At 35.0% G+C, this 63004-nt stretch overlaps 1 protein-coding gene across 1 annotated transcript; it reads left to right on the forward strand.

Moving 5' to 3' along the window:
- The first annotated feature begins 43305 nt into the window (after window positions 1-43305).
- LOC115972994 (putative leucine-rich repeat receptor-like serine/threonine-protein kinase At2g19230) lies at window positions 43306-54768 on the forward strand. The gene is made up of 6 exons (XM_031093207.1): window positions 43306-43495; window positions 44090-44295; window positions 44421-44547; window positions 45053-45115; window positions 45221-45410; window positions 54639-54768. Exons 1-6 carry the CDS (start codon window positions 43306-43308, stop codon window positions 54766-54768), a joined length of 906 nt encoding a protein of 301 aa, XP_030949067.1.
- Window positions 54769-63004: the final 8236 nt, after the last annotated feature.

The raw sequence follows: 63004 nt of genomic DNA on the forward strand, positions 1-63004 counted from the left end.
AAGGGATGAAAAGAAGGTTCTAGTCCTAAAAGGGATAGCACAACCTTATTAACGGGGGGTAAACATTGACCATGAGAAAAGCTTGGGAAATTGTTTATATGATGGTATTGATATATATATAAATATATATATTATGATAGCTCACAATATAAAGATATTTTTTTATGTGAAATATTTGATGACAAAATATTGATGAGTTACAAGTTATGAATTTGTTGTAAGAATTATTTATTTGAAAGGTTTGTTCCCACACCCCAATGTTAGTGAATTCCACTTATTGAGTTATCTCACCCCCCCCCCCCTTTTTATTTCCCCTTACAGATATATTAGAGGGATTATTGGAGTAAAGATTCTTGGAAGACAACAATTACGAATTATTTTATGGAACTGAGGATTTTATTATTATCTTTATGGCATTAAACATTGTATTGGAGAATTATTTTGAGGATGTTTTATCTTTGGTGTATTAGAGCTCTGACATTTGTGATGAGATTTTAGGTTATTGGTTGCTTTTATTTAATATTTTTTTATGGATTATTTTAGATTGAATAGACTTTTATTGTTTATGATTTTGGGGCGTTACAAAGAGTATCTTGATGGATTCCAATCTTGCTACCGGTGCAAAAGTCTCATCAAAGTCAATCCCTTCCACTTGTGTGTATCCTTGAGCAACAAGTCTTGATTTATTTCTAATAACTGTTCCATGTTCATCTGACTTGTTCTTGAAAATCCACTTAGTTCCTATCACATTCACTCCATTTGGTCTAGGAATTAGCTCCCACACTTCATTCCGAACAAATTGATAAAGTTCTTTATGCATAAAATTAATCCAATCAGCATCTTGAAATGCTTCATCCACTTTCTTTGGTTCGAATTGGGAGAGATAGCATGAGTGAATAATTACATTCAAGGCTTTAGATCTCAATCTCATGTTATGATTTAGACTACCCAATATGTTTGTGGTAGGATGATTTAACTTTACTCTAGCAAATAGACCTTTGACCAGAGATGTTGAGGTACCTTTTTGTTTAGATGAAGAGCTAGGCTCACTTTGTTCTTGTTGAGTTTCATGAACAGGGGTAGATGGTTCTGAAACAATATCATTCAATAGTTGTAGTTCTTCATTGCTATGTGTAAAGTTGTGATTTACAAATATGTATTTTGTTGGCTTTTATTCTGTGCCAAATTTGATTGTAATTTTATTCAATCTTATGTATCCTGTATTTATTGTGGGATGTGATTGTAAGGGTTGTGTGTTAGAGAGAGAAAGTGTGAAGACTCAAGCAAGTGAAGCCAGAAGAATTCTCACGGGTGTCTCGCGACTAAGCTTCCCACGAAGTGAAGCATATGCCTTGCACATGATTGGAATGTGAAGAGTCTGTACAGATGGAGACAGCTGTGTCTCGCGAGTCTCGCGGGTAAGGCCTTCCCGCAAGACACCTGCGAGACATTCTATTTTGCCAGTCTGTACTGCCTGACACACACTTTCTGTACCCTTATTATATATGCCCTTATTACCCATAAATATGATAAAGAGCTTCAGAGAGAAAACCCTAGCTAAAACACTTGAGAGTTATAAATTGTTATACCAAAAATTCTCTACACCCTTGTTTGTGAGATTTCCTCATCTCCTACCTCTCCATTTCTATACCATTGAGAGGTTGATAGCCCAAACACTTACCACACCCTTTGAGAGTGTCCAGTGAGTTTTTGGTGTTGCTGGGAAACAATGGAAGAAGCCAAGGATGACAGATGCAACATGGAGCTTGTTGCGGGATCCGGAGAGCTAGACGAGACACGATTCCGAGAAGCTTTGTTGGAGTAGGAGCTTGGAGGGCTTAGGTATAGATGGTAGATTAGGATTAGAGGGTCTCTTGCTTACCCATGTATCCCAACTGATTGTCTAGTGGATCAGGTTTTTCGCCGAGTTCTTTGGTTTCCTCTTTGATAACATGTCTCGGTGTTATCTGTATTTGCATCTCTCTTCCCTACTCTTGTTTATTTCATTTTACTATTGTGTTGCTTTAATTATGAAGTAGAGTAGCTCTATTGTTTGTTTGGTTGCATTTACACTATTTTGCACTTAGTATTAAGTTAGTGTAAAATCAATTAAGCCGTAATTTGAATTGGGGGTCTAAACAAGCTCTTGTGTTTTCACACATTTCGAGCTTTCAATTGGTATCAGAGCGGGTACACTTGTTTTGGTTTCATTACCTAATTGTGATCCTTAACCCCTTGTGTGTTTTGCCATAGATAATGCTTTGTATGCTTCTATGGTTGTTGATGATTGTAGCATGCCATGTGTTTGTGAAAATGCCTCTATGAGTGTTTATCCTCATGATTGTGATGCCATGTTACATGAATCTTTGGGTGTTGTTGATATTCCTAACATCAAACTCTTGAAGAAAAATGCTTTGAAATTTCATAAGAATTTGAGCAAGTTTCAGTGTGAAAAGGATAATTTGATTGCTAAACTCAATGAATCCAATAAATTGGTTGAGAAATATAAGAATCTTGCTGAAATTTCTCTTGAAAAGCTGAAAGAGTTTGAATGTCTGAATGTGGACTTAGATGCTAAACTTGTTTTGTCTAACAAACTTGTTAATGATCTTAAATGTGAAAATGAATCTCTTAAGATGCATGCCAAGTGTTTGATTGCTGAACCTGTTGATAAAAATAATGAAAATATCTGTTGCAATCATGTTGTGGTACCCGATTTTGTGCCTATTGTGTGTTCTACCTCAAAGGACAAATCGGTGTAGATTCCTCCACCTAAAAGGAATCAAAAGGTGGAGAGAAAGACTCTTAAGCCTAATCTTCTGTTTAGGTCCCATCTAAAGGAATTGAGTGGATCTAAGTTTGTTCCTAATTGCCACCATTGTGATGTGATCGATCACATAAGACCTCAATGCCCTAAGTTAAAGAGAGAACAAACTCATGTTGCTAGATCCCTTCCTAAAAGGCCTAGTGGACCTAAACCCAATGTTTGTCACCATTGTGGTGCCTTTGGTCATCTTAGACCACATTGCTTTAAGTTTCAAGCTCTTAAAAGAATCAAAAGAAAAGAGAAACTTGAGTTGTTTGGAAGGTGTGCTATGAAAGCAAAACCAATTTTAGGGGGAAAATGGTAAGTTGTTGGAAAAAGTTTTTGATGTTCTTACCTTCTTGTCTATGTGCATCTCCAGTTCATATTCTTCCAACCCTTGTCTCACTTCTCATGAGACACTCATTCCAAACAATCATTCCATTTGGATGAGGAAGAGTTCCTATGGTTGAGCTTTTGCTCATTTGGTCTTTAATCTAATTCTTTCGATCTTTGTAGGACCCTTCATGCATTAGATGCTTCGTTGTCATGCATTTGTACATTTTGCATCTCTTTATATGCATTGTTCTATTTTTGTTTTTGATCTTACTTTTATGTCTTTATTTTGTGTGTGTAAAAATCCAAAACCACATAAAAAGTGAAAAATTTAAAAAGTTCGATCGCATAAGTTTTGGGCACATATCACATGTGAGTTTGGCTTAGTACCTTCATACTAATGGCATTGCATTTACGAGCTTAGCTTGTTATGTATGCACATATATCTTTGTGGGAGAAATCTTGAAAACTATGTATGATTGTTGTAAATAGATCTTCAAGCTTGTCATGAGTGATGGTCAATAGTCTTGATGGTCTTGATACTTGCATAGACTTGTGCCTATATCTCTTCCCACTTTATTTTTATGTTTTTGCTATAGAGCTCACCAAATGTAAATCTCTAAATGAAAAGAGATATTGAGCTGCAAAAGCTTGTCGCATATACTAGTATTTGACTAGGAAAAAGGGAAAGCGACTTTTAAATTAAAATGAAAAGTTGCTCAAAAGCCAAAGGCTAACTCTCATTGTTGAAATATCAAAAATTTCAAGCACCAATCTCAAAAAGAGATGAAATATTCAAAAAGGATCAATTATAATGTATTATGCAGAAGCCAAATGAAAAGCTTCAAAGATTTTGTAATCATTTTTGTGGGATGTCATATATGCTCATTTCTATAATTGAGATAGACTACTTGATTTCGTATTAGTTGTGTATGACTTAATTGAATTAATCATTAAAGTTTCACTCTAGTCTAAGAACTATTCCACACTTGATCCACACACACAACACACAAGTTTAATGTTCAATGAATGCCTATTTTATTTGTGTGGTTGTACATGTTCAAATGTGATGTGTGTGTGCTCAACCATATATGGATCAAACCAAAAAGATTTATGTTCTTTTTGTTTGCTTTTGGAAGTGATTTGTATCACCCATGTTTTTCAAATTGTTTTTGTGTGAAAAACATGTTTTCTGGGTGTTTTCATGACCCATTTCACTTGTAAGCTCAGCTGGGAGTTACATGTTCCAATTCTCAAGTTTTTTCAGCTTTACACAGAGAGTTTCGCGATTGTTTCGCGGCTGTTTCGTGAGTAAGGCTTACCAGCGAAATTTTCGCTAGAAGCTAACCAGCGAGATACCAGTGAAAATTTTCAGATCAGCTTTTTAAAGGTTATTTCATGGGACATTTGTTTTAAATGCCACCCATCTTCTCTCAAACCCCTGTTTTAATGTTTCTACATCAAAACCCAAATAATTCAAGTTTTTTTCATTCGATTAACATCTCTAAGGTAATCTTTAACTCTTTTCATTGATTTTGATTCTTAGATTATGTTTTTGGGGGTTTTATGTTCATAGTTGAAATTTTCTCAAATAGGAGTTGGAAAACTTATTTTTTGTCAATCTTTTTGATTGGGCTTTGTTTTAAATAATGATTTACTTTGGATGTTGGCCCCTTGTGGCAAAAATAATATGTATTTAGGCAACATTTTCATATGTTCATGCATTGTGTAACATACATGTGTAGTGTGTGCACTCTAAGTGTTCGATAAAATGCCCAAATGGCATTTTGTTGTTGATTTGGTCTCCGATGAGTACCAAACTTTGGGGATCACCATAATTATTCATGTTTATCATGTTTAATCATTGGTGGTGTGTTTTATGCACTTTGCCCCTGTGTGCTTATTCATGCATTGGTCATGCATCTCACATGCACACTAGATGCATACTAGATGCACCTTACTACACATACTCTAACACTTGACATGTTTTGCACTTCTCTCATGCTAGTTAAGTCTTTTTAGACCTTTTAGCACTTAACATATTCTTGTGTTTATGTCATGCCTAGGTTTACATCATGTTCTATCATCCTTAGCATGTCATGCTCTTTATGCTTTGTAGCATTTTTTTAAGATGTTTTTGTCTTTCGTTTGAGCTTCATTTTCTCATTCATCTTGCACCCCTCATGCATCATCTTTCAACCTTGTTTGTATCTTCTTTTCTTTCCCTCCATCCTCTTGATTCATTTGTCTATTTGTGACAAAAAGGGGGAGAAGATTTTATGACTCATGTGCACATTCTTAGGGGGAGAAATTCTACCTCATGCACATTCGTAGGGGGAGAAATCCATAGGGGAGAAATCCATAGGGGAGGTGCATATATCAAGGGGGAGAAGACATTCTTTTATGAGAAAATTTCTTTTATGAGAAAACCTTGCTTTACCTTATGCTTGTTTTCTTGGTGTTTTATGGTGCTTTGTGTTCTATGCCTTATTGCTCTCATCGCATCATGTTTATGTGTTGAACATCCATACATCCTTATGCTTGTTCGGATGATCATTTGCTTTGCTATGTGGTCATTGTAGTCATTTCTATATGACTGTTTTGGTGTATGATCAAGTTGCTCATATGTTTCATATCATGTTTACTTGATCGCAATTTACTTGTTACATTATACTTGTCCTTTTATTACTTGATTTACCCTGAGGGTCTAATGTGTTTTGTGCAAGTGTTTTAGGTTACAGGTATATATGTTCCAAGTTCATCACAGCTCCTAAGATTCATGATAGGGGGAGAAAGAGAGAAAGAGCTTTGCGCTACATCAACTATGTTTGCTTTGCTCATAGTTCATGATTATGCTTAGCTATTTAAAATATTATTTTGTAACTATCTCAATGCTTGTGTAGCATTCTCTGTGTACTTTTAGATATTGCTAAAATGTCTTAAGTACTTAACACTTGTTCCCAGGTAGGATTGTTCCTAGATGCATATACTTCGTGTATTTTGCATTGGTTGTGTGATTGTACATGCAAGTAATCATAAGTGATTGCTTTATTATACATGTCCAGATGAACATTTACTTGTTATATGTTCATTGGAGTCATTCTTTAATGATTGACCTTGTTTGATTAAGTGTTTGTTTGCATGATATCTACTGTTTACATACTTGATCGCATTATGCTTGCTCTTGTTCATACCTTGTGTTCAAATTGTCATAAGCTTAATGAAAGTTTTGTTTATGTGCGAGTGTTTCAGGTTACAGGTATAAAATTTCAAGTGCTCCACAGTTTCTAGATTAGGTGTGAGTGAGTTTTGCCATTGTTCCTAAACTCATGTTTAAGTCTAGAGTCTATTGTTAGGGGTTTTGTCACGAAATAGCCAAAGGGGGAGATTGTGAAGTTGTGATTTACAAATATGTATTTTGTTGGCTTTTATTCCGTGCCAAATTTGATTGTAATTTTATTCAATCTTATGTATCCTGTATTTATTGTGGGATGTGATTGTAAAGGTTGTGTGTTAAAGAGAGAGAATGTGAAGAGTCAAGCAAGTGAAGCTTGAAGAATTCTCGCGGGTGTCTCGTGACTAAGCTTCCTGCGAAGTGAAGCATGTGTCTTGCACATGACTGGAATGCGAAAAGTCTGTATAGATTGAGACAGCTGCGTCTCACGAGTATCTCACGGGTAAGGCCTTCCCGCGAGACACCTGCGAGACATTCTGCTCTGCCTAATACATACTTTTTGTACCCTCATTACATATACCCTTATTACCCACAAATATGATAGAGAGCTTTAGAGAGAAAAACCTAGCTAAAACACTTGAGAGTTAGAAATTGTTATACTAACAATTCTCTACACCTTTGTTTGTGGGATTTCCTCATCTCCTACCATTCCATTTCTATACCATTGAGAGGTTGATAGCCCAAACACTTACCACACCCTTTGAGAGTGTCCAGTGAGTTTTTGGTGCTGCTGGGAAACATTGGAAGAAGCCAAGGATGGCAGATGCAACATGGAGCTTGTTGCGGGATCCGGAGAGCTAGACAAGACACGGTTCTGAGATGCCTTATTGGCGTAGGAGCTTGGAGGGCTTAGGTACAGAGGGTAGATTAGGCTTGGAGGGTCTCTTGCTTACCCATGTATCCCAACTGATTGTCTAGTGGATCGATTTCCACTTGGACGGCGGCAGAGAGGTTTTTCGTCGAGTTCTTCGGTTTCCTCTTCAATAACATGTCTCGGTGTTATCTGTGTTTGCATCTCTCTTCCTTACTCTTGTTTATTTCATTTTACTGCTGTGTTGCTTTAATTATGAAGTAGAGTAGCTCTCTTGTTTGTTTGCTTGCATTTACACTATTCTGCACTTAGTATTAAGTTAGTGTAAAATCAATCAAGCCGTAATTTGAATTGGGGGTCTAAACAAGCTCTTGTGTTTTCACATATTTCGAGCTTTCACTATGCTTCCCAACATACTCTTCAGGAAGAGAATCTTCAACCTCCATAGTCTTCTCTTGAATTGGAGGAGTGTATCTGAATGAGATTCTGGACATAGTTCATCATTGATCACCATATTTGAAGACTCCATGACTGTTTTAGTTCTCAGATTATACACCCTGTACGCTTTACTAGTGGTAGAGTAGTCTAGAAAATATCCCTTGTCACTTTTTGCATCAAACTTTTCTAGGTTGTTCCTATCACGCAAAATGTAACAGTCACTTCCATATATCCTGAAGTATTTTACAACAGGCTTCTTTCCTCTCCAGAGTTCATATGCAGTTTTCTTGGACTTAGGTCTAAAATACATTCGGTTGAGTGTATGACATGCAATGTTAATTACTTCTCCCCAGAAAGACTTGGGCATCTTCTTGTTATTCAACTTGACACGAGCCATTTCTTGAATAATAATTTATTTCTTGTCATATGCTTGGAACAACAACTATCCAAATGTCAAAGACAAGAATCACGTTGTAACACACATAATTATCATCACATGTAATTAAACCAAGATACTCAAGGAAAAACTTAACACGCAACAAGCCATATGATCCAAAAATATAAAATTTGGATTTTAAAGAAAAAGAACTTTAAAGAATCCATGACAACTAGGGTCAAAGATCAACTCTTAGATCAAAAGATCTAAACACAAGAGCTAGTTTGCTCTGATATCACTTGTAAGTTTTTAGACCCCTTAACACAAGTTGTTTAACCTAGTTATTTAGCCAAGTGATTACTTAGATAAATTATTCAGTTCTAGGTTAACACAATAATATCATATAATGCAAATAATATGGAAATATAAAGAACACCACGATATGATGACCCAAGAAAACCTAACGGGTAAAAAACCTAGGGAGGATTTAACCTAACTATCCTCAAGGTAAAAACAGATCCATTATGAAAGAATTGAAGTTTTTACAATAAAACTTAGACCATTAACATCCTATTGCTACTTCGAGTAGAAAACTTACTACCACGACCACGTGATAGCTCTGAGTCTACGGACTACTTCTTTCTTTGATCTACAGCAACCACAAGTTCTCCTACTTATGACTTTGAGACTCCACTCAAAGGTTTTAGATCTTCTTTAAAGTTCTTTATGTAGCAACTGAAGAGATCATCAAGTTCTTGACGCGAATCTTGATTTTGATAACTCTATGTGTGTATATGAAGGTAAACACCTCTAGATCTCACAAAAGATTAAACACACAACTCTCCAAAGACCTCTAAAATGTGGCTAGGGTTTTTCCTTTAATACTTGAAGTAAAACACTTAACCCTACACATTATATGGGCTTGGGCTGAATTGGAATTTCAGCAGAAAATTACGAGTTTCGATTGATCGAGTCTAATTTTAGATCGATTGAGCATTGCAGATTTATTAGATTTTGACCAATAAATCCTGCAATCACTCGATTCCAATTTTACATTGAATCATACTTTGAGCATGCTTAAATCTAGACTCTATGTTTTGATCATGGTTTGCCAACATACACATTGAAATTCTAATACATTAGTTCCTAAAGTCTTAGAACTTAACAAATTTTACTAAGAAAGGGTAAAATACACGTCAACCTGTTAATCCAACCCATAAATAGATTGATTTGATCTACTCTTAACCCATTTCGGATGACCTGTTATGACCTAAGCCTGATCTGCCCTGAACCTAAATGGCCTTGACCTAACTTAACCCATTTGTCAAATATGTTCACAATCATCCACGTTAAAGTTGTGATAAAAGTTTAATATAAAAAAAGTTGTGATAAAAGTTGTATTCATATATTTTCTAGTACTGCACATTAGACGGATGATTAGTGGTTACTAATTGAGAAGCCCAAATGAGCCCGCCGTTTAGGTCAGTATAGTATAGGAGAAACCGCATCATTCTAATTCTAAAAAATAAATAATTAAATGATTGCAATTCAATGGCGTGCATGTCGGTTTGAGACTTCAAACTTCAAAGTCCACTTTAGGGCAAGAGTCATCACTTCAAAAATCAATGTATTTTCGCATGTAACTTGTTCTTTTTAAGTTTCTTGAAAAAGTTGTAGTCAATACAACCATTCTTGTGATAATGAGCTTCAATTTGGGCCTAGTTAGCTCCTCCATCTTCAAAGTAACCAATATATGTTATGTAGTTCTAGACTTCTAGTGACCACAGTAATAGAAGAATGGACAAAGTTTATGTACAAAACCAGTTGTAGCCTAAGGCTAGAAATTGCTCTAATAAACTGACATGTGTAAAAAAAAAAACATGTGCATACGTATACAGTATACTTTCTCTCTCTCTCAAACAAAACCAGAAAAACCAAAACTCTACCGCCAATCACCCTAATCCCTCTTCTCCCTCCACCGCTGGCCCACCCAAACCTTCCTCTGTCTCCACCGCCGGCTCACCTCAAACCCTCCTCTGTTTCCACCACTGACCCATCTAGTCTTTGCCGCTCAAAGCCACCTTTTGTACGTCGCTCTGCTGCTTTACCAATCAAAACTAAATCTCCCTTTTTCCTTGATAACAATGATTCCTTCAAGACCTAAAGAGGATTTGCTAGCTTTTAAAAAACTAAAAAAAAAAAAGTCCTATTGAGGATTCAATCCGATTCCTCATCAGCTCTCACTTTCTTCAATTGGGTCAATAATGATTTAAGTCTAAGACCCACTATCTAGAATTACTGTATTATTGTTCATATTTTGAATTGGTCTAGAAAATTTTATCAAACCATTAACTTGTTGTTTGAATTGATAGAAATGGTTAAGGTTGTTTCAGCAGATGATGGTGATGTTTTTTAAAGTTTGGTTTTGCTATTGTGAGAGATAAAGTTTGTGATTCAAAATGGTACCACTTGTTCTGCAGTTACTTGTTCTACAGTCCTAGTTTACCACAAGTGCATTGTAACTTTCGGTATCGAAATTCCCTAGCAAAGAAGCCCAATAACGATTTTGATCTATTTGGTATCCATTTCCTTGCTGTATTCATTTATTAATAATATCTATAGAGTGGCTTATATGAGAATTCTCTGTATTTTTTGCATTATCAATATAAAATTTGCTCCCACACCTACACAATAACATGTTCCATATGACTATGCCTTTACAATTACATGACCCCTATACATTAGGCTGAACATGCATGCACTTGCACACGCATTGAATGCTTTCAACCACAATATATCTCTTCATTCTCACTGTGCCATTATTGTTGGCTAATTGCATAGCATGTTGCTTGATTTATTTATTTATTTTTAAAAGGGAATAGCATAAGTATATATCTTCTGAATATAGTGCTATACATGTAAGGAGAGGAAGGAAGCACTGCAACACTGAAAAAAGGGACATAGTGCTTCATTACTTAAACCATGAAAATTTTTTCCTAACACAACAGGATACTTGAACTTTTCACTGCACTTTCCATTGAAGAGGTATCATGATCATCTCTATTAGCAGTATTCTTGGGAACCCACCAAACTCTTATGCTTTTATCAAGGTTTCCACTATAGAGCAAGAACCCACCATAAATATTACTTGGTGATGCCTGCAAGCATTTGACTGGGATGTAACGTAATAGAAAGTAACCTAGCAGTAACAAATGTAGAAAAGAAAAAAGAAACCATCAATCAAAATAATAGAGCAAGAAATTGGGATGTAGGGATACCTAGGCATGTCACATAATAGAAAGTAACCCAGCAGTAACAAATTCAACACCTAACAAAAATGAAACCATCCACACCACAGATGAAATAGGTAGAAACAAACGTAGAAAGGAAAAAAGAAACCATCAAGCAAAATAATAGAGCAAGAAATTGGGATGTAGGGATACCTCAACTAAACCACCCAGCTTACATCAGTATTTATGTAGATGTGAGGAGAGGAAGGAAGACAGAGAGGCTGTCGTTAGAATCCAAAACAGAAGCTGAAGCCATAGGATAGGAAGATGAAACCGTGAGAATCAAAAGGTGGGGAAGGGGAAGAAACTAAACCTGAAATGATGTATAAGTTGTAACCGTGAAAAGCATAAGTTATATAAGTTGTAACAGAAGGCAAGGGAATAGCATAAGTTGTAACCGTGAAAAGCAATCAGGTTTGACAAAGGGAGTTAGTTGAAAAGGCTTTGGGTGTGGGCTTGGGCTTTACAGTGGATTTAAATGTATAAAAAGTGGACTTTAAAATAGAGATAGGGCTGGATATAATTTTGAGTTTTATTAGTATTTTATTAATTGGTAAAAAATATTTTAAAATTGAATTAAAAATTCAGAAAATAGGATGGTAATGACATGGCGGCTAACTTGGCTTAATGTGAGTGTAGTAACATTAAATGCTACGCTTAAGCTTTTAGTAATATATAGATTTATGTTAACAACTGATTTTCTCACAAAAGCCACATATGCTCCTTAGAGTGCAATAAATATCAAGTAAACATATAAGGATGAATGAACCACAAATCGTTGACAGATATTTTTTTGACTTATACAAAAGGCAAAAGGCTTAGGCCAGATTTCAACAAATTTTACTTAAAACTCGATCGATCGAATCTCTAAATTACTGGTTTGTGATTTCAACCCATCAAGTATTAAGGTTTTTTGTTTACAAATTAAACAAACCCTAACACACATCTAAAAGACAACACACAGACTTTTACAGAATCCACATCCTAGCCTAATTACATTATTAATTTTATAGGTTTATATGCTTATTATTTTCTTAATTAATTTAAGTGCATGAGGCTTTGATATTTTGATGTTATAAAAGATTAGGCTCTATTTTTAATGATATAGAAAGTAGTTTTTAAAAGGTAAGGGTACCTATGCATAACTATTTTATTCATTGGGCCTTTCTAGAATATAAGCTTATGAAGGGGGGTAGTAAGTAAATTTTAAAAATTGTAACGGTGACTCATCAACCCTTTTCCCCTTAGTAAAACACATGCCCCACCCAAATTCTTTTCCCTTGTCTTCTTGGCTATACTAGAATGTATATCCCTTGTTCTTCCTTTTTTCTTTCTTTTCCTCTTTCTTTGTTCTTGAATTGGCAACACCATCTCACACCAATAGCCCTTTTTTCTCTCATCGAGATTATATATATATATATATATATATACACCATGAGATGGACAGAAGTGCACAATATATTAAGTTAAATTAAAGTAATTAAGATAAAAACAATAAAGTAAAAGTAGTTGAGATTTTAACAAAATATAGCTTCGATAATAGATTAAAACACTTACAGGATAATAGTAGTTACAAGGCTTGGAACTGGAAAGGGAAAGGTTAAAAGCTTAGATAGCAATCTGAAACTAAAAGGGATTTGAAACTAGGAAAAGTTTGTGATTATCTTTTTGAAAGGGACATCCTCCCCTTTTATAGGTAAAATAAAACACTATTTAAACAGTGAATAGTGAATAGTAAAATTGACTTTTTTACTATTCATCGTAGGTCAGCAAGGTTGTCCACATGTGTTGTTTGGAGGGAATCAACCCCTATGGGGAACAGTCAGAGCAATGGCCATATCCTTATCAAGGAATCAAAACAACTTTAGTAACATCAGCAAGGAATCAATGCAGATAGTAGGGAATCTTGGCAGATCAATAGCTTTAGCAGGAGATTCTTTTACTTAGCAATTTTGGAGTTTATGCCAACAGATTTAATCTTCTCCTAAATCTAGAGTGGAGGCTTCATCATGTCCAAATAGCTCTGGATTGTAAGGATAATAAGGATCATTATTAGTAACAGAGGCTTCTGAGGATGCCTTGGATTCTTGGTCATCCTCTTCTCCTTCTAAATTAGCATTTACTACTTCTTCTTCATCCTTCATTTTTGTCTTAACAGTGCAATTATATCAGAACTGTTGAGATCATCAAAGGCAGAGTTTTTCATTTTGGTCTTAGTAGAGGACTTAGTAGGTTAATAGGAGATATGGTAACAAGTGTAGTGGGTTGCCCCTATGGGTATGCCAGAGCTTGAGTTTTAACTTGAATAGTAGTGTTAATAGCATTTTGACAATCAGCTAGAAATTCTCAAGTAACATTATCAATAACATCTTGGGTGTGAGAAAATTTGTCCCACCATTTAACTAACCATTGTCGTGTAAGAACATTGCCTTCCTTGACATATTGCCATTTCAGGATCCAGGGCACCTTATATTTTTTTTATCAAAATGTAGGGTAGCAGGAAACTTAGCACCATGTGCATCTGTCTTAAAAACACTTGAAAAATACTTGAGGGAGCTAGTCAAAGGTCTTGGGAAAATGCCAGTAATAAGGCCAAATTGTGTCCACCAACGGATGAACCACAAAAGAAGCTGAGAACTGAAATCTTTATCAAACTTAATGAACCAGAAGTGGGTCATAGTAGCATCTTGGTGTAACATGAACTTGAACCATGCCTGAATATAATCATGATATGAATATGGAATAGCTGAACCAGGTAAAGGTTTTGTAGCAGCAGGATGAAGTCCCTATTTTTCTTCAGTAACCACATTGAGGATGAAAATACTATGGTAAATAATTTTTGATTTATCAATCTTATTAGGTATAGATTTGATAAGGACTGATTTTTCATGAAATAGAGTAATAACTTAAATTTTTACCATTGTGTTATGGTATCCAGTGGAAGTTCAAGGGAAAATAATCTATCGCAAGTTTAAGTGGGTCTTTGATAATAGCTCTATTGGGTTCAATGGAGAACTGGTTTTGGAATTATTGTTTTTTAACATATTGAGAAGCATTGGGGTTTTTGGGGAAGGTGGCTTTAATAGGTTGGTTATCAGGGACCAAAGCATAAGGATCATAAGAGGATGCTAACACAGTGGAGTAGTTTGGTTTGGTGATAGTACCTAGGGTAGTAAATCAGTTAGCAATGGCAACAGGGGAAGTAGGTTCTTGTTTGACAATTTGTTTAGTAGTATCTGTAGCAGGGTGTTTGTCTTTGGATCTTCACCTTGCCATTTTGGCACTACAGGAATTCACGGGTAAGGAAATCAGGGATAGTATTTTGAGAACCTTTAATATATTCAATATCAAAATAAAAAACACTTAAAATAGCTTGCCATCAAGCAAAAATATGTTTTGAAGCAATATTTTCAACATCTTTTTCTATAACATATTTATCACTTTTGCTATCAATTCGTAACAAAAACTTTTGATTTAGCAAATCACTTTGAAATTTGGAAAAACATAATACTATAGATAAAATTTCTTTTTTAATAACACTATAATTTATTTGTGCATTATTCCAGACTCCTGAATGGAAACGAACAATTTTTTCAAATGAGTCTAGTGAAAAATGTTGTTTCAGAATACCTCCATAACCAATGTCAGAGGCATTGGTTTCAACGATTTTGAAAGCATTAATAATAAAAATACCAAGATAAGGTAGAGTTTTAATATGGGACTTGATTTGTTTGACAAGAGAAGTATGAATGTCAGTCCAAGGCAGAGAATTATTCTATAACCAATCAAATAGAGGTTTACATTGTTTCCTCAAGTCCTTATAGAAGTCTGCAATGTAGTTTAGAGACCCAAGGAATCTTTGTAGTTGTATTTTATCAATAATGACATCGGGAAACTTATCAGCAAACTATATGGCTCTGTCAATGGGATGAATTTGTCCTTTAGAAATGTCATAGCCAAGGAAACGAACCTTTGTTTAAAATAGCTTGCTTTTCTTAGTAGAGACAACAAGACCATTATGTTTGATGGTATCAAGGAACAAATAAAAATGTTTCCAATGTTCATCAATGGATTTGGAGTAGACAAGAACATCATCAATGTAAACAATGGTGAAATGACTAAAGGAGTTGAAGATATCATTCATAACGTTTTGGAAATCACTAGGGGCATTCTTGAGACCAAAAAGCATAACATTCCACCTATAATGTCCAAAAGGGGTGGTGAAAGTAGTTTTGTACTTTTCAGCTTCACTAATTTGGACTTGCCAGAACCCAGATTTCATATTGAACTTAAAAAATACGACAGCATCACTTAGCCTATGTACTAAGTCATTCTTGTTAGGGATAGGATACCTAATCCATTCTAATACTTTATTCAGAGGCTTGTAATTAATAACTAAGTGAGGAGTCCCTCTTTCAATTTCAACATTTTTTTAACATAGAAAGCAGCACAAGATCAGGGGGACTTACTATTCCTAATTAGCTTTTTCTCAAGCAAATCATGAATTTCCTTTTTACAAAATTCAACAGTTTTAGCATTCATTTGAATGGGGCAAGCCTTAGTAGGAATGTTTTTTTCATTAAAATCTTTAACAATATGTCTTTTCCTATGCCAAAAGGCATTAGGGATATCAGAACAAACATCATTGATCAATATTTTATGAAAGCTACCAATTTTGGATTGTAATAATTTATCAGAAAGTTGTTCAGCAATCTTCTTATATCTAACCTCTTGCTTAAGAAAATTTAGAAGTTTGGCTTTAGCATGAATCAGGTTTAAAGAAGCATCAGTATCAATTTCAAATCTTGAAGCAAATTTAAATTTAACTTTTTGCCCAAAAGGGTCAGTAGTGATACTATCATGTTTAGTAAGAAAAGGGTATGAAGAATTTATGAAGGGAATACCAAGAATCACTTTGTCTGTCATGTTTTTAACAAGAACAGAAGGAATTTTAAAACAAACATTGTCATGGCATACATGAGCATTATTTAATTTATATTTGATTTTTATTTCATTACCATTAGCAGAAAACAGTTTCTCAGTGGATTTTTCATAATATTTGGAAGGAATTATTCCTTCTTAAATGCATTTCATATCAGCTCCAGAGTCAATCATAGCAATAACATTGAATTCATATTCATGGCAGACAACAATTTTAATTTTTGAAAACCATTTTGGAGGGACCAATCTGTTAAGAAGACTGAGTCTATTATCAATAAGAGCAATATTAGAAAGAGGAGCTTGTTGGCTAGAGTCATCTTCATCTCTTTGCTCATTAGGCTCACTATCAGATTGTTCATTGTCAAGTTGTTTATCAATTTTTAAAAGTAACATTTCTTGTTTTAAGTCAAAGTTATCATTTTTAACATTTTTTAAATCATTTTTTAGCTCAATGATTTCTTTCTTAATAACAGTAATTTCATGTTGTAAATAATTAACAGTTATCTCTTTGGACTTCTTTTTATTAAATCTTTCCAAAGTTTCATCAAGACTTATCTTTGATTTCATCTTTTTATCATTTTCATCCTTAACCAAGGTTTTCTTGAGCTTTTTAAGATATTCTTCTTTTAGCTCAGGATTATTAATTTGGCTTATCAAATTTATTAGCAAATTTTCTTGTTCTTCTCCTTTGGTTAAAACATTAATTGTCTTACAACCTTTGGAGAGAACATTAATAGTATTGCAACAAGAGTCTCTACAACCAATTTTAATGTTAGGGGAATCAGAAGTTTCACTGTTAGAGTGATAGATAGAATTAGTTGAGGAGAGATAATCATCTTCTGATGAATCAGATGGAGCAGAAGATCTTGATTCAAGGATCCAAAACAGATCCTCTTTATCATTGTCATTGATATCTAACATATTAAGCTTATTCTTCAATTTGCCAAGTTTTTGTTTGTAATCTTTACTAAATTGACCAAATTTTCCACAATTGAAACAATTTCCTTTACCAGATTTTTGCTTATCATGTTTCTTATAGACATTTTTCTTTTTATCATAAAAATTATTAGGTTTAGTAGAACGTCTTCTATATTTCTTATATTTATAATCTTTATGGACTTTATCATGTTTCTTGTTCCCTTTTTGCCTGGAAGGGGCAATGGGGGGGTAAACCATATTGTTCACAGAAATTAACCATTTCATATTTAGCCTTTTTACTATTTTTAACTGTTGTTTTAACATTTTTTTGGTCATTACACATGTTAATACCAAGTTTTTAAATAGTGCTAAAAATATCATTTTAGGTTAAATCATCATAATTAATAGTACTATTTTTATCAGTTAATTCTTCTTTTACCTTATGAGCAAAGAAAGAAGGTAGGCCAGCAATAAACTTCTCTTTCTAATAGGGTTTCAAGCAGTCTTTCCGAAGCATTACTCTAGAAATAAAAACATCTTGGTACCATCTGTAATTAGACATAGTAGGACAACGTAAATTGTTTAGATAGTCACTGATATGAGAAGAAATATTAGAAGGAGTTCCAACAAAATGTGTAATAATAGTATAAATTAAAGTATTGACTCCATCGGGAATACCTTAGCCAATTCTTTCATCAAAAATGGGTAAACCATCATCATCTTTTTTAAAGGCCTTTTTGATGGATACTATAGACTCTTCGGTAAGATATTTTTCCCACCAACCATGAAGGGTTCTAGAAAAACCGGTAGTAAGAAGATCAACAATTTCAACATGGTCAAGATTATGGTTGGTAATATAAACATTAGCAACCATAGACATATGACCCATTTTATTAATAATTTCTTGTTCAGGTAAGCCATCAATGTTCCATTCATAAAGCTTATCAGCAGAAATAGAAAACTAGGTTTGGAAAAATCTTTCTTCGAACTGCATATCAGGAGGAGTAGGTTTTGAATACCAATTTTTTGTAAAAGACATGGGATTGGGTTTTCCAACAAATCTTTTAACTTCAGGTAATTTGAAAACAAATTTATCAGAAACAGAGGACGAGGAGTCAGAATCTGAATCTTCGGAAAACACAATCTCTTCCTTTTTTCTTGAAATAGCATTCTCTAATTTGATTGTTAGAAGCTAGAAATTGTGGTTTTGTGTTAGCAATTTGAAAGATTGAAGATATTATGGTCAATTGGATGCCTATTAATGTATTCTTACATGTACAGTATATGGATAAAAAAACCCACACGAAATGAGGGCCGAATGTAATTAGTTGATGATTTTGTGAGAAAAGATGTTAAAGCTGTCACTGTGACAGATTCAGTGTTTACAACATGAAAAAGCTGGATTAAATCATATTCTGTGAATTTGGATGCTAGGAGTAGTTCTTATGAATTCTAAGACACACATTATTGTAATGGAAGTGGCCTCACAACAATTGGATCAATATAAAAATAATGGTTTAATTTCTAAGTTGCATGAAATTTTATTAGGACAGATTTATGTTATCTTGTATGATTTTTATTAAATCATGGTTTTATGCTTTAACTCTGAAATTGATATGGTATCTACTAGACATCCAGAGGAGTGGCTTTATAAAATTGCATGAAAATTTGATGTGATTCGATAGCCCATTTGTATTTTATAAATGAGGTATATGCTACTAAAATAAGTAGTGAATAGTAAATGATATACCTAACTTTGAGAATTTAATTCTAAAGTTAGGGAGAATGTTTTGAACTATAAGTTAGTATGCTCATCTTTTGGTATATCTGGATCATAGATAAATTTTGTATGCCTTGGTTTCTCTATGGTTTGGTACATAATGTGTTTGATGAATGTATCTTGTGCTGTGGGAACCTTTTGAGATGGGAATTAAGATTTTCTTGAGTTTGAGAGTTAGGTTGTGATTCATGTATAAGTTTAAATACTTAGGAAGAATTAGTTAGTAATAAGTTTTGGTCTTTTATTTAGGTGACAAGAATGAGACTGTGGACACTTGAGCTCCTCTTATACAAATCCCTCGCATCCTCTGCTTTCAGGTAAGGGATATGTGACATGTGTGTTTGATAAGTATAAGGATTGTTTAGAAAATTTATTATCCATTAAAACCTTTTAATTAGAGATATTACATATAAGTATGATTTAAGTAAAGATATATGTTCGTGACTTATTGAATCCTATATATATGATAATTTTAGCATATTGATGTTATTACTTATATCACAAACATAATATTTAAGAATGAAGTGGATATGTTACTGTTATGAAAGATTTGTGTAAAAGCATAATTATTAGAAAAATATAGTTTTCGGGTTATTCCATTATTACGATTTGAACTTAGCTAGTAGGGGTTATAGTACTGGCATTTCCATGGAAATTTTGATTGGCCATTATAAGTGGTGAAAACTCTGCTGTACTTGCCCTTGTTGGGAACGACTAACTTGTGGAGGATGCCAACTGACCCCATGGTTGATGATATGATTACACCGAAAGGGATGTGATACTTTCTGATATGATCCTGGGATTTTCTAGCATTGTAGGGAATGTTGGATGTCTGGCACAATGTGCTAGAAGCCTCCCAAAGTTGTGACAACTTACAATTGGATTGACTAGTATGTATTATAAATGAGCTATTAAGCTATTTGGAAATTATAAGAAAAGAATGATGATAAGAAAGGTATGTTGAATGTGTTATAAGTCTAATGGAAAGTTTATGATAAAGTATTTTATAGTCTATTTCAAGATAAGGTTACTGAATTATGTTTAAGTTCTTTATTATGTTCTTTTATTATTATATGAAAGGAAAATGATGTATTTTCATCTGAAAGTTCATAAGTTATTTTAAAATAGTATGAATAGTGATTATTTATCAAAGCTAGCATATCCATAAAATATTTGATTTACATGCATTCTTATTAAATGCTTATGGAGCTTAAAACCTTACTGGGCTTCGTAGCTCACCCTATTATATTTCAGTGCATAGGTTCTTTCCTAGAAGCAGCGAGAGTATTAGAGATGGCAAGAAATCTGTGATTTTCGTTTGTTAGAATGTATAGTTTTTGTTGTATAGTAGTTTAGCTCTTTTGTTGAATAGGAGAAATCAAGATGTACTTGATCCTTTTGAGCGCAGATGTATTTCAGAACCGTAGTTTGTTTTGAACTCCAGTTGTATGTCTTTGGGGATAGGCTTGTAAATAAGAATTTTGTTAAACTTTTAGTTATGTAATATTTGCACGAATATCTTAAGTTACAGCCAAGTTGTAATCTTGCAAAGTTCGAAATGAAATGAAGTTTCAAAGTTTTTATCAATTTTGTATATTATGGCTTTTATGCAAGGAAATAAATAGGAATACAAGAAACGATTTTTGATAAGCACCTTCAGTTTTAGTTGGTTATAGTTAGTATTGTGGTAAACTTGATATTAACATGCCGGTCATGCTCTAAATTCTGAAGTACAGGTTTGGGTCGTGACGTATTCGGCACTGCATTGGGTAAAGTTAATAAGTTTTATTAGGAATAGAGTTATCCAGTGATTTTCAAACTTTTATTCAATTAGTGGATTTATTTTGCCTCAAGGGTTGGAATTTCTATTCCATTGATTTTCCTTGGGTCACCATATCACTATGTTCTGTGTTTTCAGTTCCTTTTATTATTTGTATAATATTGGTGATTGTTGTGTTAACCAAAGGCAACTCATAATTGATCTAATTGACAACTTGACTTTAAAACTAGTTAATGAGTGTTTTAATTAGGTTCTAAAAACAAAGAATTATAGTCTTCCAATTGTAAAATGCATTCGGATTGGTTTTCATTTATAGACTATGCAAAATCTTCTTCAACTATGTTTTAGATGTGGTTTAGTCACTCCTGAAACGTCCACATGTCCATCCCTTCCTCACATGCATCCAAATGACTATACCCTTTCTCAACCTTTTGTCTTTCCTACTATCCAAATGCTACCATATGGCACGTTCTGGGAAATTACATTTTACCATCCTAAACTATACCATAAATTACACTTTGTGTCCTAAACTTTTCGAATACACATTTTGCATCCTAAATTATGATTCTTGTTGCACTTTACACCTTGATGTTAAATTTTCTGTTAACTTTGATGTAAATCCAAAGTTTAGGGTGCAAAGTGTAATCAAGAGTATAGTTTAAGGTGGTAAAGTATAATTTCTTCTTTGTTTTTAAGGGATTGAGAAAATGGACAATTGGGTATTTTTCACGTAATGTCATATTTTTCCATCCAAGTTAATGGCAAATTTAACATTAGGGTGTAAAGCATAACAAAGGTTATAGTTAAGGGTGCGAATGTGCATTCGAAAAGTTTAGGGTGCAAAGTTTAGCCTTCCACCTCATTATCTTCTATTACAATTATTGATTAACACTGAATGACAAATGATTTCTTTTTCTAAAATACCTTTTCTTTTTTTCTCAAATTAATTACTTTCCCACTTGATTTTTTTTAATAGTTTTCAAATTTGGGGTATACTTTTCAATTTGAGGCTCCTAAATCAAGGGAGTCAATTTCGTACCAGAGACCGTTTTAGTTTAATCAAAGGAACGATATATTTTGGTATCGGTCAATACTGGTGTACCATTTTGGAATTACTGCTATATATATATATATAAACTAAATATTTTTTTGGAAAATAATAAAAACATTACAAATTTTATTATAGTACATATACAAATTGATATGACAATTAATGTGATTGGCAAATGTGAATTAAAAACATAATAAATAAAATTAAAATCATATTTTATTAGTAATACTTTAATTTTAATAGTTATAAAATAAAATTTGTAATATTTTTAACATTAATTTTTTTTTATATGTGCTACATCCACAATATTTTCTCAACACTTTTACAATAAATCATAAGTGGCTATTTGTTATTGGTTGTAGTTTGTTCCTACTATTAAAATGAATTTTTTGCCCCATCAATAAAAACCCATAACAACCTTAAACTTAAAACTTGTTGTAAAAGTGTTACAAGAAAAGATTGCATTTCTATTTTTGTTTTGGTACACGTATCTCAATTTTCAACTACCACCTGCGAACAAATTGTTTTTAATAACTCACTTTTTTTTCACCTCCACTCATTCTCTTTTACTTTTACAATATATCTTTCTTTATTTTTATCTTGATTTTATCTCCTTCACATGTTTACCTCCACTAAGTCTTATCTCATTTCAAATTTCATAAAGCAAGTCTTATCTCCTTACCCTTGGTCAGTCATCACATGGGCACCCGAAGCAAAACTCTTTGAGAAACAATATAGACATAAAAAAGTGAAAATGAAAAAGAAGATGATTAGAGGAACATAGACGTTGCAAAGACCACGAAGAAAAATGGGAAGCTCAGTAGAAAAGAGACCGAGATACGAGAGAGATGAATCAGACCGTGAAATTTGTTAAGAAATTGTCTTAGCTGAGTGAAAAATTACAAAGAAATCTGTATTTTTGTTTCGCGCCAGTATCTATTTTCCGACTGAAATTTTGTATTTCTACTGGTACAGCCGAAATGCTCCTGGTACTGCCGATATTTAAATTGGTACAAAATAAAGATGTTTCTATATTGTTTCAGGAACTGGTACAAAAAATATTGACCGTATTGGCCAGTACGGTATGGTACGAAACTGGATTTTTTAAGTTAGCAGGTTGAGTACATTGATATTTGGCAGGTTGTATTTATATGTATGTATGTGGATTTTTAAAGTTAGCAAGTTTGAGTAAATTGATATTTGGCAGGTTATTTCTCAAAAAAAAAAAAAAAATTGGTAGGTTCTATATATATGTGTGTGTGTGTGTGTGTGTGTGTGTGTGTGTGTGTGTGAGTGGATCATTAAAATTGGCAGGTTGAATACATTAATATTTGATAGGATGCATCTATAAATATGTATGTGGATTTTACATTAATATTTGGTAGGTTTGATGGAATATATATGTATGTAGATTTTTAAAGTTGGCAAATTTGAGTACATTGATATTTGGCAGGTTCTTTCTAAAAAACAAAATCCTAGCAGGTTGTTGAAAATTGACCTTTGGAATAGTTGAATTTGAAAAAGAAATGACGTTGGAAAGAAATAATAAAGAAAGATTAAAAAATAATATTTTAATAAAATGGTAAAATAATAAAGTTTTGGGATGTTGGGTGTATCGTAAAATAGCATCGTATAATTGATAAAGTAACTTTTTCAGATGGTAAAATAAGATGAGATAGCAAAACCGGTTAGAGATGCTCTAACACAAGCAAAACGAGTCAATTTTTTAACCCAAAAAAAAAAAAACTTACTTTTTTTGGAAAACGTTTTCCGTCAAACAAACGCATAGACGATATGACCACAACGAAACAAACGGGCTCAAAATTTCATTAAAGTCGCGTTGACTGTTGACTTACCTGAAAGGGTTAAAGACATTTTATGTCCAGCAGGACCAGAACCAAAGTTCTGTTCACGGAACCTGCCTTACATTTCATTTCAGCCAATAACCTAAATCATGTACAGGAAGCATTTAATGAAAAACTCATAAACTTCATTTAAAAAGACCTTTACTGTATGAGAGTTGGCTTTGATTTTGGTCTACCTAGTTTGTTGGGAGTACTCTTCATTCACATTTATTAGGTATATGATTTTAACAGTCTACCGTGCCTTATACGAGGGACTAACCAAATCAGAATCTGTTTGGATAGAACTTATTTTGCTGAAACTGAAAACACTACAACAAAATAATTTTTAAATCTGTGAATAGTGCCGTGTGACCTATTTATAATGAAAAAGTGGTTAAAAAGTGAAATTTGTGGGTCCGTGCACTGTTCACGGACAAAAAGTCAACAAGTGAGGCTACCAAAAAAAAAAAAAAAAAAGGCTGAAACGTGTTGAAAGCAAAACATGGACGCAAGAAGCCGAATCCAAACCCCACCTAAATAACATTCATCTAAATTTTCATATTCATCCCAAGAAAGAAAGTTTGAATTGTAATTGGATAATAATTTTCTTTGAATAAAATTAGTTTGGAAGAAAGTTCTTTCAACCTACTATACACAAAAAATTAGAAAATTATTCACTTGAATTTGTATTTATATGGCATGCTTAATAGTGACATGACTTGTTTAAATAATATAAATACACATAAATTTTCTTATGAACCACTACGTAATGTGCTTGGAGGAAAACTTTGTTCAATTTCTTGCGTGTGTTATTAAAAGTCATGGCTTTTCTATTAGCACATATTATGAATATTAAATGTTGAGTTATGAGTTGGAATGCACTTTTAAAAAAGAATAAAAAAACAAATCAAAAAAATGCAAAATACCCCCCAATTGGTTTCTTCCTAAAACATGAAACCCTTTGAGGTTTTAAATGAAAAACTTAACTCCATGTAATCTTGTTTTATGTTTATCGTTAAACATCCATTAAAATAAAAAGTGAATTACTCATATGATGACGCATATTAATATTTAGAGCTATAATTTTACAAGAAACAATACTGAATCAGGGTTTTTTGTTATACTCTAAAGTTCTAAGGGGTTAAGAATTATATAATTAGCAGTTTACACACAAAACAACATCATAGTGGGATTTGGTGTTATACTAAAAAACTAAAGTGTTGGGTTTTGCGTTTTACTGAAAAACCACAAGAGTGTTTTGTGTACTATTTCACCCAAAAAAAAAAAAAAAATCCCTAGAGCTTTTAGGGTAATTCCATAATGGGGTTCCCAAAAAATTTCCATTCCATCCATCTTGAAATGACTTGATTAAATTTTACCAACTCACCAACATTTAAATAGACTCTGACATTCACTATTTTGATATCTATTTAAACTATGTTGATATAGGAAAATTTAATTTACTTTTTTAAAAATGAATGTTTAAGATTTTATAAATCTCACAGTAAAGCTACCCTAAAAATTTTAGATCTTTTTTTTTTTTTTTTTTTGAGGGAAAAAATTTTAGATTTTAATCCCTTATGAATGATTCACAATTAGGCACGCTCTATAGTAAATATAAAAAACTGAAGGCGGTTTTTTCCTTAACATTTTTGAAAAAGAGTAAAGGGAAAATTTAATTTTAACTCTATACTTTAAAAAATAACAAATTAACTTCAATCTATTTAAGTAGAATGATATTGTCTTGGAGTTTAATATAGATTGAGGGTTTAATTTATAACTTTTTGAAATTTCAAAGTTAAATTTGTTAGTTTAAAAATTACAATATTTAATGTGTTATGTCATTAAATTAATGCAAATAAGTAATCAATGTTACTAGTGTCATTTGGATAAATGGTAAGGTTTTCTGCCGTGAGTTTTTATTAACTTAATTGGTAAGATTTGTTATTTTCAAATAAGGGATCTTACTTTGAATTCCTTCTGCATTAAAAAAATATAATAATAAAATAAAATAAAAATAAAAATAGAAGAAGAAAAGACCACCAATAATTTCTTGATCCCTACTCTCAGTAAAAATAAAAATAAAAACTCTTAACCTAATGGTAAGGAAAAATAATCATGAAATTAATGATTCATAAAGTTTCAATTCCTCTCGCCCCCCACCTACAGCAACAAGAATAAATTAAACGAAAATTTTATTTAATAATGGACAGTTTTTTCTCCAAACACTAGCTATTTATAAGACTGTTCACGTGCACAATTCACTAAATCATATGATTATCTAGTAAGTTATAGGACTAAAAGTACACTAAGATATTCTTTTGAGTCACCACACGTGATGACTTGGAAGAAAAACTCTATCCTTTAACGGTAGTTTTAACTAATAACAAAGAATGAGTCAAATTTTGGCAATAAAGGAGAGTAAGTCATTTGCTAGTTCTATATATATATATATAGCACTCGCTGCCTTAAAGTATCACTCATTCTGGTGTATATAACATATATACTAGCATGAACAGAAAGTTGATGCGAAAGACCAAAATGAATGGCGCATCAAATCTAAAAGCACGGCTCGTCTTTGTTTTAGCCATAACTTTTCTTGGCAACTCAATACTAGCTGCAGGATATAATCAGAACGCTGGAAGAAAACTTGATGAAATTCCCGGTAAGTACTTCGAATTTTGGTCAACCAACATTTCTATCTTCGTCTTCTTCTTCGGTTCTTCCCAATCTTTCTTTGGTGTGCTTGCCAAGTTGTTGTGCATATATGCATGCTTTTTCTTGGACTCTTTAGTCTCTTACAATGGAGCCAGCAATTCATGGGGACTATTTGTTATAGAAAAGTTTGCAGTGCTTTTATACTTAATACAACCTTCTTTTTCCTCGAGCTTCGTTCTTCTTAGAAGCTGTATTCCTATGACCAAAATTACTCCACTTCTTAGACAAGCTTATAAACTTCCCCTTTCATGTATAATATATATTTTACGGGGAGGGGGTGTTTGTTATTCATCTCATCTCATAAAATATAAATATAGGCAATCTAAATGAAGTGTTGTTTATTATATTCCCCTATGATGAAAAAAAAAAAAAAAGACATTTTTTTCTCCTAGATTTCTCATCAAAACATGCCCGCTATGTATAGAATGTGACCTTAGTGAATGAGTTTTAATTATTTTTTTTTCTCGGAATAAGAAATTCATTATTAGACATTTACAACATTCACATTAGTGGTTGTATAATAGAAAAAATTGTCAAATTTACACATTTTTCTTCCAAAAACAACCCACAACATCTAAAACACTGTAGATTTATATTTTTGCTATAGTAATCATGTAAATATACATTATTACAATAGCTTTGTATCCTAATATTTTATTAATTTCTCATTATTTCATCTCTCTCTCTCTCTCTTCCTCTCTTCTTTTCACTGCTTTCAAATAAACCCAGTCACCACCACCACAAGTCACAACTCAGATCATCCTATCACAAAACTTGATTGACCCACCAACCGAAAAACCCAAATCAAACCCAATGGAAGCTCAAACCCATCAACCCAAACCAGTGGCGGAGCCAGGAATGTAGTTTAGGGGGGGCAAGATTAAAAGATAAGATTGAAAGTAAAAAACTAATCTAAAAAAAATTTAAACATGAATATTTAAAGTACGCAATATATCTGTGAATATTTAAACGTGACTCAGTGACTTGAATGCTTTTAAAAACTTAGTTCGAATGCTTTTAAAAATGAAACAGAAACTCTAATAACTTGTTTGGATCGAGGGGGAGTATAGGGAAGTAAGGTAGAGAGAGGGAGAGTAAGTTAAATTATCTTATTTGGATGTTTTTTAAGAGGAGAAGAGATTTGGAAGGGTTCTAACTACTTCTAACTCCTCATTTTTAATTCTCCAAAATTAGAGAGATTTTGAGGGAGAGCAGAACTTAGAAATGTTGAACCAAATGAATTATCAAATTTTCCCTTACTATATTAACAAAATAACAAACTATGAAAAAGTTAATTATCCCCTCTCTTACTTAATTTTAAAAGAATTCCAAGAGCCTTTTTTTTTTTTTTAGGGGGAGGCGTGCTTTATACAGTATTATATATATATATTTATATATTTGTTTTCACAGAGTTCTATTTGTATTAGGCTGCTGTGATTCCTATTCCATATAGGCATATAGCATTAGCAGTAGTTTGTTTTTTTTTTTTTTTTTTTTTTTTTTTTTTTTTGTGTAAGGGGGGGCAAATAACACATTTCAGTTCAATACATATTATTATCGTGTATCAGTAAAAAAAATTGAAACTTCAGGGGGGCATTTGCCCCCTCTTGCCCCCCCCCTTCCCTCCGCCCCTGACCCAAACACAAAATCAAATCCAATTAGCAACAGAAAAGAAGAAGAAAAAGAAAGAGTGTAACCTAAAGAAGAAACAGAGAGTGAGAGAGAGCTGAGAGGAGAAACTTTGAGAAGAGAGAGAGAGAGAGTTTTGATGTGGGTAGGAGAAGAAAAAGAAACGACAGAGAATGAGAGAGAGTCAGAGAGCTAAGAGGAGAAGGTTTTTAATTGAAAAGACAGAAAAAGTGTTTTGATTAGGGTAGGAGATATAATAAAATAAGAAATTATTATTTAAAAAAGAAAATAGATTGGATAATAGAAAAATCTGATGTGGGTGTTTTTGTAAAATGATAGTGCAAAATGGAAAAGTAGGTTCTTATGTTAAAATTGATAGAAAATGAGAACTCACTTGATGTATAAAACACTAGTGAATGTTTAGACCCCAAATTTCAAAAAAACTAACACAAGCTTATACTCAAATAATAAATGTGAGGAATGATAAGTACAAGTGATACCCAAATAAACAAACTACTTTAAGCCATAACTAGTCACAACATAGCAGCAATTAAATGACAAGAGTAAGGGTTAGAGAGATGCAAACACAAAGATAACACCGGCACGTGTTATCAAAGAGGAAATCGAAGAAATCAGTGAAAAATCTCCACCGCCCTCCAAGCGGTAAAATGATCTACTGAAGAATAAAATTGGGATACATAAATAGCAATAGACCCTCCAAGCCTAATTTACCCAATGCACCTAAGCCCTCCAAGCTTCTTGCTCCAACAAGGTTAAGCCTAACCGTATCTTCTTTAGCTTTCCGAATCCCGAAATAAGCCTATTGCATCAACCGAATGAATTGGTCATCTGTGAACTTCATCCCAAGCACCAAATAACCTCCTCACAGATATGGGTATAGTGAGATAAGGATTTGGCTAGTGAACCTCTCAAGGGTATGTCAATAGAGAGGGTAAGAATAGAGGAATTTGAGAATCAAAGGTATAAGATTGTGGATTAGTCAATCTTGTTTTTGTCTAGGATTTCTCTCTTAAAATTCTCTCTAGAAGCTCTCTACATTTTGTGGGTATAAGGGTATTTATAGTTGGGTATGTGAGAAATATGAAAAGTCATTTTTCTGCAAAATAGGGGATTCTGGCGACTTGACCTCGCGACTAGGACGAGTCGTGAGTTCCAGTCTCGCGATAACTGACTGGCCAGATTGTCCTTTTTTGTCCTGTAGTGCTCCAGCTGTTGTGACCCTTCAACTTCTTGTATGCTTCACATGTGTGGCATTTTGGCGAGTCATCATTCGCAAGCTGCTCGTGAGTTCCAGCCGCGAGAATGCTTTAGAATGCACACACACACTTGAGTTCTTCACAACCTCTCATACACAACCCTTACATGATTCCCACCAAAATACATGGTATCTAATTGCTGAAATACAAACAAATTTGGCACGGAATAAAACCAACACATGGTTGAATAAATTCAACCTTAATGAAAATTTTAGACAAACTGATGTAAATGCCTTCGGAAAGAAACAAGGTCTCACATGTCAATTAATAGACAACAGCTACTTACAACTACACAAGTAATGTTGGGTCAAGAAGTGTGTTGTGTGTAGTATATTTTTCTCATCTTTCGTTAAAAGTTATCATGACTTTTAAGTGGAGTTTGTGATGTATCTTTGTGTTAGACCTTGTTGAAATTTGATTGTTGAATGAAATCTAAAACTGGCTATAAACAAACTTTTTTTTTATTTCCTAATTTCAAATTAAAAAAAAAAAAAAAAAAAAAAAATTCCTCTTCAGCTTGATTATATTGCCTTGATTTTTAGAGTTAAGAAATAAACCATGTAGTTTATTTATACATATGTCCAAGTAATCTCGAGTTGACTTGAGAGTCTGAACTCTCAACCATAAATGACTTAACTTTTCTTTAAAAAAAAAAAAAAAAATCAAGTAGGAGAAAGTAACCGTGTTTGCCAATATTACCAATAAATTTGGACCTGAGTATTAATTTAATGGTTAAAATTTTAAACTGGTTTATGATTAAATTTTTTTATTACGAGCAAAATTTGGATCCAAACATATTCAGGGCCTTAGGTTTCAATCCACACTAGAAAGATAATGTGTATTCTTGTCATATATAATGTCCATGTTCACTTAATCATACATGCATCATATGTGCTTTTTTAACAGTCTTATACATAGCATATGAGAGAGACACATATTATCTTTTTAGGGTATGTGGAAATATAAGACTCTTTCTTCCAAAAAAAATAAAAAGGAAATATAAGACTCCAAACAATTTTAGAGTCAAATTTTGTCCATCTTTTTGTGTCTTTTGTTTTTAAGTCTAAAAATTAAATTTGATAAGTAAAAGTCTTTATTTACATTCTCCAATCAAACACTATCATGTCATTTTTGTTTTTAAATAAAAAATGGTGACTAAGAGAATAGAAATACCTTTAAAAGCCAATATAATCTTTTTTTTTTTTTTTTAAGGACAAAAAAATTGTCCCCATCTAAAAATTTCCCCACCAAAGAGAATAGTTGCACATTCGACTGGGATACAAAGACCGGGACTATGTTTTTAACTTTTTATGTCTCGCCCAAACTCTCACCACCTCTACTTCTGTTTTGTATGGCTCACCATTCCTCCAATCTCTCTCTATTTCTTTAACTGGAATTTGAGATTTATTTTTCGTCATTTTGGGATCAAAGTTTGTGTATAGGTTGATGTGTACTAAAGATTTTGGTGTCTTCAAGTTAGTGTTAGTGAGGAAAGAGGATTCTGAATACAGAGTTTTTATTTTTTATTTTTTAGAGAGGCGTCTCCCTTTTTGTTGCAGTGGACTCAGATTCCCTTTAATATTGGGCTTTTAACGGGGATACCTATTGGACCCAAGCAAATGGCTCAATGCCGAATTTATTGTGAAAATTAGGGATCTATTCATTTCACTTTAAAAGTTTAAGGACAAATTATAACTAATCCACTTATAATTTAATCGAAATTTAAAGTGTCTTCCTCTGGTTTGGCATTTTACATTTTACCCTCTTGAGGTATGACTGAAATTTCATGGGTGATGGACATAAGTCCATCACATTAAGTAGGAGCAGCTACTTTACGAGAACTTGTCTAGCAGCTTCAGCATTTCATCATTCGACTATATATTTGAGCCATTGTAATGCACTGAAAATATTAGAGAAACATTGAGAGCAAAAGAGAAATATGTGTATATCAATTTCAGAAATGATATTTTGTGGTGGATGACCACTAGACAATAAGCAATTTAGATATAATATCTTCCTCATATTTTATTCTCTTGCCTATATATATTTCCTCTAGTTTACAACAAATGTGTTTTTCTTTCTTTCTTTTGCTGAATATAAAAGTCATTGACAGACTTGTACAAAAACAAAACCTCATACATCAATCAATAGACAAGGCTGCTTGAAGCCACGTAAATAACATTGGATAATTAATTAGGGTCTTGTTAATGGATGACCTTAGAGAATTTGTTAATAGACTACTTTAAGAAAGTTTTGATATCATTTTCATGAAAAATATAAAAAACTTGCAAAAATCAAAATAATCAATTGCTTTTTTTCTTTTTCCCATCAAAAGTTTCTAAACATATTTTTTAAACAAATGCCTTTAGGGCATTCATTAACTTGTACAATTAATATAGGAAGTTAACAAGGAAATCTAAAACTAATGATAACAAACTTCCATTTATTTCCTAATTTCAATTTTCAATTTTTTTCTTTCTTAAACATCATTTTATTGTCTTTAATAAGTCTTAGAAAATGTTTAAGGAATTATAAGTTTTACTATATAAATGATAAAAATTATAAATTGATGTAATAATAAATGTGATTAGTAGATGTCAATCATCTCATAATTTGTTTTTTTACATAGCAATCTTTGCTTCTCTCTCCAAAGTGATTTTAGGTGGACAATAGTCCACTACGGTGATCTCTCTTTTGTCTTTGACTAGATAGTCACTGATATTGGTCATCAAATGATGTAAATTTGTTACACATATAAGGAGGCTATTTAGAAAGGGACCAAGTTTCATTATAAACTTGATTGGATACAAGTTTCATTAAAATATATATATATATATATATATATATATATATTAACATGGTTACATATTTTGAAAAGTTAACTATGGGATTATAAGTTTTTTTATTAACACACGTATTAAATTTTGTGCCAATCGAATATTATTTATTGTATAATCCAAAACTTATTTTGGTAAAAATACACTTTTAGTTCCTATATTTTGGATTAATTCTCATTTTAGTCTCTAAATTGATTTTGAGCCTATTTTAGTCCCTACAATCAAAAAATCATTTATGTTTTGATCCCTGTCATTAACCTATTAGTAAAATAGTTCTACGTGACAGATGAAGCGTCATATTTGTACATTAAATACTGACATAACTAATAAAATAATAATAAAATATTTTAGTTGATATTTTTAAAATCACACCTCAACATCTTTTTTAAAAGTCACGTCAGAAAATTTATTAAAAAAATTAATTTTTTTTTTTGTTATTTTCATTTCTTTTTTTGGGTAAGAACATTACAACTTTTCTTCATGTTCTTCCAAGATCAAACCCAACATCCAAGAATTCAAACCCAGATCACAACAACACAAACAAAAAACAAAAAACAAAAAAAAAAAAAGGAAAAATTAAATTAAATACTAACAAGAAGAATGAAGAACAATGAACTCAATCCAATCATCAAACCCAAATCGACCCAAATTCATCACAATCACCCAGCACCATCAACACAACCCAATTGCCCAAACTCATCAAATTTCAGAGAAATCATCAAACCTCAGGGAAAACCCAAATTCAACACAAACCAATTGCCCAGCACCATCAGATCCACTACAAACCTCAGAGAAAACCCAATCCAATCAACCCAAACCAAAATCATCAATGAACCCAACTAACCAAAGAGAGACCAGACACAAACAAACCAATCAACCCACACCAACAACAAACCCACCACAACTAGTGAATCCAAACCAATCCACAACCACCACCACTTAGGGTTCACAACACCACAACCACCAACCCCCAATCCGTTTTTCAAAACACCCACGAGCAAGACTCTAAAATTTTCCCATTGTTTTCTTCGCATCAAGACCCTATGGTCTTTGATGATACCGAAAATATCACGAATAGGTCACATAGCACTCGAGACTCAAAGTGAACCTGCACAACAAAATAACAGAAGAACTTAGAGAGCACCGGTGTGGTGCCGACTAAATACCCTCTGAAGGTCAAGTTAGAATTATTCTCACAACTCTAGAGTGCTAGAGAGGGTAAATTATGCGTACCTTTTCTTGCGAGGGTTTTGGGGTTTTTATAGTAGTAGATGATCGGCTACTCCTCCTTGGTGTGGAAGTCTTTTCCTTATAGAACTCTACTTGAATATTTCCGAGCGTGGTGAGCAAGGTCTTTTCTTGTGAAGGAGACCTTCATTTAGTGTGCGTATCTTCTAGAATCCCCCTTGTGCTAGGATTTCCACTTTTAGATTCTAGGGTGATTCTAAAGCAAGCAGCAGAGACCTTAGATCAAGGGCCCTTACTATATCCATCAGTGATGGGCTTTAACGAGTGTTGGACCAGCTCCATATCGGCCCAAAGAATCAGATCCGTCAGGCCCATTACAATAGGCCCGTCAGGCTATATTTTATCCTCTTCAGTTGCCCCCTTCACCCGATGGGTCCGTCATCTCAGAACAAAGGAACCATGGGGTGACGATCCTAGGATAAGGGCGTGACGGATAGTTTTTGATGACGGGATGAGACCAAGGAGTATTAAAGCGAAGGATTTTGAGGTTACCACTGTAACGGGTTAACGGATTCACGCCAGCTAGGGAGACGGTGCAAACGAGGAAACTGTTGACCACACCAACTACTGACAGGCTGTAAGAAAGTCATTAATGATGATGACACGTGTCGTAATTTGATTGGCTTTTATCTCGGATTGAAACGTCGCTTCGGCTTCCGTGCATCTTCCTTATAAATAAGAGAGCCTTCCTTCTCATTTCTCCATTTTCAGCTAAAATTCACTTGTCAGAGCTCACCCGTCATTCTTGTCAGAGCTTACCCGTCATACTTATCAGAGACTGAACCGTCTAGTTGCTTCGATCGTCAGTGTCGTACTTTTCTACTTTCACCCACAAATTTGGTAAGTGCTCTTTTTCCAAAGACCAATTTTGTTTTAATTTACCTAACTATACACACCCGTCACGAATACATAGATCCGTCAGAGTCTTAGGTTTTTGTTGTTTCGTGTAGGAAATGTCTAGTGCGTCCAGTAATCAATCGGTTGTCCGTGACGGGCTGGATTAGGAGGAAGTATATCCGTCCGGTCACAAAGAACAAGAGAGTCCAGGCGATGATAGGAGTCCGTCTTCCTCCTCCTCGTCCTCAACATATGAGGAAACGGAGGTAGTTCAACAAGGAGAGGGCTTTGATGACAGTGAGGAACAGATAGTTAGATCCGTCGTCGGTGCTGATGGGCTCAGGGAGTTCGTCATGCTACCAGAGTGGATGGTGAATTACTTCACGTCTATTATCAAAGAAAAGCACTTCAAAACATTTAGAGATAACTATCAAATTCTAGACAACATTTACATCCATCTACCATATAAGTCAGAGAGATGTTATTATGATGGGGTAGAGGGTGTCGGGGTATACGAGCAAATGTTGAAGGCCGGACTCAGGTTTCCACTAAGTTCATTTCACCGTGAGCTCCTCTGATATTTGGGACTATCCGTGAACCAAATCTCCCCTAATGCCTGGAGGGTCTTCATAGCGATGGAGATCCTGTATGGCGCAATGTCCGACGGTGCCAAGAGGCTGACAGTTAGGGAGTTCCTCCATTGCTATCATCTGGATGAAATTGATAGGTCCAGGGGAATATACAGCTTTGTTCCTAGGAGTCCATTACTGAAGGTTATTTACAACACGCCGGACTCGAATAGGGATTGGAAGAGCCGTTACTTCTTTCTAGAGGGTGACGGTTGGATGTGTCATCCAGAAGACACGGATTATATGCCCATCGACACGACTTGGGGCATATTACACCCGTCTAGTATGACCCGTCCTAATATATAACCGTTCATTTCTTAATTAATTTAATTGAATTTTTTTTTGACCAATTTAACCATCCTTCCTCCTTTGCAGTTAGACGACGTCCCCAGGTGGATAATAAGGAGTTTTCCTTTCTTGAAAAAATTTTCTCAAAGACCCAGCCAGAGGAAAGGACTTGGGTGAAATTGGTGTCGCTTAAGACTATCCATTGGTATTGCGACGATCTAGAACCAATGCCCGTAGCCGTCAAGTACGAGGAACAGATTCGAAGGCGTAAGTCCGTCGTCCTAATCTTGACAAGCTCTATATCTTATTTTGATAGCTAACATTGTCCGTCCACTTTTTTAGAAATGGACGACGCCAAGAGGAGAGCTTTGATTAGGTCCAAAGCCGCAAAGAAGAAAGACACAGGCGATGTAGCTCCCCTTGGGACGGGCCCAAGTAATCCGTCTGTCAAGAGGAAACCACAGCCCAAAGGGGATCGTTAAGCCAAGAAGGCCAAAGTATCCTTAGAGCCCGTCGTAGGGCTTATGGTTGAGGCTGCAAAGACGGCTACTCCAATCAAGCATGGGGTCGGCAAAGGCCTCATGAAGGGGCCGTCGAAGGATTAAGAGAAGCCGTCCGTCCTTCTTCGTGAGGATTCTAAGCATGTCTTAGAACAGATTTCCTCCATTATGTCGACGGAGGATTATGAAGATCTGGGCAACCATTCGATGGAGGCCATGGGGGAGACGGGCTTGTTTGCGATTACATAGGTAAGACAGCCCGTCCACTTTACCAATGCTAATTACTTTTCTTTTTTTTGTCCACACACTTTATTTCATAACTATCACTATTATTATTTTTTAGGCAATGGTTATGATGAAGGGGCTGATGGGATGGTGCCTTAGCCATGAGACAGCCCTAGATTGTGTACGGGCAAAAGTGGAGCAAACAGAGGACGAGCTTAACCAGTTGCGAAATTGGAAACCCAAGATGGAGAAGAAGCTTGAACTTTCAGAGAAGGCAAGGAAAAGTCTTGAATAGGTGACGGAGGAGGCAAAAAAGGCCCTTGAGGGTAAGGACAAAGAGATACAAAACCTGAAGTATGAGGTCCGTTAGGCTAAGGATGTCGCAGTACGCAAGTACCATGATTCTGACGCCCTGATCTCCGAGCTCGGAGACTCCTTCCTCCAGGGTTTCGACGATGCTATCCGTCAAGTCAAGAAGGCTTACCCTGATTTGGACATTTCAAAAATCAAGGTTGAGGATCCACCCCAGACGTCTATAATGCCTACTGCTTCAGATGATACTGACGACCTCTTTGCTGGTGACGATGTTACTGGCAACAGGGAGTCAGCGCCAGACAAAAATGCACGGGTACAACCCGAGGTGGAGACGGTCCCTCAATCTGTTGCTAATGAGGCTCCTGTTCAGTCGTTGCCTTAGGTAGGTTTTTTTTTTTTTTTTTTTTTTTTTTTTTTTTTTACTCGGTGAAAAATTTTCGTCCGTTGTGGACGCTATGTAAATATTGCCTTTTAAGGGCTTAACATCATTGGTTTTGCTTTTGTTGAATGGATCCGTTTACTCTGTTTTACATGCCGAGTGTTATTACTTGTGAATTTTTAATTTTGCAGTTGGATTCCGTTATTGTGGATTTTGTTTGTACCCATCTCCTTGTGGATGTTTTATCCGTCCACTTTTATCAAAATAATTTATCCATCCTTTTATGGGAGACCCGTCCACTTTGTGGAACGGTTAGGAGTCCGTACCTTTTTGGACTTCACTTTTTTGCCCTTTTGGAATGATCCGTTCACTTTGTGGACTCATTTTGTATCCGTCCAATTTTGGACTTAAGACTCTCATCCTCTTGGGATGATCCGTCCATTTTGTGGACTTGTCTTGTAGAAGTCCATTTTGGACTTCAAATTGTCATCCTCTTAGGGTGACCTGTCCACTTTGTGGAACTGTTTTGTATTCGTCCATTTTGGACTTCAAATAGTCATCCTCTTAGGATGATTCATCCTCTTTGTGGACTTGTTTAGTATTCGTCTATTTTGGACTTCAAATCGTCATCCTCCTAGGATGATCCCTCCACTTTTGTGGACTTGTTTTGTATCCGTCAATTTTGGACTTCAAATTGTCATCCTCTTAGGATGATCCATCCACTTTGTGGACTTGTTTTGTATCCGTCCATTTTGGACTTCAAATTGTCATCCTCTTAGGATGATCCATCCACTTTGTGGACACTCTGTAACATATAATAAAAAATCCATGTAGAAAATCAAAGTTGTATCTGATTATTCTTCTTAAAAGAAAATGCATAGGGAAAAGTACCTGCCCCCTTGGGCTTAAAAAGGCACAAAAAGATTGTAGCAAAAATAGTTGAAGAAAAACTAATAATTGTAGTAAAAAGTTTAAATAAACTGGGAAATTAGGATCGTTGTTGTTCGCCATGTTATTACTACTGGTAGTACTTTCTTAAGTGCTCGGCATTCCATGGATGTGGCAGCTTCTTGCCGTCTATCGTCTCCAGGTGGTAGGTGCCTTTCCTTTGCCCTGACGTAACTCGGTAAGGTCCTTCCTAATTGGGGCCGAGCTTTCCTTGTGTAGGGTCTCTAATGGCACCCATGACCTTTCTGAGTACGAGGTCTCCAACTTGGAAGTCTCTATGTCAGACCCGAGAGTTATAGTGTTTGGCCATGCAATCCTGGTATCTAGCGAGCCTTTGTTCCGCCGCCGACCTCATCTCGTCTACTAGGTCCAGCTGTAGCCGCATTGCTTCATCATTCTTACTCTCGTCATGGTTGTGAACCCTGTAACTTGTAAGTCCAACTTTGGCCGGGATGGCCGCCTCGCTCCCATACGTAAGTCGGAATGGTGTCTCTCCAGTGGGGGTCCTCGCCGTCATCCTATATGCCCATAATATGCTCGGCAATTCTTCAGGCCATATGCCCTTTGCCTCCTCGAGCCGAGTCTTGATAATTTTAAGCAAGGATCAGTTCGTGACTTCAACCTGGCCATTAGCCTGAGGATGGGCGGGGGATAAGTAGTGGTTCTTTATCCCTAGCTGTGAGCAAAAATCCCGGAAGTAGTCGTCGTCGAACTGCCTCCCGTTATCCGAGACAAGGACTCTAGGAATACCAAACCTGCATATGATGCACCTCCAGAAAAAATTTCGTATGTTCTTCCCCGTAATGGAGGTCAAAGCTTCCGCTTCTACCTATTTTGTAAAGTAGTCAATACCTACTACCAGGAACTTCAGCTATCATACCTCTGTTGGGAAAGGTCCTATAATGTCTAGTCCCCACTGAGCGAATGGTCATGGAGCCGTCATCGGGGTCAGTTCTTCGGTTGGTTGCCTGATAATATTACTGAATCTTTGGCATTTGTCACAGCTTTTAACATAAGCCTCGGCGTCCTTCTACATGGTTGGCCAGTAATACCCAGCTCGCAACAGCTTGTGCACCAATGACCTCGACCCCGAATGGTTTCCGCAGATCCCTTCGTATGCCTCCCTCATCACATGGTCTACCTCTTCGGCACCCAGGCATCTTAGATATGGACGGGAGAAACCTCTTTTGTACAGGACGTCTTTTATCAAGACGAACCTTACCGCCTGGACCTTCAGTTTTCTTGCTGCCTCCTTCTCATCTGGTAATATCCCGTTCTTTAAGTATGAAACTAACGGTGTGGTCCAGGTGCTTTCGGAACATATCTCCTGCATGTTGCCGGGATCTATTAGTGGAGAAAGTTGAACAAAAGAGAGTACATTACCCGGGGTTATCATATGCTCTGCTGAAGCAGTTTTGGCTAGACGGTCGGCGTGCTCATTTTCTCCCCTGGGGATTTGGATGATCTTGGCTTCTAGGTCGTCAACTCTTGCCCTTACTTGATCAAGGTATCTCTTCATCCTTTCACCCTTGCATTCATAGTCTCTGTTCACTTGATTGGTCACGACCTGAGAGTCGCAGTAAACGACTACGCTCGCGGCTCCTGCGGCTTTGGCGAGGTCGAGGCCTACTACCACTGCTTCGTATTCCGCTTCATTGTTGTTGGTGGGGAAGTCAAGGTGGACCATACATTCAATCCTGTCTCCTTCAGGTGACAGCAGTACGATGCCGGCTCCCCTGGCTCGTCTATTGGATGATCCGTCAGTATATATGCTCCACTGAGGGGGCTCTTCTGCCCTCCTGTCTTCATCATGAGTAAACTCTGCTATGAAGTCGGCTACAATCTGTCCTTTAATGGCTGTCCGCGGGCGGTACTTGATGTCAAATTCGCTCAACTCTATAGCCCACAACGTCAGTCGACCTGCAGCTTCAAGATTGCTTATCGCCCTTCGCAAGGGCTTGTTGGTCATTACGTTCATCGTATGGGCTTGAAAGTATGGCTTGAGCTTGCGAGCCATCATGACTAATGCAAAGGCAAGTTTCTCCATAGGTGGGTATCTTTCTTCGGCACCGCAGAGCATCCGGCTGGCGTAGTATACGGGTTTTTGTACCCTGTCCTCTTCTCTGATTAAGGCCGCGCTGACTGCGACAAGGGAGACGGCCAGGTAAAGGAAGAGTTCTTCTCCTGGTTGCGAGGGGCTCAGCAATGGTGGTGAAGATAGATAGGCTTTTAACTCTTCGAATGCTCGCCGACACTCGTTCGTCCACTCGAAAGACTTCTTTAATGTGCAAAAGAAGGGCAAGCACTTGTCTGTGGCTCTCGACACGAATCTATTTAATACCGCTATCTTGCCGTTGAGGCTTTTTACTTCCTTCACATTTCTCGGGGGAGCCATCTTTATTATGGCTCGGATCTTGTCTGGGTTGGCCTCAATCCCCTTTTGAGATACCATGAATCCTAGGAATTTTCCTGCTATCACGCCGAAGGCGCACTTTCCCGGATTGAGCTTCATGTTATAGGATCGAAGCGTGCCGAATGTTTCTCTAAGGTCTTCCAGGTGATCTTCCTCCTTTCGGCTCTTCACTAGCATGTCATCGACATAGACCTAGACATTTCTCCTGATTTGCTGCGCGAACATCTTGTTCATCAGCCTTTGGTACGTTGCGCCCGCATTTTTTAGGCCGAATGGCATTACTTTGTAGAAGAAGAGAACTTGACTGGTCACGAATGAAGTCTTCTCCTGATCAACTTCGTGCATTTGGATCTGGTTATAACCCGAGAAAGCGTCCATGAAGCTTAGTAACTGGTGTTGAGCCATCAAGTTTACTAGGACGTCGACCCTTGGAAGGGGATAGCTATCTTTGGGACATGCTTTGTTAAGATCGGTGAAGTCCACGCACATCTGCCACTTGCCATTCGTTTTTTTAACCATTACTACGTTCGCTAGCCAGTCGGGGTAATAGACTTCCGTAATGAAGCTTGCCTCTTGTAGTTTACGGACTTCTTCCGCTATTGTTTGGTCTCGTTCTGGGGCGAACACTTTTTTCTTTTGTCGGACGGGTGAAAAGGAGGGCAACACATTCAATTTGTGTACCATGATTAAGGGGTCTATTCCTGGCATGTCGTCATGACTCCAGGCGAACATGTCTTGATTGCTCCTCAGGAAAGTTATGAGCTCTTGACGGATTGCGGGGTTAGCGAGCGTTCCGATCTTGGTTGTTTGGTCATGATTGGAGCTGTCAAGAGTTATCTCCTCTAGTTTCTTTGTTGGTTCTGTCACCGTTCAGTGCTCTTCTATGTTCAAGGCCTGGACTTGGTCTTCCATCTCCATCATGGCTACATAGCATTCCCGTGCGGCCATTTGACTTCCGCGTAGCTCTCCCACTCCATAATCCGTAGGGAATTTGAGCATCAGGTGGTAAGTTGAGGTTACCACCTTCCACAAGTTAAGCGTGGGTCTTCTGAAGATAGCGTTGTAGGCAGACGAGCAATCGACCACTAGGAATGTTACGTCCTTGGTGATTTGCTAGGAGTAATCGCCTACCGTCATGGATAATGTGACTGTGCCCAAAGGGAATACTCGGCTTCCTCCGAAACCAACGAGCTGGGCGTTCGTCGGAATAAATTGCTCCTTATCAATCCTCATTTGCTGGAACGCCGGATAATATAAGATATCGGCTGAGCTGCCGTTGTCGACCAACACCTGGTGCATGTTGTAGTCTCCTACCTGCATGCTGACGATGAGCGCATCGTCATGTGGATGGTGTAGGCTTCGTGCATCTTCTTCTGAGAACCCGATAATGGGGCCTTCTCTTCTTGCTATTTTCGGTACAGTGCCTATCAGCTGAATGCTCTGTACCATCTTGAGGTACATTTTGCGAGCCTTTTTTGAAGACCCGGCTGCAGCTGTTCCTCTGACTATCATCCTTATGTCCCCTATGGGGGGTTTTGGTCACTTGTTCTCTCGTCGAGGGTGCTGTTCTTATGGGGTGGATCTGTTCTCTCATTGCTGACGAACTTCTGCAGCTTTCCTTGTCTGATAAGGGCTTCAATCTGCTGCTTCAAGTCGTAGCAATCGGCTGTGTCTTGACCATGGTCATGATGAAAGCGGAAATATTTATCCCTAGATCGTTTGTTGGGATCACTCTTAAACTTTCCAGGGAACGTCAGGGCCCCTTCGTCCTTAATTTGCATTAGGACTTGGTCTATCGGGGCGGTTAATGGGGTGAAACTTGTGAATCTTCCCCCCATGGGTTTAGGGCGTCTCTCCTCCCTTCGGTCGCCTACCCTTCCTTTCTTCCGCCCCTGGTCCTGTCGGGTGTCTTCTTGCCTCTATCTTTTCTTGGGCCTCTTTTCTTGGGCCTCTCTTCTCGAGCCAACAACGCGTCTTCAACGTTCATATATTTGGTGGCCCTGTAAAGCACCTCTGACATGGTCTTTGGGTTGTTTTTGCATAGGGAGAACAAAAACTTACCCCCCTTCAGCCCATTCGTGAATGCCGCTACTCGTCGGCTTCGTCGATCGAGAGCGCCTCCTTATTGAAACGGGATATGTAGGCCCTTAATGTTTCCTCCTCTCGTTGCTTGATATTCATTAAGCAAGCTATGGACTTCTTATACCGATGTCCTCCGATGAAGTGCGTAGTAAATTGAGCGCTTAGCTCCTTGAAGATGCTGATGGAATTGCGTGCTAGCCGGCTGAACCAAATCCTTGCCGTGCCCTTTAGGGTTGTAGGAAAGGCCCTGCACATAATTGCGTCTGCCACTCCTTGAAGGTGCATCAGGGTCTTGAAGGTCTCTAGGTGATCTAGAGGGTCCTTGACCCTGTCATAACTATCCATATGTGGCATGCGGAACTTACTCGACAGGGGGAAGGAGTTGACGGTAGTGGTAAATGGTGAGTCAGTCCAGTTGACAAAGTTGTCAAGGTCACTGGACACTCGTCCCTTGAGAGCGTTCATCATTACTTCCATATGTTCCTTTATCACCTGCATCTCCGCGATGATAGGTGGCGGAGCTGTATCTACAAGAGAGGGAAGGCTCGTGTCCCGTCGCTCTAGTCTACTTGGGGCGTTACTAGCCTGTGGTCCCTCTTGATTCCTCCTTTCAGCGCTGGTTCCTTCTTGATCCGCTCCTTGGTTATTGAGTGCCGCATTTTTCTGGTTCAGCTGCTCTTCCAAGTTGCGGTTTTGTTTGGTGAGGCGCTCCACGGCTGTGGCAAGCATCTTGACCTGTTTCTTAAGTGCAGTCATGGGGGCTTCTTCTTCTTGAACGTCGTTAGTGGTCGCCATTGAGCAAGTGAGTACCATGTAACTCTTTTGTCCGGGAAGCGATAATGTGCTACATTTCCCACAGACGGCGCCAACTGATGATGCCGAAAATATCACCAATAGTTCACACATCACTCGCGACTTAAAGTGAACCTGCACAACAAAATAACAGAAGACCTTAAAGAGCACCGGTGTGGTGTTAGCCAAATACCCTCCAAAGGTCAAGTGAGAATTATTCTCACAACTCTAGAGTACTAGAGAGGGTAAATTATGCATATCTTTTCTTGCGAGGGTTTTGGGGTTTTTATAGTAGTAGATGATCGGCTACTCCTCCTTGGTGTGGAAGTCTTTTCCTTATAGAACTCTACTTGAATACTTCCGAGCATGGTGAGCAAGGTCTTTTTCTTGTGGAGGAGTTTCATTTTTTCATTTTCTTTTGATTTTTATATTTTCTCTTTTACATGCCGCTTCTGTACATGCTAAATACTTAAAAAAGTATATGTTCACTTGTTCACTGATTTGTAATACAATTTCTTTTATATTTCCAATGTTAATTTGTATTTCATGATGACAACACCATCCCTGTTTGATAATATACTTACAATGGCATATTACCCTGATGCACTTTATGCAAGTTTCGGCGAAAATCCAGATCTTTGTCTGTCAGATCCATGCAACAGAAAGAAGAAAAAGGTGTTCGTTATTCCAGTTATTGCATCATCAATAGCAGCAGTCCTGGTCCTTCTATTCATCTTTAGTGCTCTGGCTATCTATAGAATGAAAAGACATGGAGGTAGTTCTTTATTTTCTACTTTTGTAATTGTCATCAGTCATCACAATTCGCTGAGGTGAGGTTGTTTACAAGAGATGTAGTACCCAATCCTAGCTAGTCCTATTTTTCCTGTGGTAGACCCAAGCCTTAATGAAAATTATGAAAATAAATTATAGAATCAAAGAAAATATAGAAAACACTAATTAATTTTCACCAGAGGCCGTTGTGACCAAGCACACGATCATGAAAGCATATTATGCAATTGATTGACAATTGAATACATCCAGGGACACTTTAACATGTGAACGAGTGGAAAATGCACTCATTCTCCGCAATAATAATTACATACTTGAGATGACCTAGCCCTTTTCCTTGTGTCCTTACAAGGTGGATTTGGTTACACATTCCCAAGAGTTTATTTGCACCCTGTGTCTAGGATAGGTGGACTTCGAATTTAATCCTAGTAACGATTTTGTTTAAGATGACCTAGATTTGAGGACACAAACATGAGAGAATTAGAACATAAACTGTACATATTCCCACACAACCCACAATATTTTTTAATATAATTCTACAATCTACATGTTACAATTATGAAAATAGTCCTTCCTGTAGGTACGGTTACCAAATCTAGTATCAAATCACAGAATCAACAGTATAGCTACTCTGAGGTTGTGAGCATAACTAATAACTTCAAAACCATCATTGGGGAAGGAGAATTTGGAAAAGTGTACCTTGGAAAACTGAAAGATGAAACTAAAGTTGCTGTTAAGCTCCTCTCTACTTCATCATACCAAGGCTATAAGGAATTTCAAGCAGAGGTTAGGTGCTGCTAGTCTTTTCAATTAGTTTGAAAATTTTATTTTAAATTGAAGCTGTGATGACACAAGGCATGCAGCTAAAAGATTTTCATCAGCTAAATTGTAGAACTGGTTTTGAAATATAGGCACGACTCTTGATGATAGTTCATCATAGAAACTTGGTTTCTCTTGTTGGATACTGTGATGAGGGTGAAAAGAAGGCACTCATATATGAGTACATGGCTAATGGCAATTTGCACCAACATTTATCAGGTATTTACCATTTTTCTTCAAAGGAGCTTCATTCTTTGACTCACTATAAGTAACCTTTATCAAATCAAAAACATGATTAAGTGTGGGGCAAGCCCGTTAACAAAGTGCAACTCATACAAAATGCATAGGTAGTCCCATTTTGCTTGCTCTTAGCATGAAATTGTAACTAAGTCTTGCGCCTTAGTGAAGCCACTATGGTGCTATCTAAATATAGTAGAATGTGGGGAGGCAAAAAAAGGTTCCAAAAAAAAAAAAAGGATGAAAAGCCTGAGAACTATCCAGAGACATTTACTCTTTTCATGATACACCTATTTGAAACATCAAACCAAATTAAAACAGACAGAGGTGCCAACTAGCCAATCTAAGCTTTATATAACTGAAATGCTGTTGCTGTTTCCTATAATTGGGTTTAGGAATGTGTATGTCTTATGAATGATTGCAAAACCAGAGCTATTTTCAATAACAATTCAGCTGAAAGAGAAAAATTGATATGTTTTGACTGCAGTTACAAACACAAATGTCTTGACATTGAACGAGAGACTTCACATTGCAGTGGATGCAGCACATGGTTTGCAAATTAATCAATTACATGATTTTTAATCATCAATATTTTTATAATTGATTTTTTTTTTCTTGAATAAAAGTTTACAATGGTTTTCTGATGGAGTTGTAGGGTTGGAGTATCTACATAATGGTTGCAAGCCACCTATAATCCATAGAGATTTGAAACCTTCCAACATTTTGATAAATGAACACATGCAAGCCGAGATAGCTAATTTTGGGCTGTCTAGAGCCTTTGCAACTGAAAGTGACTCTCATGTGTCAACTCGCCCAGCTGGCACATTGGGATACCTTGATCCTGAGTAAGCATTTAGACCTACTAATGGAATTTGCAACACTCTAAGCTTTTTATCTAAAATTTTTCTACTTAAAAATGTTTTGCACGTAAGGATCACCACATTGAATTCCAAGTTCTCACCGCATCCAAAATTTGTAAAATTTACAACTTCTCTTAATTGCATAGAATTTTTCAAATGTTTTGGTTTTTTTTTTTTTTTTTTTTTTTTTTTTTTTCAAGTACATCTTATTAATATTTGGATGAACATATCACTTTCTTAACTAGTGGGAGTTGTCCAAAGCATCCGAATTCCAATTGCTATTAATGATTAAGTGCAAATAGGATATAATGGTAGAAATAACCAGCAGAATTAAATCAAGCTATGGATTTCTTGTAGTTATCTAATTACTTGTGTTTTATTTACAGATTTCAAGCATTTGGAAACTTCAATAAGAAAAGTGATGTCTATAGCCTTGGGATTATTTTGTTTGATCTAATCACTGGCCGCCTTGCAATACTTAGAGGCCCTGTGAGAAACAATCACATACTTGATTGGGTTAATCCTTTGATTGAAAGGGGTGATGTTCAAAACATTGTTGATCCAAGATTAGAAGGGGAATTCAACACTAATTCTGCTTGGAAAGCTATAGAGATAGCCATGTCATGTATACCATCATTAGCTATCCAAAGGCTAGACATGAATCATGTGTTGGCAGAATTGAAGGAATGTTTGGCTCTAGAGCTGGCTTGGGGAAGAACTCAAAGGATGGAAACTGAGGGGAATAAAACAACTTCGAGAATTCCTTCCAAAATGACCCATTTGGAGTATGAATCAGATATAGCTCCCCATGCTAGGTAGTAGTTCAACAAAAGAAGAGTGTTAATTGTGTCTTGTATAATATATAACGAGTTTGTATCACATTAGAATTTTAAGAACTTTTTTTTTTGTTGATAATTTGATTGCTGATACAATAAGACTTTAGAATATTGGTGATGTCCCTTTCAGTAATTAATAAGTGAGTCTTTTCTAAATGGAAAATTCTAGTTTAAGTTGACATAGCCATATGTGATTATAGTTTCTAAGCATAGGAAGGTTTGATATAGAGCTTTACTACATCAAGAATATTTTCCAGATGAGCCTTTGTCTGTTGCCAAAATAGAAATCAAAAACTTTAGTGCGGTAGTTTAAGTTGACAAAACCTTGTTATGAAACTTTTATTAGATCCACCACACTTTTAGGCATTGTCAATAGTTTTTCATCTATCAATGAAATCTGTGTTGCTCCCATGAATTTTATCTCTCCATGCCAAAATAGAATAGGATCATACAAGTTCGTTAAATAATAGCAAAAGAAAATTTCAAATTATTTCATAGTTTTCATGAAATGGTTTGGTATCATGACTTGCATTGTTGCTAGCCACCATAGAATTTGCAACTGTTGGTAGTTCACTTTTAACATCATTAATGCTACATTCTAGAGAAATTCATTATCATAGCAAAGTCATATATGTTTCAACTTCTGGAAATGTCGGATATAATTGTGACTTTTCATCTTTCTTCTTTCTTTATGATTTTGTATTTTGAATTCACCTGCCTTTCTGTCTCACTTTCTTTTTATTTTTTAAAAAACTATAGTTGAAGCTATCATGGGCATCAAGAAAGTATACAATGTGACTAGAAACTGGCAAGGTGATCCATGTCTCCCAAGTGAATACTCATGGGATGGTTTGCAATGCAGTGACAACAATCATCCAATGATCATCTCATTGGAAGTGAACTTCCAAAACATCAAAACTTGTGTTGACACAATACACATGCTGTGATATTTCAATTAATATATTGTCTAATGGGAAAAAAAAATCCTCCTTAACTTGGAGGCACATAAAATGGGCCATCATATTAACTGATATGAAAATATGATGCATCATTTTAGGAAATGTGACAATGGAACAAACTCCTTTCAAATTCAACTAAAAAATATGGTTCTGTCATACCTTCTGATATTTGACTAAATTTGTTTCATTTTGATGGAATGTTCAAACACATCTCCTCCCCAAAAATAAGAATAATTTTGTTTTAATTGCAAATTATCTTTCAAAAAATGGCAATAACTCTTCCTTCTTTCATTATGACAAGCAGGAACTTGGGCTCAAGCAATATGACAGGGGAGATTGCAACTTCGTTCTCCAATCTCAAAGTAATGCAGTCCTTGTGAGTCTTAATCTGAATTGTGATTGATATTTAGCATTCAGATACTATACAATAGTGATAGCTAGACACCAGCATGTCCAGAAACACCATCTGCTAGCTTGAGATTACCAATCAGCAGGTAGATAATGGAACCCTTAATTGCCAAAGGTGTTAATGCTTGGAGAGTGTATTTGTGGGATTTGATTTCAGGAATTTTTACTTGGAAATTCTATATGCAAGTCATGTAGTTGATTATCGGGTTGTCAAGAAAAGAAAACAATTGTTTAGCTTAACATCTGTGCATCTTGCTAACTCCTGTTTCAGGGACTTGTCATACAATGACTTAACTGGGCCACTGCCAGAATTTTTGGCACAACTACTGAATTTGAACACACTGTAAGTTGTTGAGCTTTGATCTTGGTATTGAAAATGTAAATTTCAGTGAAGGAAATTGAGGTGATCTGCATAACAATATCTTTGCAGTAATATAAGTGGAAACAAGCTCACAGGTTCAGTTCCTGAGGCTCTTCTGCAGAAGTTTAGGGATGGGAAAATGGTCTTGAGGTAGCTTATCTTCCTTCCTCCAATATTTTATTTACTTAATATTCTAATTTCATTTTTTCACCTTCTTGTGTTTTCTCTCTCTTTCTTTTACAATTATAACTGCTTTTTATACATGCCAAATACTAGAAAAAGTATATGTTGTTCACTAATATGTAAAATCAGATTTCTTCTATTTTTCCAACATCAATTGAATTGCAAGATGACAGCACCATCTATCTATGTTTAATAACTTACTATGGCATATTACCTTGATGCATTTTATGCAAGTGTTGGCGAAAATCCAGATCTTTGTATGTCGGTTCCATGCAAGAGGAAAAAGAAAAAGGAATTTGTTGTTCCAGTTGTTGCATCATCTATAGCAGCAATTATGGTTCTTCTGTTCATCTTTTGTGCTCTGGCTATGTATAGAAGGAAAAGACAAGGAGGTACTTCTTTCTTTATTTTCTGATTCTGTAATTGTTATCACAATTCACTGAAGTGAGGTACAAGAGATGTAGCATCCAGTCCCAGGTAGTCCTATTTTTCCTGTGATACACCAAAGACTTTAAGAAAGTCATGAAAATAATGTATAGAAATTGAAGAAAAATACTGTGAATATTAATTAGTTTTCACTAGTGGCTATCGTGACAAACCACACAATCAAGACCACTAATAATGCAGCTGATAAAAAATTTTGATTACATACATGGACCATTCAACATGTGACTGAGTGGTAAGTGTGCACATTCTCTTCATGCAATGCAAGGGTATGAATCTTGCTTGAGTCATGTTTCAGTTGTTTTGTACCTAACTTTATGATGTCCGTGGGATTTATTTTTCTGAGGATTGCCATCCTGGGACTGTGTGCTGATACTCTATTTTGCTTGACCAAAAAGATAATATTAATCACAGTAATTCTTACATACATGGGCAGGTTGTCAACAGTTCAAATAGTCACATGGGATCTCAAGTTACACAAAAGAATAGTTAAAGAACACTTGAATCTTTCCTTCACAACACCGCTGAGTTTATATATATAATACCGCACACCTGGTCCATACCTATTGTCACCTAAAATTGCCAAATAAATAAATAACAATCCGGTCACTGTGCCACACAGATTATTAACCATATCATCCCAATCTCCTGCGGTTTTGTAAAAGGTCTTGTTCTAGCCTTCTTCAATTCTGGGAATTCAAATTGAGAAGGCAAGCAAACTTGGGGAGATCACTTCATACAATCTTGAGCCCATGCTGACTCTATAAATTTGGACAACTCTTCTTGATGTGCAAAATAGAGATGAGCATACAATCCAGAACCTCCTCTAGCTTTACCACTGACAAAATATCATGGAGAAACCTCAACAATACCGTGTGAGATGAAATCAATTTGAGTACACAAGTAGCTGTTAAGTTGCTCTCTACTTCATCAAACCAAGGCTATAACAAATTTCGAGCAAAGGTTAGATTGAATTTTTGACTACTTCAAAATGCTAATTTAATTTTGAAACTATGATGGCATGAAGCATGCAGCTAAAATACTTTTATCCAATTAAATTGGAGCATTGTTTTGAAATACAGGCATGTAACACACCAAACCCATACCAAGGATTTAGATGCATAACCTATCTTATAAATAATCAACAATAATATAATGGAATAGAGCGTAATTAAATATCCACAAATAAACTTCAAATAATCAAAATCTTTCCTATGAAATCCATAAAACAAAGACTTTAACAATAAAGTCTCTAAATACAATCTCAAAAGAGTTCCACAAATGCCAAACTTACTATACTAAGAAAATATATTAAAACAATCCATCAACTAACATAGCTCCAAAAGAAGTCTTCAATCTATGTCTCCAATGATCTACCACCAAAAGATATTCCACTGCTCTAATTTGAAAGGATGGAGAAAGGGGGGTGAGCTAGAAGCCCAATAAGAGACTACATAACATGAGGATGTCTTTCAAAACAAAACATTAGTATCATTAAAAATATAGTCTTTACAAAACATTTACTATATAGCTTTAACGGTAATATAATATATTCTATAAAACTGTTAGAAAGAAAATATTTACTATAACATTGTAATAAGTAAATAAAATAGTAACCACTTTAATTGGCCAAAATACATTAGATAGGCAGAAACAATTTAATATAGTAATAAACAATTTTTCCACTTGTAACAGCCAATAACAATAAAACAATAGTTTGATGTGGAAAACATTAAACATTAGCCAGACAAAGACATAAGCTGCTAAACAATCGGTGGGTGATCCCCATAGAGAACAATAACACTAACCTCAAAGAGGCAACACTGGCTCCAAAGAGCAAACGATAACACTACACCACACCACAATAACACTACATCGGCCGAAGACCAACACTTAACCCTGTGTTGGCAAAGGTTGCAGATTGTCTAGTTAACCGTTTGAAAACATTTTTACTATATTACAATATTGCCAATATTAATCATATATTATATAACAAATACTTTCAAAAAAAAATATGGTTTTGAGTCATTCTTTAACATATACAGTTTCAAAACAATATACAAGAAATAATAAAATTCTAATATGTATCATGCATAGACATGGTATAAGTTTTTGGAAACTTCACTTTTGCAATATTATATATATATATATATATATTTATCAAAAATATATATAAATATATACATCTTGAGAGACGTCATGTTCTGAAGTCCACTTACCTCTAGTTGCTAATACTCGTAGTCTAGATCCAAAATCAAATGAGCTTTTCCTCCACACCTAAAAGTAAAGGAGTAACATAATTATATAATTAATCCACCTTGACGTATACCATAAGGATGTAAGGGACACTTCCTAATAATTTTATGCTTATAGATCATATTATCCCACCTTACATATACATGGCATCCAATAAGATTCCTACCCGTAAAACATAGAAAGGATGCTATAGGTTTACAAAGTTATTTCTACCCGTAGGACCTAGTAACTTGTATCATGCAATGACAATAATTTAGAAACGTGAAACAATTATATAGATTACAAAAGTTATGAAGCTAGCACCACTACCAATCTACGTAAATCCCAGCAACAAAACATCTACTAGTGCTTAACCTATGTAGGATTTGATGCTACTCCACATACATATATGAGGATATGTTTCAAAATCAAATAAAATAATCCATGTCTAAAATACACTTCCATGATAACTTCAATTCCTAAGCAACTGTTAGTATAATTCCAATATTTTCAAGCAGCCTAGAGATGAAGGTTCCATAATCAAATATGTTATGATGCCCCGATTTGATTGATTGTGTGATGTGTGTGGGTGTGTGATGAGTCCCATATCGGGTATTTACTAGGTAGATTTGGGCTTTATTAACAACTACAAGGAGCCTCAATTGTGACTAGTTCTTTTGAGGTATAGCGCAGATGTGGCTAGCGCTTTTCCTTGGGTCGTTACATATGGTATCAGAGCCGGCATGATAATCCCGTGTGGGCTCAGAGACACTACCCCACAAAGTGGGCCCTAACGAGGACGTTAGGGATTTAAGTGGGGGAGATTGTGATGCCCCAATTTGATTGATTGTGTGATGTGTGTGGATGTGTGATGAGTCCCACATCGGGTATTTACTGGGTAGATTTGGGCTTTATTAACAACTACAAGGAGCCTCAATTGTGACTAGTTCTTTTGAGGTATAGCGTAGATGTGGCTAGCGCTTTTCCTTGGGTCGTTACATATGTTATCACTAAGGCGTGCATATATTGATGTTTACCTCTATATAACGAATTTGCTGGCTGCCCCTAGCAGTTCCACGGTCTTCTATCCCTTCAATTTTGAGAAACCCTAATTCTCTTCTTTTAATCTTTTATACGCTAACCACTCTACCTTTCACGTGATTGACTTAAAAGACCCAGTATATAAACCTCTAAAATAACACTCCAATTCAGTCTAGGAAGATCAATCCAACTCCAATTAGTACTCTTAAATAACACTCCTACTTGTGCTAGAGTTTGAGACCTACTAAAACTTAAATAAGCTTCCAAGACTTTAATTCCCAATTAAACTCAAATCAAGGTTGTTTAGATGGGCTAAAACTCTAAAGAATTCCATTAACACTTAAACTCCTAATCCAAATAGGTTTTAGTCTCTTATCCTTTTCCTTAACTGATAAGGAGACTAAAAGTTTAATATGAATAATCCACAAAATAACTCTCACATTACATTTTTTATTTATTTTCTTTGTAGATATCATAATATAAAATAATATCACCTTCAAAATAAATTAAATAATTCATCAATTTCACTTTAGAAGCAATAAAATTAAATTTAAGTGAGGCGGGTGTTACATTCTCTCCCTCTTATAAAATTTTCGTCCTCGAAAATTCAAACATACCTCAATTTACTAGTGCTTCAATCTTAGGAAGGTCCATTGTAATTCCATCTCTAAAGACCATATGTCCTAAGAACACCACTTTATTCAACTAGCACTCACACTTTCTCAAATTAGCATGCAACCTCTTGTCTCTTAAAATTTGCAAAACAATCCTCAAAAACATCACTTAATCTGACCAAATGTCAATCCTCATCACACACCAACACACATCACACAATCAATCAAATTGGGGCATCATAATCTCCCTCACTTAAATCCCTAACGTCCTCGTTAGGGCCCAATTTGTGAGGTAGTGTCTCTGAGCCCCTACGGGATTACTGGGCCGGCCCTAATACCATATGTAACAACTCAAGGAAAAGCGCTAGCCACATCTGCGCTATACCTCAAAATGACTAGTCACAATTGAGACTCCTTGTAGTTATTAATAAAGCCCAGTTCAACCCAGTAAATACCCGATGTGGGACTCATCACACACCCACACACATCACACAATCAATCAAATTGGGGCATCACAAGGCACAACTCTTAATGATAGTCCATCATAGAAACTTGGTTTCTCTTGTTGGATATTGTGATGAGAGTGAAAAGAAGGCACTTATATATGAGTTCATGGCTAATGGCAATCTACACCAACATTTATCAGGTATTTACCATCTACCATTTGTGTCCAAAGGCTCTTCATCATATGACACAGTAAGTTACCTTTGTGGTTTGATCAAATTAAAAACATGATTTAGTAGAGGGCAAGCTCCATAACAGCACCTATAGTAGTAGCTAAGCATATTAGAATATGAACAGTCTTTTCCACTATTAGTTATCTCTGTCAAATCAAAAGAATGTTGGCTTGAGCAGTGCACCAAACAGGTGCAATTCATACCAGATGTGTATCAAGTCTTTTCCATTGAGTAGTCTCATTTTGCCTAATCTTATCATGAAACACAATGAATACTGCCTAGGAAACTGTAACTAAGTCTTGCCCCTTAGTGAAGTACCTACGGTACTATACTACTATCTAAGCATATTAGAATGTGGGTATGACCACTATCCATAGGCCCAGCTAATATTTTCGTGATACACCAATACAAAACATAAGAACAATTAAAACAAACCAAAAAAGAGGAAGCGTGAGGTACCAAAAAACCAATCTAAGCTTAATACATAAAAAAAAAAAAAATGCAATTGCTATTTCATATAATTAGGCTTAGGAATGTGTAGTTTGACTAAAAACTCACAAATGTTATTAATTTTCTTGCAAAATTGTGAAATCAGAGCTATAACATCCCAGCTTAAAGAGAAATTGATATGTTTCGGCTGCAGTGACAAACACAAATGTCTTAACTTGAAATGAGAGACTTCATATTGCAGTGGATGCAGCACATGGTTTGTAAACAAATCAACTACATGATTATTCATCTTCAATGTTGTTGGATTTCGGTTATAAATATATTAAGAATAAGTTACCAATGGTTTACTGGTGGGTTTGTAGGGTTGGAGTATCTACATAATGGTTGTAAGCCACCTATAACCTATAGAGATTTGAAACCTTCCAACATTTTATTAAATGAACACATGCAAACCAAGATAGCTGATTTCGGGCTGTCTAGAGCCTTCGCAACTGAAAATGACTCTCGTGTGTCAACTCGCCCAGTTGGCACATTAGGATACCTCGATCCTGCGTAAGTGTTTAGGCCTGCTAATTTGTGTGTGTAGATATATATATATATATATATATATTTGGAGTTAAGAGTGAATTTAGGTATCATTATGTATAGAGGTTCTAGTGGAATCTACAACATACTAAGCCTGTTATCATAAAATTTTCCGCTACTTAAAAATATTCTGCCTTTAAAGAGCAAACATTGATTTCCAAGTACCCAATGCATCAAAAAACTATAAAATTCACAAATTTCTCTTAATTGAACAAAATTTTAAAATTCTGTAGTTTTTACAAGTACATTGTATTATATTTTTTAAGCACAACTCACTTTCTTCACCAATGGGAGTTATATAAAGTATCAGGATGCCAACGACTATTATTTAAGGCTCAAGTAATGAAAGTAATAACTAGTAGAATTAAATCAAGCTATGAATTTCTTGTATTTATCGAGCCACATGTGTTTTACATGCAGATTTCAAGCATCTGGAAACTTTTATAAGAAAAGCAATGTCTATAGTTTTGGAATTATTTTGTTTGAGCTAATCACAGGCCGCGCTGCAATAGTAAGAGGCCCTGTGAAAAACAGTCACATACTTGACTAGGTTAATCCTTTGATTGAAAGGGGTGATGTTCAAAACATTGTTGATCCAAGATTAGAAGGAGAATTCAACACCAACTCTGCCTGGAAAGCTATAGAGATAGCCATGTCATGCACACCATCTTATGCTATCCAAAGGCCAGACATGAGTCATGTGTTGGTATAACTTAAGGAATGTTTGGCTCTAGAGATGGCTTATGAAAGAACTCAAAGGATGGCAATTAAGGGAAATTTAACAACTTCAAACACTCCATTCAAATGACCCATTTGGAGTATGAATCAAATATTGTGCCCCATAGTAGGTAGAATTTTTATTTTTGGATATTTGATAGGTGGGACAGCGAGCATTAGAACTTGGACATCTTTGTTGAAAACACTAGAAAGTATCAATTAACCTATAAAACTCGTGGCCCATATAGGTAGTCATCAAACAAAAAAAGATTAGTGGTCAAGTGTTCTTTGTATGCTATATGACTAGTTTACATTACATTAGTATTTGATGAACTTTCTTATATCCTTGTTTTGTCTCTTGTTCAATGAAAGTATGAGTGTGTATTATAACTTGTTTCTATACTTTCTAATGAACAAGTAAATTATAATTATGCATAATTTATATTCTGCATGTGCTTAAGGGTTTAGTTTTTTTTTTTTTTTAAGAAACATTGTTATGTAATAACATGAGGGATATTGGGCTTTTTACCTTATTTAGTAAAAAATTTACCACAATGTTCCAATTTTGAAATTATTTAGGTCTGTGTCCCTATTTTAGTACTCAACTTTAAAAAAATCGAGTTACAAGTAGAACTCGACATTAGCAATATTGAGTTTTATGCATATTTTTCCACTTAATTTTAAATTAATTTTAAGTGAAACTCGACTTTGCAAAAGTCAAGTTTCAATTAAAAATTTACATATAACTCAATTTTGAGGATATCGAGTTTTATACCGAACTCGATTTTGTTAGAATCGAGTTTAAAAAACAAGGACACGAACCTAAATAGTTTCAAAACAGGGACATGTTGTTGTTATTTTTTCAAAATAAGGACAAAAACCCAATATTTCCTAATAACATGTACATCATAATGCTCTAGAATGTCAACTATAGTGGCTCTGTATTTTGAACGGATCAAGTACCTATTAAAGCCCATTTCAGACGACAAATTCTCTTGTTTTATATTTTATAATAACTACTCATTAAGAGCATTCTCATCAAGAATGCTATAAAATATAGTATTTAGCATCTCAAAAAGTTACTTTATTCATTTTAAGTTTTTAACAACTTATTTTACAATATACACAATATCAAAAGTTCTATTATTTTACCACTTTTTTTAAATATTCTTTTTTTTTATTCTTTATTCATTTAAATCAATAATTACATCCATTGTTGCTACAGTGTTTCATTAAATAAACAATTTTTTTTTTAACATCTTGCTATAGTGGGCTGCTAGAGATAGATGCCCACTCTAGCTAGATGTCAAAATTAATAACATCTAGCACCTTTGATGGAGGGTGCTTTTTTAAAATTTGATGTTAAATTATCACATTTATATCATTTGACACATTTTCTAAGAATGCTCTAAGCTCTAATTATTTTATTTAAATATATCTTAAGTAGGGGAGGGAGTTCGAACCTTGGACCTGTTGAAAACATAAAAGAAATATCAATTGAACTATAAATTATTGGCTACTACTCTTTAGGCTTTTTGAGTAAAAAGAAGAGCACTTGCAACAATGGATATAGGCTGTAACCTAGCAATAAATTTCGGCCCATAAATTTTCATCCTAGCCCAAAGTTTTTCGCTTTTGTTTGTTTTTTTTTTTTTCTTTTCTGTGAGGCATGGGGCTTGAGCATGCCCAGAGCACTTGATTACACTAAAGGTGCACAGATTACAATAAAGGGGTCTTTGTCCCAAAGTTAGAGATGGATACAGGAATAATTCTTGTGTCTCGTAAAGTGGCACAATTTGTATTATAATTCGTCCGTGTGGCGAGTTGTAAATGGTAGAGAGGTGATGGTGGGTTCATGTCAGATCACATCTCTACCACCTACAACTCATCATATGAACGAGTTGTAGCACAAGTTGTATCACTTTATATGACACTAGCACAACTTATGGATACAACCCTCCTCTTCCTTTTTTTTTTTTTTTTTTTTTTTTTAATGCATTATCTTTATTCATAAATAATTTCTTTAAAAAAAAAAACATAACATTGTCCCTAATGTTCTAAGACTAGAAAACAACTTGAATACAATTTTTTTTTTATTATATAAATTCGCTATAATTTCAACATAATGTTCATTGCATGGTATTTTTTTTTCTTTATCATGAAACCTAGGACACTAATTAGTTTTTAAAATAAATAGGGTTTAAATTCTAAATCTCTTATTTGAGAGAATAAATTTTATCAATTGCGCTAACTTGAATAATAATGCTATGGACACAGTTTTTTTCACAATAAAATTTCATATTTGCTAAGATAATCAACTGAGTTGTGAAGAAAGAATAATGAGGTCAGTGAATCCACATCAATCATTTAAAAAATGGTGGAACTCATTGTAAAAAAATGTCATGCCCGTAACATTATTGTAACTTGAATGGATTCAACTCGAGGTAGAGCCCTATTGGGCTGGTGAACCTGTGGGCGGCACATTTTTATTTGCCACTGTCACACAAATAGTAAATCGCAATCTCATTAATAAGGCAACTCTGCGGGCTAAAGTAAAGACTTGAGTTCAAAAGTGGCAATGAAGGGCCTCAAAAGTGGAAAAGTGAAAAAAAATTATTGATAACTATATAATTAAAATCTAAAATGTTTATAGTAAATTTTCAAACTAAATTTTTTGGCAAAGTAAAAAAAGAAAAAAAAAATTATTTGTAGCTTTAGAAATGTTGAGGTGCACTGAACTTTTTTCTAGGGTGAATGCCTAGCCTGCCAACAACATAATAGATTCAACTGAAATAGTATGAGAAAGAATATTTTTCAATTTTCTTATAGTAATTGATTTTTCAAATAGTCATACACAGTCAGAGGTAGAACTATAAAAAGATTATATATATATATTAGTAGAAAAAATTTGAAATTGTTGGGTTCAAAATTTTTATTTTTGATCCTCAAAATTGAAAGTTGACTCAAAAAAATCCAAAAATTTAGAGTGACCACCTAACCCATATCTAGGGTTGGTACTTGTAGCTGACTTCTAAAAAAATAAATAAATAAATAAATAAACCCTTTTGAAAGAGAATGCAAATGAATTGTGGGTTATGATATGTTGGTTGTTTGCTTTCTCAAAACCCTAAGCTAAAAGCTTGGGACTTTCATGATTGAGGTTATGTTATGTTGTTTAAAACAACTAAAGAATTGTTTTATTTATTTATTTATATCAACAAGATGATTTTACAATTGAACTATAAAAAGATTATATATATATATATTAGTAGGAAAAAAACTCAAAATTGAAAGTTGATTCAAAAAAATCCAAAATTTTAGAGTGACCACCTAACCTCTATCTAGAGTTGGTACTTGTAGCTGCCTTCCAAAAAAAATCATTTGTACTAACAAAACAAGAAAAAATTTCTTATAAAAAACTCCTCTTAAAGAGAATGCAAATGAATTGTGAGCTATGATATGTTGGTTGTTTGCTTTCTCAAGACCCAAAGTTAAAAGCTTGGGACTTTTAGGATTTCGGTCATGTTATGTTGTTTAAACCACCTAAAGAATTGTGTTTTTTTTTTCATCAACAAGATGATTTTACAATTGAACATCATTATTGATTTGATATTTTATATGTTCCAGTATATTCTCAATTATAAAAATTAAATCATCGATTTAGTGAGCTTGTAATAGAGTTGTCCTTAATTCAACTTTGAATTCTCAAGAAAAACTTGAATCATTTTATAATTGATGATAATTATTTTTTGACAAAAACTTTTACTTGTAAAATATTACAAATCATGAGAAACTACTGTTAAAAATGGAATTTCAATTATTCATTATTATAAGCACAATGTAATTTAACATTTAGATTCTAAAAAATTGTTAATAAATTTTTGAATTATGCCTTACAAACTAATGTGTTGACTTTCTAACACAAAATAAAATTATAATTGAAATTTTTATTTATTATGCTGATGTGATGCCAATCAATGTTATGCATGTTGCCATCGATGGAAACATCATTCATTTAATTGAAAGCTTTGGGGCTCAACCTATGGTCTTAAACGGTTTAACCCCTATTGCCAATGGATATGAACAAAGGACCCATACATAACAAAATTGGATCCGAGAATAATAAATGATGCATGCATTGAGTTTACAAAGTGTGGTTATCCCCTTGGACTTGATTCATCAGCATTCAAGTCATATATCTAAAATTTCCCTAAACTTAGTCCTTTTTTTAAAATTTTTACACCAATGCATCTTTAATTAGGTATAAGGGGAATGGATGATTTGAATCCTAAATATCTTATTTCAAAATATCAAAGTGTGTCAATCAATTGATTTACAAGGCTCTTAGCAAGAATGATTTTTATTTCTACTTTCTAAGTTAGTTAAAGAAGAAGTTTATAGAAAATTTTGGGAAGAGTAATTTTTTTATATTAAAAAAGGGGGGTTTTTTCTTTATTATTTTATTTTAATCTTCCTATGCTATATCTGTAGCCACAAAGAGATTTAAATGCTAGATAATTCAGTAGTTATAGAAAAGTGATTCAAATGCTAGATTTCTTTACTTAAAAATGCTAAGGGATGTTAGTTGAACTACTGATGTAGGACACAATTTACTATTTAATTATTGTAATTTATTATTTTTGGTATTTTTATGTAAAAAACGTTATTTTAGGTTTAAATTATTTATTTCCTTGTTTTTAGGTGCATTTAATGCTTTTTAGGTCAAATTTGATTCCTGTTATGGTTAGGTATCAATTAGGAGTCATTTTAAAATATATTTTCTTGTCTTTCAAGTTTTACGGAGCCCTTAAAAAGGCCCCTAAGTTTGTAAACATTTTTCATAGTTTATTATCAATAAAAAATTTAGACTTGTGTCTATTGTGTTCTCTGGTGGATTCCAAACCTATCATCTTGTGGATTCAAGGAACCCCTCGTGGATTCGAGGTTTACTACCAGGAACTAACAGTTTAGTTTCTGTCCATCAAAGAGAGCATCGTGTGTGCTTTCTTTAAGCTTTCGCAACATCAGTAGGTATCAGATCCTAAAGAAAGCACACACGATACTCTCTTTGATGGACAGAAACTAAATTGTTAGTTCCTGGTAGTAAACCTCGAATCCACGAAAGGTTCCTTGAATCCACAAGGTGATAGGTCTAGAATCCACCAGAGAACACAATAAACACAAGTTTGAATTTTTATTGATAATAAACTATGAAAAACGTTTACAAACTTAGGGGCCTTTTTAAGAGCTCCGTAGAACTTGAAAGACAAGAAAATATATTTTAAAATAACTCCTAATTGATACCTAACCATAACAGAAACCAAATTTGACCTAAAAAGCATTAAATGCACCTAAAAACAAGGAAATAAACCATCTAAACCTAAAATAACGTTTTTTTACATAAAAATACCAAAAATAATAAATTACAATAATCAAATAGTAAATCGTGCCCTACATTAGACCCCTCCACTTGAAACAAACTCATCCTCGAGTTCATCTTTGAAATCTAAAATCTTCCACTCCAAATAAACAAATACTTCGAGTACTTTAATAACTTGATTAGGCTCTGAAACTTGAATCCTTCATAAAGTGTAGCATAAAATTTCTTCTCATCTACTTTCAATTTATTTGCAACATCAATCAAAAATGGGTTGATAATAAAATTAAAATTTTCTACTCCAAGAAAATCAACATATTTTGTTGTCAACTTCAATAAATCAACCGGAACCTGGGGGTTGTGGGTTATGGACTCGTCCTCACCTTTGACCTCAAGTGGATCTTCCACAATATTCTCAATAATTACTATCTCTTGATTTCTATTCTGTGATCTTCCACAATCAACTCAATCTTCTTTTCAAATTTCAATTCAACAACTTGGGCAAGTCTTGACCTTTTTTAACTACTTCAAAAGTTTCTCTAGAAATAGGCTGCTTCTTCTCAACCCTCAAACTCTTTCCTTTACTTGATAAATGGACTTGGCTGTGATAATTTTGGTTTTGACCTTTCATGTTGTGAAGATATTGATTTTCATATGAATATACAAATTTATAATCAACACTTGTATAATCTAGTATATCATAATAGTCATTAGGAAACCATAAATCAATTAATACTTTTTTCATTCTTTGCCAAGAGCAGATTGGATGCTTACCTCACTGCTTTCTATCGATTTGAATCTCTTCCCACCATTCCTCTGCTTCATCGTCCAATTTATTAGATGCAAGCTGCACTTTTTCTTCATCACAAATCTTCCAAAAATTAAAATACTCTTCCAAATCAAGAAGCCAGTCGATAAAATCTAACTTACACTTATCTCCATCAAATAATGGAATTTTCTTGTAGTTAGGAGTGCTTTTTTGAATATATTGGTCATTGTCATTGTGAGATGAATTCCTAGCAAGAAGAGTAGCAATCTTTTGCTTGATTTCACCTATAATTTGCTGACTTTTTTCACAAAATTGGTGATTCTCATCACGAAAATTAAGGAACTCAGCCCTAGTGAGGACTGGGTTTATGACGTCATCACCACCGTCATTGTTGTGGTGGTCACCGTCTCGCTGGTTAGCCATCAGACTAGGGTAAGTCAAGGCTCTGATACCAACTGATGTCGTGGAAGCCTAAAGAAAGCACACATGATGCTCTCTTTGATGGACAAAAACTAAACTGTTAGTTCCTGGTAGTAAACCTCGAGTCCACGAGGGGTTCCTTGAATCCACAAGATGATAGGTCTGAAATCCACCAGAGAACACAATAGACACAAGTCTTAATTTTTATTGATAATAAACTATGAAAAACGTTTACAGACTTAGGGGCCTTTTTAAGGGCTCCGTAAAACTTGAAAGACAAGAAAATATATTTTAAAATAACTCCTAATTGATACCTAACCATAACAGGAACAAAATTTGACCTAAAAAGCATTAAATGCACCTGAAAACAAGGAAATAAATCATCTAAACCTAAAATAACGTTTTTTACATAAAAATACCAAAAATAATAAATTACAATAATTAAATAGTAAATTGTGTCCTACATCAACTACAAAGTTTTTGGTAACTTGTTATTAATATTTCAAATTGGTATTTTTCCTTTTGACTCTTTTCTCTTTGGGTAGCCCGAGGGTAATCCTAATTAAACAAGTTTGTACGCTATAAGACCAAAGTGTAGCTGTGGAAGCTATATATATAAACCACAAAGGCAGCTATGGAAGCTTTGACTGAAATAATTGTAGCTATGATTGGTCCATCTGTGACCCTGGTTGAAAGTCCATCTCAGCAGAGAGAACAACAAAAAATGATAATTACAGTCCCTCATCACAAATTACTTTAACTACTCTTCTTTCAAGGTTCAAGTTCTTCAAATTCTTGATGTGGCCAAGTTTTGATCTACATTAATTTCGCATTCCAAAATTACTGAGCTTGAGGGTTCACATTGATTCTCTTTGATTTTCCACATCTTCAACAACTCTTGAGGTCAAAATTTTGCCAACTATCATTGAAAAATTTACATAGATATTCAATCTTACCAATATTGCATAATTTCACATCTTTCATATAAATATCCTATTAATAAGGGCCACCCATACCCTACACTTCAAACCAGTAGTGACCAATCAGCTGGTTTTATAACTGCAACCACCGAAATAACTCTAGCATATGCAACTTTGTTGAGTCAATATGCCATGTTTAATTGTTAAGTCAAGTTTGGACCAATGTTTTAGCTGTGGTTTAGTCACTCATGAAGCATCCACATGTCCATCCCCTCCTCACATGCATCCAGATGACTATACCCCTTCTCAACCTTCTGTCTCCCCACCTCCCCAACTATCCAAATGCTATCGTATGACACATTTTGGGAAAATTATACTTTACTACGTTAAACTATACCATAAATTACACTTTGTATCTTAAATGTTTTGAATGCATATTTTATACCCTAAATTATGACTCTTGTTACACTTTGCACCCCAACATTAAGTTTGCCATTAAATTTGATGTAAATCCAAAGTTTAGAGTACAAAGTGTAATCAAAAGTATAGTTTAAGATGATAAAGTGTAATTTCTTCTTTGTTT

The sequence above is a fragment of the Quercus lobata genome, unplaced genomic scaffold (genome assembly GCF_001633185.2).
Source record: "Quercus lobata isolate SW786 unplaced genomic scaffold, ValleyOak3.0 Primary Assembly Scq3eQI_1866, whole genome shotgun sequence".
NCBI lineage: Eukaryota > Viridiplantae > Streptophyta > Magnoliopsida > Fagales > Fagaceae > Quercus > Quercus lobata.

Excerpts from the sequence above, each read along its gene's own strand:
- LOC115972994 (XM_031093207.1), top strand. The coding sequence starts at position 43,306 with ATGGCATATTACCCTGATGCACTTTATGCAAGTTTCGGCGAAAATCCA. Across the intron at positions 44,548-45,052 it reads TTTGCACCAACATTTATCAG|TTACAAACACAAATGTCTTG; the intron begins GTATTTACCATT and ends TTTTGACTGCAG. Across the intron at positions 45,116-45,220 it reads TGCAGTGGATGCAGCACATG|GGTTGGAGTATCTACATAAT; the intron begins GTTTGCAAATTA and ends ATGGAGTTGTAG.